The sequence below is a fragment of the Papaver somniferum genome, chromosome 5 (assembly GCF_003573695.1).
Source record: "Papaver somniferum cultivar HN1 chromosome 5, ASM357369v1, whole genome shotgun sequence".
Classification (NCBI taxonomy): Eukaryota; Viridiplantae; Streptophyta; class Magnoliopsida; order Ranunculales; family Papaveraceae; genus Papaver; species Papaver somniferum.
This window is the reverse complement of record NC_039362.1, coordinates 24,791,622-24,863,710: the sequence shown is the minus strand read 5'-3', so window position 1 is coordinate 24,863,710 and position 72,089 is coordinate 24,791,622. Positions and strand designations below refer to the sequence as shown.

General features: G+C 37.1%; 3 protein-coding genes across 4 annotated transcripts; 2 read left to right on the top strand and 1 right to left on the bottom strand.

Annotated features, from left to right (window-relative positions):
• Positions 1 to 9,928: 9,928 nt before the first annotated feature.
• LOC113278870 lies at positions 9,929 to 10,873 on the top strand. The gene has a single exon (XM_026527602.1). It carries the CDS (start codon positions 9,929 to 9,931, stop codon positions 10,871 to 10,873), a length of 945 nt encoding a protein of 314 aa, XP_026383387.1.
• Positions 10,874 to 59,327: 48,454 nt separating this feature from the next.
• LOC113281192 lies at positions 59,328 to 64,383 on the top strand. Of its 2 annotated transcripts, none has more exons than XM_026529861.1 (12): positions 59,328 to 60,732; positions 60,833 to 60,967; positions 61,066 to 61,210; positions 61,383 to 61,679; positions 61,827 to 62,088; positions 62,244 to 62,410; positions 62,566 to 62,676; positions 62,856 to 62,907; positions 62,998 to 63,107; positions 63,215 to 63,343; positions 63,448 to 63,513; positions 63,607 to 64,383. In XM_026529861.1, the coding sequence occupies exons 1-12, from the start codon at positions 59,666 to 59,668 to the stop codon at positions 64,138 to 64,140; spliced, it is 3,075 nt and encodes a 1,024-aa protein (XP_026385646.1). In that variant the 5' UTR covers positions 59,328 to 59,665; the 3' UTR covers positions 64,141 to 64,383. The 2 variants fall into 2 exon arrangements, with proteins under 2 accessions (XP_026385646.1, XP_026385645.1); XM_026529860.1 differs by having other exon boundaries at positions 63,448 to 63,537.
• A 5,258-nt stretch (positions 64,384 to 69,641) lies between these two features.
• Positions 69,642 to 70,315, bottom strand: LOC113278869. The gene is made up of 2 exons (XM_026527601.1): positions 70,240 to 70,315; positions 69,642 to 70,000 (listed from the first exon to the last, which is right to left on the bottom strand). The coding sequence occupies exons 1-2, from the start codon at positions 70,313 to 70,315 to the stop codon at positions 69,642 to 69,644; spliced, it is 435 nt and encodes a 144-aa protein (XP_026383386.1).
• Between the last annotated feature and the right edge of the window lie 1,774 nt (positions 70,316 to 72,089).

Sequence of the window (72,089 nt, the reverse complement as noted above, 5' to 3'; positions counted from 1 at the left end):
AACTTCGGATTAAGGAATAAGACTTATGCACATATGTGTTACCACACAATTCTTATATCCATCATTGGTTATATAGATCTAAACTCTCATTCCAATCATTGATACATTCTCAGAGGACGTTATTCAGTTGTTATACACAAACCTTTCTCGTCAGAGCAATTTCCAAAGTAATTGAAACTTTTCATGACTTTCGTCACTAGGTAAAGATAAACTTGATCAAAGCGAAACGCTTTACCAACACACGATTTCGAGAAAAAGATAAGTAGTGAATACTCAGCTCGAAATGTCAAATGTGTATGATCCAGTCTATATAGCATACGACTTTTATCTCATAAGAAGTAGGAGATAGAATAGATAGACTTTTGAGTGATATATAAGTTCAAGTATCCACATACCTTTCCGTTGATGAAGTTCCACGTTCCTTGTGTAGATCTTCGTCGTTGTATTATGAATCGCCATGAAGTCCTTGAGCTCAACTACACTTTTATATCCCAATCCGATACTTAGCTATAATAAATTAGAAATCAAGACTTATAGTTTTGATCACTAATATTGAAAAACATGCTTGATATAGCAACGCATGCGAGGTTGACTGAGCTATTCTCTAACATCAACACTTCTATACAGAATCGAAATGATTGGACGGCTCCTAGACATATTGCATGTTAGTATAGAGTGTTAACATCTTCAGGGTGCCACATTGTGTCCTGACTATGTATAATGCATATATATAGAATCTTAATGATTGGAAGTCTCCTAGGCATATTATTGCTTCAAACACAGACTTATGAGTACTTAACGTGTTTGTATGCTCTGATACCAATTGAAAACGGGGGGGGGGGGGGGGGGTCTAACAACCACACCGAATATTTCATTCGACAATCTGTATGGACTAAACTCCAATATAGTTCTGAGAGCACCAACTTAAAGGTGAGACTCAATCAATAAATATATTAAAGAGCTTTATCTCTTTCTCAATACAATCAGCAAATCGAACATATAGAACTCCGTCAGCCTGATTGATGTGAGAATAACTTCGACGGCACCAAAGACCAATTCCCAAGTGTCAATTAAGTTCCATCCAACAAACAAGGTCGTATTTGTCAACTATGATTGAACTACGCATAACCTGTGATATTTATATTACATAAACAAATATAATGCGGAAAAGAAATAACACAATCACCAGTACTTTTGTTAATGAGGAAACCGCAAATGCATAAAAACCCCGGGACCTAGTCCAGATTTGAACACCATACTGTATTAAGCCGTTACAGACTCTAGCCTACTACAAGTTAACTTCGGACTGGGATGTAATTGAGCCTTAACCAAGTCTCACATCGATTAAGGTACAGTCGCGTTCCTTACGCCTCTTGAATCCCAGAAGGACTCTGCGCACATGATTCCCTTTGATCTTGCCTTAACCTTTTCTTTTGTATTGTGGCCTCTTCAGGAATGTTGCGACAATATGACAGGCCTAAATATTCTTGCGAAAATAAATCCCCATGACATTGCCGTCTTGCGACGAAATCTCAGGACGTCTTCGCACTTTCATGTGAAAACCTATTGATCTCGTCTTATCTTTTTTTTTTTTTGTATTATTGCCTCTTCAGGATTGTTGCACAAATATGACAATCCTTAATACCCTTTCGAATAAAAAGCCTCATGACATTTGCGTCTTAAGACACTTATCAACTCCCTAATGGAGGGTGTCGCCCTTATCTCCCCCTAGGTGCCCCTTCAAGGAGCCGTACTTCTACCATACAAGGTTAGCTCCTCCCATCCAGTCTTAACAACAACCAGTTGTTTTCGCAGCCTCTTATCCCTTTTACCATAGGGCTTATGGTTACGAGACTGCACCCTAAGTGGGGTTTTCTTCAGGCCGAGTGCAGTATAAGCCAAGACTTGTAAAGAATGGAAAAGTACGCTTCAAACGTCCCTGGCACTCTTGACTCAACCGTGTACCTCGGCGCCTTGATCAGATCTGAACTCCTTGGAAGAGTCCTTATTACCTTAGTCGCCCAACCTAAGTCATATGCTTAAGCTGAGAATCCAAGGTGCCTCTTCCGGATGGGCTTTATTGACCCCAAATCTCCATGACTCAGGTTCCGGTGGCGGTGTAGCCTTTCCCTGAGCCATGCAATAGGTACCCCCTTATATGACGTACTTTAGGTCTTACATTTGCCTCTTGCGAAATTGTATTCGCGAACTAGGGTGTATGCCATAAAGGTTCTCCTCTTTCTCTTTTGTCATTTTTCTCTGATTATCTTCTGTAAAATTCATTATCTCTGAGAGAGTCTCGTATATTATCATATTGTATTTGCATTTCGCAATCTCAATTTTGTCACTCAATAAAATGTATTCTTGAGAATTTTACCTATTGCGAGAGTGTCGCAACAACTTAATCATTCATACATTTCTTGTTTTTATTACCTTTTCCATCCTCTGCTTCTTTATTATTTTCTACTACTGCTTCCTTGGTAGTAGTATGTTCATCATTTTTATTCTGAGCTAGCATTAGTTTCGCAACATCTCTTCTTCTTTTCTTTCGATTGCATTCACCATCAACCTCTCACTTATCTGTGTATCTTTGATTTTGTGTCGCCAGTTTTCCTTCTTGTTTGCTCTTCCTTCGCAAGATTCTATCTCAGTTTCGTAACACCTCTTTCCTTCAACCCAATCTCCCTTTATGATTCCTACACCACTGGGGTGAGGGAATTTGATGCACTGGTGGAAAGTTGAAGCTACACCTAGAATCCCATGTAGCCAAGGTCGACCAATTAACGCATTATAGGGTGATTCTACATCAACGACACAGAATAAGATTTCGAAAGATATTCCCTTCAATGGAATTCGCATAGTAACCTCCCCTTTAGGCTTGTTAGCAGTACCATTAAAACCATATATCTTATAAGTTGATGGTATAAGATCATCATCTCTTCCTCCCATAGTTTTATAAGTATGATAAAATAAGATGTTCACAGAGCTTCCAGTATCGATTAGAATTCTATTAATTGCCCATGAATCTTCAGCTTCATCATCCTCATCTTCTTTCGGTTTTGGATTAATTTCTAATTTTACTACCAATGGATTATCATGCACCTATTCACCTTCGGGAATCTCTTCTGCGGTAAAAGAAATAATCTGTTTCTGCCATTCCTCTAGTGGCGAGATTTTCGCAATATTCATAATTTTTCTTCCATCGTTATCTCTTGCGAACACTCTATTCAAAACATTGTCATGAAAATCTTCGATTGTCTTATATGAATGTACGATAGAGTGACAGAATAGATTCTTTGCTTTTGCACCAACTTCTATGAAGAATGTTTCCTTCTTTTTCATCGTGTTTACCTTGTGATGCTCTGGTGGTGGTGGCAATGGTTGAGATTGTGGGTGCCCTACCAAAAAGTGGTTTAGTTTTCCTTGATCTATCATTCTCAAAATAATGCTTTTTACATTTCTGCAATCATTTGTTGTATGTCCATGAAAATGATGATAAGAACAAAACTCATGGCTTCTGTGGTTTGGAGGTGGTTCTGTTCCCATGTTCCATGGTGTTGGTATATTCTCCATCAAAATTATAGCTTTTCCCATATTTTCTACACACTTGCATTTAGAGGTGGCATCTTGATTTCTTCCCATACTACCTTGTGACCTCCTTGTCCTCTATTATAGTTTTGTCTTTGACCTCCATAAGTTTCTTGTGGTTTATCGAGTCTTTGAATCTTGTTATTTCCACCCTGATTGTAGAAATGTCTTTCTCTTTCATACTCCTCTTAATCTCGGCTTCCCATAGCCACCAATTTCTGTTGATTGTTACCCGTCACCTTGTGAAGCATTCGCTACTGTGTTTATTAGTTTAGGTAATAAGCTTGCATTCGCTGTTTGTGAGCTGGTGTTCGCGACTGGATATGATTCCATTTCATTTTGCCTTTCCTCTAGAGCAATGTATTCTTCTTGAAGTTCTCGCAATTCCGTCATTGTGATCGTATTCTTGACTCTGAAAATTTGGACATACAATAGGTTTGTTGCAAACATAACATTGATAAATGATAATATAAGATATCTCTCATCTACACGGCCAGCCATTTCGCTACACATAGTTCTCCATCTTTTAGTCAGGTACTTCAAACTTTCGCCAATCCTATGTTTTAATCCAAACACATCTTCTATACCAGGTCGCGAAGAATTATTACTTATATATGCCCCTAGGAATGTAGTCTGCAAATGATTGAAAGATGCTATTGTATTCTTTGGTAGACCTTCGAACCATTTTAACGCCTCTCCTGCTAAGATGGATGTGAAATATTTGCACAATACGGCATCATGATTTTCCCATTGCAACATGCACCTCACATAGGCTTTAATGTGTTGAATTGCACAAGTTGTTCCATCAAAAATGCTGGTTAATGCGTGCAAATTACATTTCGGTGGTATTCCTCCTAATTGTACTTCCCTTGTAAATGGAGTTTTCGCAGCTTCTTCTATAGCTTCATCCAATTGTCTTCTGCCTACTTCTCCTCTATTATTTAGCATTCCTCTCATTTCTTCTAACTCTTTCAAGATTTGTTTATTTACACCTGAATTTTGATCCATTGATCTTTTTAATCTCGCCTCTCTTCTTTTGCGTTCATGTCTTTCTTCTCTCGCTAAATTTTGCATTTCTTCTTCATTATCCTCATCTCGTCTTCTTCTGCGAGTTTCTTCTTCATCTCTATCTTGAATTCGCAAATGATTATGTCTTTCATTTTCCCCTTCATGATTTTGTTCATTTCTTATTAATTTCATTCCCTGCCTTTCATCCATCCTCTTTATTCTATCGTACTCTTCATTAATATTACCGTTATTCCGGTTTTGTGTACGCCTTCTTTCTCGATTGTCGTGATTGTTCTGGCGAATTGTCTCCTGAAGCTCTTGTTCTTCCATTTCCGCTCTCAATCTTTCACGTTCGCAGATTAAACGTACTTGTTCAGCAGAATGTCTTTCAATTTCGTCTTCAATCGTCTGTTGATTTCTTTGAGTTTCTCTTTCATGTAAAATTCTTCTTCCTTCCTCTCGATTTCCTTCGCCATCTTGGTCATTTCTTCCCTGATGTTGTCCGTTCTCTTGACTTCTACCATTTTTTCCATCATCAAAAGTTTCATTTTGTGGAACGTAACGATCATCAGCTTTTTCTCTATTTTCGCGATATTCTTCATTAGGATTTGATATTTCTTCTTGAATATTGTTTCCAGCATTGATTGTGGGTGAGTTTCTCCTCATTTCTCTTCTAGTCGATCTTGAATATGATTTTGTAATACTTCTCGATCTTCTATTCTATAGTCTTATATTTCCATCCTCAATTCATGATTTTGCATTGTTAGATTCGCACGTTCTTCTGCCTCAGCTCTTCTTTCTTCATGTATTCTTCGTCTCAACGTTTCTAACACTCCAATTTCCTCATCTCCATGAATTATTCCTTCATCTGCTTCTTGATTTCTCTCTACCTGTCTATGGTTTCTGTTTTGTTGCTCTTCTTCTACCTCTTCTGTCGAATTTGATTGCCAAGTGTGTATACTCACCCTGTCATAATCTGTATTCCTCCCTTGTACTAATGTTTGTTGAATTGGTGGTTGAATTTGATTTTCTCTATTACTTCTCATTCTAGTAGATTCTCCCATTTCACTTCTTTCTCTCCCATCAATTCTATTACTTCTTCTAACAGTAGTCGGTTGTTCGGATGTATTTCTTCTTCTAACCATTTCTTCAATGTTAACAATATTGCAAGAAATTATGTAAAATTCTTAATCAATCACTCTAAATCTTCACAAATCTCAATATTAATCTTCATTTTTTTCTAGAATAATCTTCAATACCTCCCTGTTTCTAGCGCCATTATGTAATTGCAGGAAATCCTACACTACACCCCTCATATGATTTCATTAACATTCAACTCATTTTAGATCAACAATCTTAATTTTATTGATCAATCTTTGAATATTCTTACAAGAAAAGATAAATGAATCAAGAATGACCTCTGCTCTAGACTTTCTCTCTCTTATATACTTGTTTCTTACTCAAAAAAGATCTCTCTTTCTCTTCTCAGTTGAACGACTATTTATAGGGAAATACATAGTGGATGACAGCTAATCTGCCCTTTATTTTCGGATATGGCTTGCGACATTCTCGCAACCTTACAAATGTTAATCTCGCAAATTCTCTAATTCTCTAATTCTCACAGGATCATCACATCTTTCTCATGATTCTAGCTGACGTCATTTATTATATCATTTCTGAAATTGTTCTGCGACGATGTTGTGTTGTGTTGTTGTTAATTTCGCTGAGGCATTATTGCTGTGAGATTCTGATCCTACAGAATTTTCATTGAGAAGGAATAATAAAATAATGGGACGTGAGGTGTGGGACTGGCCGCGGCCAAGACATGGCCGGCTGGTGCTCGGTCCCGCGACCTTTCCCTAATTTTATTAGTTTTAATAAAATCATGTGGTTTAGATAAAAATACATGAAATGAGGTAATTTTCATGATTTTAGGGAAAATACATAAAATCAAGGAATTTTCACAATTTGAGAAGGAATAATAAAATAATGGGACGTGAGGTGTGGGACCGGCCACGACCAAGACATGGCCGGATGGTGCTCGGTCCCGCGACACCTTTCCCTAATTTTATTATTTTTGATAAAATCATATGATTTAGATAATTTCTTTGAAATAAAGGAAATTTGCTCGAACAAGAGGATTTTCATGAGATCGTGAAGATATTAAAAATATGGTAAAATATAAATTGGGCGCGGGACTAGTCACGGCATGACTGGCCGGCTGGTGAGCCTAGTCCCCTGGCGCTTTTGCTTAATATTTTATTATTATTATTTTCCCTTCCTATTTTGCATAGGTTCCTCGTTCGTTTGTATTTTTGAAATGCTCGTTCGTGCATTCAAAATGTTGGTCTATGTATTATCTTCTAATTACACTTGCACCATTTTTGTCAGGGCTTATTCGATGCTTAGATGCCTGTTTCGTTGAATATTTATTACTAACCTATGGAATTCTGCTGGGAAGAACCACAGATTGAAGTAATGAAATATAACGAGGAATCGTAGAATATTGCTGGATATTCAGGCGATTAATTGACGACTCGTAGAATATTGCCGGATATTCAGACGATTTAAGATAATTAATTGCCGGCTCTATACTAGAAGGGCTTCCTGTTTAGGAGCATTAATTATCTGAGGGTTGAGCAATATAAACTTGCTGGAGTGTCATATTCCTCTTGCATAGTCGGGGAAAACTTGGTTACATCCCGAAGACGTTGTGGCTCTATACTAGCAGACATGCTGTCTAGGAGCCGCCCAGTCTTTCGATTCTATACAGTATGAGATGTGTCGTGGCCTCAGCTGAGAGACTACACATCTACATCTTCTCTGAGAGACTTTCTCCATCATAGGTGGTATGAGCTTTCATGTATAGAGACATGAGTCTCGATACTCATCTGATTGCCGGATCTGGAGTAATTACTGAAATTGCTCATTATTCATGACATGTGTCGTGGCCTCAACTGAGAGACTACACATCTACATGTACTCTGAGAGACAGCCTTCTCAGTCAGAGATTTTATGGCATGAGCTTTCATGCTTTGATGAGAGACATGAGCCTCAATACTCATCCGGTTGCCGAATCTGGAGTATAGTTTTACAATTCTACCCTTTGTCGAAAATCCACCATCTACAAACGTGAAATAATAACAATCATCCTTTCACCCCGTGGACGTAGGTAATCATGTCGACCCACGTATATCTTTGTGTTCATGTTTGAGTATGCATATTTACTTAGTGTAGTTTGATTTCCACACCATCGAATGTAGTTTGTGATTTTATGCAACTACATTCTGGCGCCGACTAAGGGGAACGTTTAAGTTCTCCGGATACCTTGGCCGCATACACCGACAAAGATAATCAAAAAGCTCCTGAAAACACCTTGTGTGTGGTAGTTGATGCTATGAGATAAACTATGTCCGGTGAAACACCTTTCTTCGTCATTTGTTTCTCGAGTTTTGTCAAAATAGTTAGATTTCCGTCGGTAGAGTCGTGCGATAAAGAAAAGTTTTCAGTTATGTCGGGTATGAGCAGTCGAGTTGGCAGGAAATTCTTTAAGAGCTCCCAAATGACGCCATTAGCGTTTGGTTGAGACCATGGAAAGATTCTGTTAACAGTTCGACTAGCCGCACTTTGAAGCGAGTAGAGTTGGGTTGTTTAAGTGTTGTTTTCGTCTCCAATATTTATTTTCATGACGAAAGCCTAACAGAGAGAAAACTTCTAAAAACTCCCAAGTAACATCCTTGATGTTTGGTTGAAGTCACTTGAAGTTTCGTGTTGAAAATTTAAGTATCGTAAATTTCAAAAAGTAGTTAATAAGCTTTCTATATCGAGGTCACTTGGAAACCCGTTCAACAGATCGACACCGAACCATGGAGTCAGATCCGAGAACATGGAACAAAGTAGTTCGACGGCGAGATCAATAGCTGCCGGAGGAAAACCCAAGGAGTTCAGGGAAGTCATCCCTGAGTAATTCCAAGGAAATTAATAAATTTTTGTCTAAAATTAATTTTCAATACGGATCTGAATCTTTTACTTGAAAAGTACTAGGAGTTAATGATTTGGAACATAGGGAATGTAGGAAAAATAGTAGTTAATGCAAAGCCGGGTACTGAGAGCGACGTCGTGTAGTAGTGAAAGCGACGTAGCATGGCATATGGCTAAAAGAGTATTTAGAGTCAAAATAGGACAAGGTGGTGAAGTCAGCCTGGTAAAGTAGAGGGAATCGTACTTGTGAAGTCGGGTTTGGGTGTCAGGCCGATTTCATTTAAATCTGTATGTATTAGAGAAACTTTCAAAAAGCGGGTCAAAGTAAGGTATTATTTGTCTTTGCTGACGTAGGTAGGGACGACCCTCGGTCTCACGGTACGCCAGACCCGATGGCCAGCACGTCAGGGACATGAATGACTCTAAGGAACCGCATAGTTACCAGCAGCAGCATGCAATGAGGAGTAACGGGACCAAGACAAGGAAATGGCCGACAACCACCACCCGAGGAATCCAGAGCGGCTGCAAGAGGTATGTCGACTGTGGACGAGGAAGTAGACCTGGGACGAGATGATGATACCTTGCCCTTGGAGCAGATCATCATGACTCAGAGGAGGGACGATCAAATAGACGGGCTTACTGCGTCAGACATAGAAGACGATAAGGAAGAATTAATTGCGCATGCCCAGAGGCGAAGAGTAAGGCGAAAAACTGAATATCAGGAGGCCCTCGGGCGAGAGAAGGATCGACTTAGACAAGTACAACTGGGAAGAGAGGCGGCTATTGAAGTTGGTCCCCGAGCATCGGCTCAGATACCCCCCGTACTACCACCTCCACCACCATTGGCGACAACACCACCCCCTGCTCGTTTAAATCACCCGAACGGCCACTCTAGCCATGAGAGCACGGATCCAACGCTACTTGCAATTCTCGAGAGTCAACGGAGACAAGAGGCGGCCTTAAGGGAACTACAGCAGAGGAACCCCTGGCGCTAGAGTTCGAGAACTATCAGCTGCGGAATCTAAGATCAAGGTCAAGAGGAACCTCTAGCCGAGGAACATCGAGTAACCAAGGCCGATCAGGACGACTACCACCAGTAGCAGGACCGAGAAACCCTGGCCGATCAGGGCAGCCTCCGATACCACCTACCCGAGGGTACGGTCCACCCGAGGACTCATCAACAGAAGAAGATAGGCCCGAGAAAAATGAGAGGTCTGACAGTGCAACAGAGGCCAAGCTCAGAGAGTTAGAAGAAAAGATCAAGAAACTATCAGGAAGTGGCGAGGAGGACAAGTTAGACGAAGTCATAAGTGAGGTCGAGAAGACCCCCTTCTACCAAGAGCTTGAGCAAATGGCTTTCCCACCGAAGTGCGCACTCCCTGCATTTCTGTCTAGATTCGATGGAACGGGGAATGCAGTCGAGCACGTAAAGATGTATACTATGTCGCTGATCCAGTGGAAGAACAATGATGTAATAATTTGTAAATTCTTCCCGGCGAGCCTAGAAGGCGAGGCGAGAAACTGGTTCTACACACTTCCACCAGGGACAATCAATAACTATGAGGTTCTAATTGAAACCTTCCTCGAAACTTACATGCATAACAACAAACCTCGGCCTAGAGTCAATAGATTATTCACCCTGGCGCGAAGGTTCAGGGAACCACTCGGAGCTTTGACTGATCGGTGGAGAAAACTGTGTACAAAGATCGGGAAAGTACCAGTCGATCAACAGATCTTTAGATTTGAAAATACGTTAGGGAAGTCGGACCCCATCTGGATAGCTATGTTCACTGAAAAACCGCAAACATTGAAAGAAATGCGGAAAATGCAAGAGCACTACATCGCACTGGAAGAAATTCAAAAGGATTCGAGGGACAGGGGAGTGCAAGAGGCCAGTGCAGCAACCAAGGAAAGCACAGGCAATGTCCCCAGACGGCTCGAGAAGAGACCAGAGCTACCATCACGGGAAAAGGGGAAGAAAGAGTGGGTGGCGAAAGTAAAGAAGCCGAGGCACGAGACAAGAGCCTACACCCCCTTGAACGCCCCATTAGAAGAAATCTTCAAAGAGGTAGAGAAAAGAAACGACATCATATACCCGGCATCAAGAGGAGTGCAGTTTGAAGAAACCAAGGATCACCCTGAATATTGTCACTACCACCAGTACCAAGGTCACTCCACTAATAACTGTCGAGAGGTGAAAGACATCATGCAACATCTCATCCGAGATGGATACCTGGGGCGGTTTGTCCGACAAATGCCACAGCCGACTACCGCGCCCGATGCACCTATCCACTAGGTCCGAATTGACATATCAGCTCAGTTTGTGAACACCATCTCGCACTAGGCCGCTCAGGAATATAACCTGAGCCCATGGATCACCTCTAGAATCCACAAGAGGGACCATAATAGTAAAGAAATCTTCAGCGTAGCCAAGACTTTACCGATGGTACCTTGGATGATGCAACCTATCTCTTTCTCGGCCAAGGATGTCCCGATGAACGGTCAAGCCCATAACGACCCATTGGTCATCACCCTGTTGATCGAGGAGTGGGGCGTGAGAAGGATACTGGTAGATAGTGGGAGTTCAGTCGAAGTGCTTTTCTACGAGACATTCAAAAGGATGGAACTATCGGATGACATTCTCGTCCCCTCAACATATTAGATTTACGACTTTAATGGGACCGTGACTATCCCAAAGGGCGAGGTAACTATGAGAGTCTCGGACGGAGGCGGTTATCTGGATACTCTAACTACATTCTGTGTAGTCGATGTCGCCTCACCCTATGAAGCTATCATCGGGAGACCTTGGATCGCCGGAATAAAAGGGGTGGCATCGGCTTATCATCAAATACTGAGATTTCCAACGTATAAAGGAATAGCAGAAGTCGTGGGCGATTCACAGGCGTCCAGGCAATGCATGCAAGTCGACATCCAAATAAATGAGGAACGACGGGCAAGACAGCGGAGGGAGAAGAACAAGGCCAAAGAAGCTAAGGCGACAGAAGAATTGGAAAAGGTTATCTCCCAAGCGGTTATGGCATACGAAGCAAAAGAAAAAGAGCCCTTGTAGCAATTACATGAAATGGCTCCGTTAAAGGAACCAAATCCGAACTTCTCGGACGTAGAACCCACCCGAGAAATCAATTTGGGAACGATAGAAGAGCCGAAGATAGTAAGGATCGGGTCGTTATTATCAGAAGAACAGATAAATCAACTCACATTGGTCCTATAGAAGAACATGGATGTTTTCGCATGGAACATGTGCGATATGGAAGGCATAGACCCAAAAGTATGCTTCCATCATTTGAAGATCGATCCGAGTTTCAAATCTATCCGACAAAAGATGAGGCGAATCGCACCAGAGTTACAGACGACAGTTGAAGCGGAATTAAAGAAACTTCAGGAATCGGGGATAATCCGAAAGTCTCAGTACCCGCAGTGGTTATCTAATATGGTCGTAGTACCGAAGAAAAAGGGAGGAGTCAGAATCTGCATTGATTTCAGCGACTTAAACAAATCTTATCTGAAGGACAGCTTTCCTCTCCCAAGCATCGATCAACTAGTGGAGTCGATAATAGGGTATGAAGCGATAACATTGATGGATGGATACTCGTGGTATAACCAGATCCCATTGGCCCCAGAGGATCAAGAACATACTTCTTTCTTCACACCTAGGGGCTTGTACTGTTACACCAAGATGTCGTTCGGGCTAAAAAACGCGGGCGCCCCATACCAGAGGTTGGTAGGGGATATGTTCGAAGACAAGATCCACAACACCATCGAAGTTTATGTCGACATGTTGGTGAAAAGTCGCTTAGCCAAAAACCACATCAGGGACCTTGAGGAGATCTTCCGGACGATGAGGGAGTTCAAGATGAAGGTTAACCCGGCCAAGTGTGATTTTTGAGTCACCTCGGGAAAATTCCTGGGGTATATCATCACGCCCAAATGGATAGAAGCGGATCCTGACAAGGTCAGGGAAATCCTCGAAATGTCGTCACCAACAACAGTGAAAGACGTGCAGAAACTAAGCGGAAACATAGCGGCACTGGGGGGATTTATATCGCGATCATCCGACAGGTGTAAAAATTTCTTCAGCACTATTAAAAGGGGATAAAAATTTACATGGACGGACGAGTGCAAGGAGGCCTTTCAGAATATCAAGATACATCTTGCAAGTCTCCTAGTGCTACCAGAGCCATCAGAGATCCTTACCCTGTATCTCGGGGAGACTTCGTACGCTATCAGCGCAGTCTTAGTTAAGAATGAAGGAAATGAGGAAAAACCCGTTTACTTCATCAGCAAAACATTGAGCCCGGCCGAGAGAAATTACACAAGGATGAAACAAATGATTCTGGCGTTAGCATTTGCTACTCTGAAACTGAGAACGTATTTTCAAGCCCATCGGATCCACGTGCTCACAAAGTCGCCCATTGAAGTGGTGCTGGACAATGCAGGCCGATCCGAAAGAATTTCTAAGTGGGGGGCACAAATTAAACAGTTTAACGTTTTCTACGAAATGAGAACAGCAGTGAAAGCACAAGTGGTGGCGGACTTCCTGGCGGATTTCCCATTAGTGAAGAGGATGAGGTCGAGGATATACCTGGAATGGAAGAAGATCGGGAAGATCCGTCCGATCTACTTGAAGCCAGCAGTTCGACACGCTGGGAAGTATTCGTCGATGGAGCGTCAAACAAAGATGGATCAGGCCTGGGGTTAGTCTTCACCACGCCGAAGGGGTTGAAGATAGTCCACTCATTTAGACTGGAATTCAAAGCAACGAACAATGTTACCGAGTACGAAGCAACGATACATGCTCTAAGGATAATCGTCGAAATGGGGATACAAGATGTAAGACTGACTAGCGACTCGCAGCTTGTGATCCGACAAATTACAGGAAAATATGCTATCCATGACCCGATTTTTCAAAAGTACTGGGAGCTCGCCCAGTTCTACATCGACCAGATCCCCAACATTAAATTTCGTCACATATGTAGGAAAGACAATCGACACTCTGACGCCCTGTCATATATCGCGTCCCATCTATCGGACCCGAGTGTGGAAGGTATTCATGTTATGAGACTCTTTACACCCTCAATACCAGAAACGCCATAAGTACACGTTGGCGTGGCTGTCAACACGTACGATAGGTATCGCGAAGGAGATTGGAGGAAGCCGATCCACCTATACTTGGAGACAGGCGAGCTACCCAGGGGATGGCCAAAGATCAACAAAATTAAGAGTAAATCGGCCGCCTATGAATTAAGAGATGGAATTATGTACAGAAAATCTTACTTGGGACCACTTCTAAGATGCTTGAGCAAGGAGGAATGCCAAACAATGTTGAATGAGCTACATTGTCGCGCAGCTGGTAACCATAGCTTGGGCCGAAGTCTGTCGGCTAGGGCAAAAACAATGGGATATTTCTGACCATATATGAATGATGACGCAAAGAAAATGGCACAAGCTTGCGAGGAGTGCCAGCGGTTTGGTAAGAAAATACATGCGCCGTCAGTAACCCCCAACTCAGTAGTAAGCCCATGTCCTTTCGCTAAATGGGGGATCGATATCGTAGGACCACTGCATGTAGGATCGGGGAAGAGGAAATATCTAATTGTGGCAACGGACTACTTCAATAAATGGATAGAGGCGGCACCTTTGAAACACATCCGCGACAAAGATGTCTCCAGGTTCATTTGGGAGCACATCATATGTCGTTTCGGAGTACCACCAGCCATCGTCTCGGACAATGGAAAGCAACTTCAAGGAGAGAACATCGACTTGCTATTTAACACCTACAACATCCGGAAAAGCAAGGCCACCCCCATATATCCTCAGAGCAATGGGGAAGCCGAGATCACAAACAAAACCATCGCCGATAATATGAAGAAGAAGTTGGATGGGGAATATGGTGAATGATGCGAAGAGCTTTATAACGTCTTATGGTCCTATAGAACTACTCGGAGGGAGGCAACTTGGCTATCACCTTTCATGCTCACTTATGAAACCGAAGCGATACTACCAACCGAGGCGATGATATCCACCACGAGAACCGAAGCATGGAGGCGAAACATCTCGGCCGATCTTATTTTGGCCAAACTCGACGATTTGGAGGAAACAAGATAGATGGCGCTGCAAAAAATGGAAAACTACCAAAGGAGGTTACAGCGGGAATACAATCAACGAGTTCGCGCAAGAGAATTTCAACCTGGGAAATTAGTGTTGAAGTACCTAGCCGATTGGGGCGCAATAAAAAAGGCGGTAAATTGGCGGCGAAATGGGGAGGACCATACACGAATGTGTCTAAGGAGAGCGAAGGCGCTTATCGATTGTTAAAACCTGATGGAACTCCCGAGTCAAAACCGTGGAAAGCACAATTTCTGAAGCTTTACCACCCGTGAAGGGGGTGCGGGAAAAACAGGTAACAAAACTTGTTCTTTATTTCTTTAAAACCACGAGGGGTAGGAAATATGACATGAGCGACTAATGGTCATTCGTACTCGGGGCAATGGCAGTGAGCAAGTGTCGAGGTGACTTACACTCGAATGGTCATTCGTACTTAGGGCAATGGCAGTGAGCAAGTGCCGAGGTGACTTACACTCGAATGGTCATTCGTACTCGGGGTAATGGCAGTGTGCAAGTGCCGACGTGACTTACATACGACTGGCTATTCGATACTCGGGGCAGTGGTAGTGTACAAGTGCCGAGGTATCCTAAGGGTTCTGGTGGTTGGAAGCCAGATACCAAAGGTTGTTAAGATGCGATTTCTTCTCATCCAGGTAACCTACTTACAATTGAAAGGTTACCCCCATCGCAAGTGGCTGTGACCACTTTCCCGAGATGGTTGGTCGATAACCACTTGGGACCATCGGTCCTAGCAACTAGGATGACCAATACCCTTCCACTGAATCTAAAAGATAGTGATGAGATACCTCGACCAGGACATGGCATCGGGCCCGATGACCCTCCTTGTCGGGCGTGTTCGACAGAAAAGGTTTTGAATACTAACATATGTAATGTGAAACGCAGGTATGGAACACGAAACGGAAAGACAAGGATAACAAAGTCACACAATGCTAACTTAATTACAAGAGAACCCATAATTAATATAATTGGAATACACAACCAAACTAATCACAAAAGTAATCAATTTAATTGTCATTTATTTTGCTCGACATAAGAAAACTTACGGAGCAATAACTAAGTAACCAAACAAGATGATTAATTTAGTTCAATATGCTCGACATAACATATCTCACGGAACACCAACTAAGCTAATAAATCAACTTGGATGTATAGTGCTCAACATAAGATACATTACGGAGCCTCACGGTAATACATAAAAATCTGGATCAGGGATGATCAATACTGCGGAATACACAAGGATTCATTCTATCTTCAATCACTATTTGCATAACAACAATTAATAGACATAATCCTTGAAAACAAAATATTTTAACCTATCTTCCATCAAAGATTGACAATATAGGCTTAACTTTTGTATTTCTCAAAAGTCCATTCATTCTTTTACCAGTACGTGAATACCAAACACGAACGACTTTACTTTTGACAAAGTATGGGACACACATAGTTCACGGACGTAAACACCAATAACCCATAACAAATTGCAATATATCAAATCATAAAGATTAATACTGCAAAAACATCATCCTCCAAATATTTTTAGAATTTAATACCAATAAACCTAAAAAAAATAATAAGAAGATGAAAAATAATAGATATGTGTAGTCACAAGCATTGCTATTCCAAGCACTAGTTATTCTTCCAACTAAGCCAAAAAAGAAGACATACTAGGCAACAATGTTTTTGATAAATTCCTTATCATTCCCGAACTCCTTGTCGTCAACAGCCATTGGAAGATAAGGTTCGTGGAGGAAGGAGTCAATACCAACAAATCGTCTTGGCTGATGATGTCGAACCAGGGCCTTCTGAATTTCCAAAGATCTTAAAACGCAAGCCTTTATTTCACGAATCTCCGTTCTTACTTCCTTCAACTCATCAAGAACATCGGGAAACTTCTGAGAGTTAGAAGGGACGGCCCTTGGCTTTCTTGTATTCCTCCTCTTTTTTTTCAAGGAAGGAGTTACTGGAGATTTCTTTTTTCCTTGATTGATGGCTTAACAATCATATTGACATCTTTTCCATCCAAAGACATGATGCTTAGAGAACAGTTATAAACAACTGGTTTTTGTGAGTGGAATTCATAATCTCATCAAGCAGTCTTAAGATATAAAGGATATCAGAGAGGAAAAAGGAATGTAGGGTTCGCAACCTTTAAACAGGTTCGTGGACGCCAAATTCTAAACTCTATAAAGAGTAGAATTGTTGATAATAACCCTTTACTTTATTTTATAGACAGGAAAAACAAACCTAAGAAAAAAAGTTTTTCCTAAAGCCTGAGCGGTACACAATCTTATCTCTTTTGATCAGGCACATGAGACAAGATTTACCAAACAACACAATTAATTTTTGTTGTGATGAACAACAATTTGTCCACCATTTTCCTCTTGAGAGGAATCCTTTGACTTCTGTCTAACAAAGCGATTTGACTATACCTTCTTCTCTAATGGTATTATGTTGTCTTTGGAAACCAACTTCTTAGACGAAGATAAAATCCTATATACCTCAGCAGTCTTCTTAGCAAGTTTAAGTTTCATTTCCAATCGATTTGCTCTTCATTGAAGTTTGTTGGCGTGCCTCACTTGATGTTTGTACTTGTAGCATCTTGATAGTTCATGACCCTTCTGAGAACAAAACGAGCACGTCAAACTTGGATAGTATTCAGGCATCTGTGGTGTGAAAGCATCCAGACACATAGTAGATCCTGAAACATTACAAACAGAGTTTCCAAAGGATGAGTCAATTGATTCTTCCAGCTTGATTGGATTCTCTTCTTCACCGAAACCATCAAGGTTGATATATGTATTGCTACAATTATCAAAATCAATGTTTCTACATAGAAGACCAACACTTGAATTCCAATCTTCATCATAATCATAGATCTCATACATTTCATCAAGTTTTCCAGCAAGACCTTTGTTCCCAGTGTATTTTCTACGATTTGGGCACTCGTTTGCAAAATGACCAAAACATTTACACTTAAAGCACTGTGGCATATCCTCGCCATCAGCCTCGTCAGCATCCCTGTTTTTAGGAGAGACGCGATTGTGAGGTTTATCTGATGACCTGGGTTTGTCTCTTGAAAACCGTTTACTTCTCTTCAATAGAAGATCCCTAAAATGTCTTGCGATCAAGGAGACTGATTTGTCAAGATATTCATCCCAAAAATCACCCTAAGACTGATCATTCTCAGAGACATATACACTTTTAATTTTATCAAGTAACTTAGTGTTCTTTTGTGCTTTAAAGGCAACATCCTTACCGATTTTGGATGTATGCTCATGATCAAAGATCTTTAGCTTTCCAACCAATGTATTTATGGAAATATTATCAAGGTTATTTCCCTCAACGATGGCATGCTTCTTAGACTCGTATCTAGATGGCAGCGATCTGAGAATTTTCATCACAATGTCCTTTTCAGGAATAGTCTTACCCAATGCAAAAGATGCATTAATAATTTCAGACACTCTGTGATTAAACTCATCAAATGTATCTTCATCTGCCATACGAAGGTTCTCCCAATCGGAATTAAGGTTTTGAAGCCTAGATTCCTTTTCACTGGAGTTACTTTCAAATACGGTTTCTAAGATATCCCAAGCATATTTAGACCTAGTGCAATTTGAAACATGGTGCTGAAGATTTGGGGTAATGGCATGTATGATGGCATTCAAACCGTCGGAATTTTGCTTTGCAGCAAGTATCTCGGCAGGATTATATTCACCAATATTCTTGGGAACGTTTACATCTCCAACTGCCACAACGGGATCATCATAGCCATTAACAACATATACCCATGATTGAAAATCACGCGCTTGAAGAAAAGCTCGCATATAATTTTCCACCATAAATAATTAGAGCCATCGAAGACTGATGGTACGTTAATAGAGATAACACCTCTGTCCATAGAGTCAGATCGCTACAAACACAGACTTGTAAGGTCTTGAACGTGTTTTCCTGCTCTGATACCAATTGAAAAAGCGGGGGTCTAACAACACCACCCAATATTTTTCTTAGCAATATGGATGGACAAAATCAAATATACTTTTAAGAGAATCAACAAGACTCAATCAATTAAAAGTATATCAACGAGTTTATATCTCTCTGTTGATTTGATATACTCAAGCAGGAACTGCGAGTTCTAATCAAATACAAGGAATAACTTGGATGGTACCAAAGACCAATATTCAAGGATCAATCAATGACAATCAACAACCAAAGGTTGGATTACTATAATTGATGATATAACGCACAACCTGTATTATTTCAATTATAAAGATAAAACAATATAATGCGGAAATTGAAATAACACAGACACCAGAAATTTTGTTAACGAGGAAACCGCAAATGCAGAAAAACCCCGGGACCTAGTCCATATTGAACACACACTGTATTAAGCCACTACAGACACTAGCCTACTCCAAGCTAACTTCGTACTGGACTTTAGTTGAACCCCAATCAGTCTCCCACTGATCCACAGTTGTACTCTCTACGACTCTGATCCCAGCAGGATACTGCGCACTTGATTCCCTTAGCTGATCTCACCCACAAATAAGAGTTTCTACGACCCAAAATTGCAGGCTTTGACAATAAAAAAATCTGTCTCACACAGACAAGTCTATCAAAGGATCAATCTGTCTCCCACAGATAAACCCTAAAAGGTTTTGTTCCGTATTTTGATAATAATCAAGGTGAACATGAACCAATCTATAATCCGGTCTTATATTCCTGAAGAACGTCCTAGAGTTATCAATCACCTCACAACAATCTTAATCATATGGTAGCGAAGCAAGATGCTGCAGAATCACAAACAATGAGACGAAGATGTTTGTGATTACTTTTTATATCTTTCCTATCGGAGATATCAATCTCAAGCCAATCAATCTGATTGTACTCGTACGATAGAAGATGCAGGATCAGATCACACAACTACGATAAAAGTAGTATCGGTCTGGCTTCACAATCCCAATAAAGTCTTTAAGTCGTTAACCCGGTTTTAGAAGAAGAAAACCAAAGGTTAAAGGAGAAACAACTCTAGCACGCAAACTAGTATCAGACGTAAGGTGTGGGGATTAGTTTTTCACAATACTAGACGTCTCCTTTATATAGTCTTTCAAATCAGGGTTTGCCATAAATTTTAGCTTAGTAACAAAGCATTCAATATTCACCGTTAGATGAAAACCTGATTTAGATTCAAGCTAATATTTCTCAACCGTTAGATCGAAAACTTAGCTTGTTACACACACTTGACAATGCACGCTTCTAGGTTTGTTAACCGTACCAAAACGTATGCATTTGTTGGTTCAACAATAGTTAACCAAAAGGTTAGTCATATGAGCATTTCATATCAACCATGTTCTTCTTCACCATAACTAGTTCAAATGACTTAAAATGAACTAGTTAGAGAGTTGTTCAATTGCAAGGAAATCTTATGTACTACACAAGACACAATTGAAGCAAAGATGATTTGATTCACTTGAATCGGTTCATGAAATTTTATAGCCATGGTTTGCAAACTGCATTCCTTAGTCTTTTTAAGTTTAAGTTCAGAAATCATCTTCAGATATATAACCTTCTCAAATTCGCAGACTAGGCTCGCGGACTTAAGTTACCGAGTCCAGCAGAAATTCTCGGGTATGAGAACTTCGCCGGTTCGTGGACTGAGTTCGCGGACTTAGCTTCACGCAAGTAGTTTGTCAAATCCAGCATAAATTCTCGGGTTTGAGAACTTCGGCAATTCGCGAACTGAGTTCGCGGACTTGGATCACGCCATTCTTCCTGTTCTCTTGATCAACAAAGTTCGCAAACTTTGGTTCAAGGAATACGACTTATACATAAATGTGTTTCCACAACAATGCTTATGTCCACCATTGGTTATGTAATCTAAACTCTCATTTCAATTCTTAGAGGACGTTATATAGTTGTTACACCATTTCTCGTCAAAGAAATTTTCAAGATGATTGAAACATATCATGACTTTTGTCACATGGTAAAGATAAACTTGATCGAAGCGAAAAGCTTACCAACACATATTTCGAGATATAGATCGGCAGGGTATACTCGGCTCGAAATACCAAATGTGTATAATCCAAGTCTATATATATATAGCATACGACTTCTTGTCTCAAAGAGTAGGAGATAGAGTAGATAGACTTTTGAGTGATAGATAAGTTCAAGTCTTCACATACCTTTTTGTCGAGAAGTTCCACCGGTTCCTTGAGTAGTTCTTCTACTTGTATGATGAATCGCCACGAAGTCCTTGAGCTCAACTACACTTTTTATCCTAGTCCGAGACTTAGCTATAATAGACTGGAAATCAAGACTTATAGTTTTGATCACTAACATTGACAAACATGCTTGAGTAGTTTTGCAAATGCATATTGACAAAACAACAATCAACAAAAATAAAATCTTCTTCGTCTTCAAATCTTCTTTAATCTTCAATTAAACCTGCACAACACCACTTGAATCTCTTGTGATCAATCATGCACAGAACGGAGTCTGTTAATAATGGATTATCACAAGATGTCTAGAGTTGTTACCAAACATATTTATTGTTCCTTTATTGTTTGGAATACGATCCAAAGGAATTGTTCCAGTGCGTGCACTTATTGAATGTTGGAAGCGCATGGATACTGAAAAACTAAGTGAACTAGGTTTAGTTGCTTGGTCTCAACTATACGAAGTTGGTTTATATTTTGTATAACGGCTTAATTCTAAGAGTATTTAATTACGGACTTGGTCCCTCGATTGTTAACAAAATCTTGTTGTGTCATTTACTTTTATTTTCCACAATTATAATTGTTGTTATTATAATTTAAAGTAAATTACACAAACGTTAACTCCGTATTACTTGATAGTGATCCTATAGAGTTTGGTTAAGTCCGAACCAATTATCAAGTAATCACACTTTAATTGTTGTATTGTCTCGATCTCGTATACATAGACGATCACACAAAGGAAAATAATTGGGCATTAAATTATAAGAGTAAAACATATATTCAAAATAGAAATGTTGACACTGTGAAATTTTCATATTAACCAAACCATATTTCCGATACACCTATTCAAATCCTAAGTTTATAGCCGAAATCAGAAAAAATAAAATAATTGGTTAACATTGGGGATAAGTCCTGCTATAGACCCCCAAGTAAGGGATCCGATCATGCAATAGATCCTTAGGTAAAGGATCAGTTTTGCTATACTGTGACCGGTCCTAGTATAGATCCTTGTTTAATAGATAGGTCCTAGAATAGATCTTTGATTTCTTTCAACTACGGAAAAAGTTTCGCAAGTCTTCTTTTTTAAACTCATGCACTTAACCATAGTTCTCTAGGTATGCAATCAACCCAAATTTAAATACACTAACTAGTAACAAATTAAAAATAGTGTTATTTCGCATTTATAAAGTTTAAAAGATAAACGTTATACTTCGTAATCGCATATACCAAAGTTGTATAAAACAACTAGTATATACTTCTTTAACACTTTGATCGTAATGCAATGATCAAGTATCCAATACTAATGATATATAACATCGTATGTTATTTTTAAATATAAACGAATTGAAATAAACGAAGATAGATATGGAAACAAGTCAATCATGTATTGCTAACCTCGAACAAAAGGATGATGTATACGTTGATATGGATACATCTTCAAGTTCTTCAGAGTAATACGAGTCCGTATCAGCATTTATAATGTTCCTAGTTTATCCTAACGAAGTTGACTCTAGTAATCTAATCAAGGAACTTCGAGTTTTGGAGCTAAAATATGACAACTAAATTTGACATACCAATTCTTGGTGGGTTCACCTGAGCAATTCTCTAAACATCTCTTACCACCACACCTGCTTTGGCAATACCATGATTTACTCTAGCATCTCCGTCAAAACAAGCAATTGTCCCATATTCAATGGTTGCCACACACATTTAACAGGTTCCCAATGCTTCACTCTTCGATGAACTACTCTGGAATGGACAATAAATTTCACCTCTTTAGCTAAATTATGCACATCTCCTTTTAGTCAACTTGAATACTCATGAATCAAATGAAATACCCTCATCTTTAAAAATTGCAAGTTATATATCTTCTTCCCATACACTATTTTATTCATAGTAAGCCACAATTCAGAGATCACAAGAATGTCCAACAACCATAAGTCCTTTAGCATACATATTTTACATGTTGTTGATGTATAAGAAGTGATCAGATTGATATGGGGTTACAAGCCAAAAATATTACATAATCGGCTCCAAGCTTTTGTTGCAAATCGACAGTGCCATAAAATATGATCCATCGACTCTTCCTCCCCATTGCACATAAAATACTTGTTTGGGATTGGTATTTTAAACCTAATCTTTACCTTGTCAAGAGTTGCATATGATACCCTTTACAAATTTAAAATATTGGGAAGTTAGAGAGGGGTGAATTGGACGTCTCCAAAGTAATTTTACTTCGTGAAAAGTTGCATACCTTTTATTGATCGTAACACGAGTAGAACAAACAGAAAACTTACCTGGTCAGGTATCCATACCCTTTTATCATCCCCACCCATAGGTCTAAGTAAGTTATCACCACTCTCGCATTAATTAAAATGTACCTGTAATGGTCGTACGTAACCCGTTCATTATTCACAATTAATCGATAATTGTTTCAGTGAACTCATCTCGAGCAACCCCTGGTAGTTATAAAGGATGTCCTATGCCTGTGTCTCTATACCAATATCAAAGAAAAGAAACGTGTCTCGACCATCACAAATAAACACTTTAGTATTATTATCAACATTTAAACATATATTCATCAATTTTTATAATAAAATGATTAGAAGTGAATCAATATAAATCAATGACAGTACTTCAAGGTGAATGTGGCCAAAACCCTTACGGAATAATTAAAACACCTAAGCCCGGTTCTCAGAAATTTACAGAAATATAAAGAGGTATAACATTGATACAGAAATAATAATTATGACACATGCTCTTTGTGAAAACTCAATGATACCAATAAAAGAACTCATTGTACCTCTCCTCTAGTAATTATGACAATGCAACTGCGACAACTAATGAACTTCTTTTATTGGTAACTCCATTCATATTGACATTGATGTGATCAGTTGGAGGAGAGATACATTTTTTACCATATAAAACATTAACTAAGAAACAAAAGATTCAAAATAGTTATAAATTTCTTCCAGCTCCAGTAGCGATGATAAACTACTGAACCCAAATATAGAGATTAAGAAACCTGTGAAGGTCGAAAAATAATTTTTGAACCCAAATATAGAGACTAAGTTGAACCATTAAGCTACTAATTCCAAAAAACTCAATAACCCAAGAGTGGTTTAATAGATAGACAGACCAACAAGGAATCCAAATGATCCAAATATGAGTTTTATTGAAAATAATACTCCCTGCGTCCCACTATTAGATGACCTAGTTGAAGTTTGCACAATTTTTAAGGCAAGGAATGAAATGAGTGTTTTTAAGTATTTTTTACAACTATACCCTTGTGGATAATAACTTTTAAAATTTAAAAATCATTTATCTCTCAAACTATATCATAGATTTTCGTAAACTTTGTATTGTTGAAAATCATTTTAAAACACCTACGCAACGAATATAAATATCAAATTATACATATTTCTTGTGATAACGATAATCAATCAAAAGGACAATTTTAGAAATATCCTCTTGTTTAATGAGATAGGTCAACTAATGGTGGGACAAAATGCTAAACCAAACAGGTCATCTAATGGTGGGACGGAGGGAGTATAAATATTTGTTGGGCATTTTTTCAAACAAATGAAGTTCAAAATAAAGCAAACACCAAACATCCATCAAGAAAAAGAAAAATTAGATAGGCTGAATATACGAGGGTACCCAAATACACCACAATCTTTTATTTTGATCACAACCTATACAAGACTCACTGTGTATAAACCTCTTGGAGATACAATCACTCAAGGAATATTTCAACACAGTGTCCACTTGATATATGGTTAGTCCGAACTGGCCTAACTCGTGAATTAAATATCAAAGGCAAGTGGAGAAAACCAATACACTTTGTGTGATTGTCTATGAATATGGAACCGAGACAATACTGTTAGAGCATTGCTCGGTCAAACTCGCATGCGTTGCTATCTCAAGCATGTTTGTCAATATTAGTGATCAAAACTATATGTCTTGATTTCTAGTTTACTTATGACTAAGTCTCGGTCTAGGATAGTCAAGTGTAGTTGAAGCTCTAGACTCCATGGTGATCATCTTACGAAGACGAAGAACTACTCGAGGATCCGGTGGAACTTCATCCGTCTAAAAGGTATGCGGAGACTTGAACTTATCTATCACTCAAAATTTTATTCTATCTCCTACTCTTGAGACAAAGTCGTTTAAGTATGATAGTTTTCATACATACACATTTGCTATTTCGAGCCGAGTTTAATCGCCTATCTTTTTCTTGAAATATGTGTTGGTAAGCTTTCGCTTTAACCATTTTCATATTTACCCGTGACGAAAGTCATGTTGACGTTTCAATCTTGAAAATAGCTTTGATGACGATAGTCGTGAATAACGATTGTTATAAGATTATAGAAGAATGTTTCAATGATTGAAATGTAGAGTTGAGATTACCATCTATGGATATAAGCATATATAGTGTGTTCGCACATTAGTGTATAAATCCATGTACCGGAAGCAAAGTGCGTGCATATGTGTGCATGCGGTATTGGTGAAGGAGACGGGTTGAGTACGCGTACCCGTACGCGAACCCACAGAAGTTTTCAAACCGAAAATTTCTGCTGGAGTTTGTAAGTTTGCAAACTAGTAAACCAATCACCTTAGTTACGCATGCCCGTACCCACGGAAGTTTTCGAACCAAAAATTTCTTCTAAGTTTGTAAACTCAAATCCGGTAGCTAAGGTACGCATACCCGTACTCGTACTCAAGCTGGTGATATCTCAAATCGATAGTTCATGTACTTAAAACAATAAATTATAAGGAATGCAATCTTTACAAACTGTGGCTATATTTTTCATGAATTGATTCAAGTGGATCAAACCGATTTTGTTTCAATTGTGTCTATGAATAAATACCTAAGCAATTGAACAACTCTTCAACTAGTTCTTATGAATCATTTGAACTAGTTATGAGAAAGATGAATGCGGTTTATATGAAAGTGCTCATATGGCTAACCATTGGTTAACTATTTGTGAACCAACTAAGTGTGCACGTTTAGGTACGGTTGCTCAAACCTAAATGAATGCATTTCATTTGTATGTGTGACAAGATAAGTTTCGATCTAACGGTTGAAAGATATTAGCTTGGTTGAATTAGGTTTTTCATCTAACGGTGAATATTGTATGCTTTGTTACCAAGGTAACTTAGATTGCAAACCCTGATTTGAAAACTATATAAAGGAGACATCTAGCATCTGGAAAAACTAATCCCCACACCTCATGTGTGATACTAGTTGGTTTGGTAGAGTCGATTCTCCTTTAACCTTAGGTTTCTTCTCGAGACCCTGTAGGTTAACGACTGAAACACTTCATTGGGATTGTGAAGCCAGAAGAAACTGATTTTCTTGTAGTTGAGCAATTTGATGTTGCCATTTTCTATCGTACGAGTTCAATTGAATAATTGGCTTGAGATTATATCTTCGATAGGGAAAGATAAAAATAAATCAAAAACATCTTCGTCTCATCGTTTGTGATTCCACAATATCTAGTTTCGCTACCATACGATTTAGATTATTGTGTGGTGATTGATAATACTAGGCTGTTCTTCGGGAATATAAGACTGGTTTATCAATTAGTTCCTGTTCACCTTGATTTATCAAAAGACGGAACAAAAACTCTTGGGTGTTTATGTGGGAGACATATTTATTCAATTCTATAGACTTTTCTGTGTGAGACATATTTGTCTATCAAGTATTCGACTTTGGGTCGTAGCAACTCTTAGTTGTGGGTGAGATCAGCTAAGGGAATCAAGTGCGTAGTATCCTGCTAGGATCAGAGACGTAAGGAGCGCAACTGTACCTTGAATCAGTGTGAGATTGATTAGGGTTCAACTACAGTCCAGACCGAAGTTAGTTTGTAGTAGGATAGTGTATGTAGCGGCTTAATACAGTGTGGTGTTCAATATGGACTATGTCCCGGGGTTTTTCTGCATTTGCGGTTTCCTCGTTAACAAAATTTCTAGTGTTTGTGTTATTTCTATTCCGCATTATATTTTGTTATATAATTTAAATATCACAGGTTGTGCATTGTATCGATCAATCATGAAATCCAACCTTTGGTTGTTGATTGGAAATTGATTGATCCTTGGATATTGGTCTTTGGTACCATCCAAGTTTATATCTCTTGTATTTAATCAAGACTTGTAGATTTGATTGAGTAAGAATTAAATCAAGAGATAGAGATATAAAACTCTTTGATATACTTTTCTATTGATTGAGTCTAACTGTCTAGTTGATTGTCATAAAAAAGTATATTGGAGTTTGTCCATACAGATTGTTAATCGAAATATTCGGTGACATTGTTAGACCCCCGCTTTTTCAATTGGTATCAGAGTATGCAAACACGTTCAAGACCTCAAAAGTCTGTGTTTGTAGCGATCTGACTTTATGGACAGAGGTGCTATCTCTATTAACATACCACCAGTATTCAATGGTTCAGACTACCCATGGTGGAAAGTTGCTATGTGTGCTTTTCTTCAAGCTCGTGATTTTCAAACATGGGTACGCATTATTAATGGCTATGATCCTCTGGTTAATACAGAAGGAGATGTATCTGTACCTAAGGATGTTGATAGATATAGTCCAGAAGAAATTCTTGCTGCAAAGAAAAATTCTGACGGCTTGAATGCTATAAGACATGCCATTACCCCATATCTTCAGCATTTTATGTCTACATGCACTAAGTCTAAAGATGCTCGAGATATCTCAGAAACTATATTTGAAGATAATAGATACGTTTCTAAGAAGCACACCATCGATGGAGGAAATAACCTCAACACTCTCTCCAAAAATACTCTTTTTGAAAAGGTAAAAATTCTTGATCAAAGTTCTGTTCAAACATCTGCGTTCAATGCTGTGTCCGACACAAGTGAAGCCTCTAACTGGTCTCGAGCTATTGAATGTTGTTCAAATAATGATTGGTTTGATAAACCATTGATAACAGAAAAGATCAAAGAATCTGTAAAAAGAAGCATTAGATGTGATAAACGTCTTTTGTCAGCATTTGTCGTTGATGATTCTGTGGAAGAAAAATCTTTATTAAGCGTCAACCGTTTAAATACGTCTGATGGATGTAATGAACCCTCAGCTCTCACGGCATAAACATCCACATACTCAAGTCCTGATTCAGAATTTGAGTCCGACACAGAGTTTTCCGAATTCTTGAATAGAGAGGTTCTTCAAGAAAATCTTTAATTAAAAGCTTCATTGAAGAAACCAGAATCATTAATCCAGGTGAAAACTCTTGAGAAAGATTATCTCAATAATAAACTCACCAGAACCATTACTCTAAAGTAAAAATAGATTAACACTCTTAAGGATGATCTACAAAGATTATTCGAAAGTTCTGACAAAATTTCAGCAATGATATTTGGTCAGAAGTCCTTTGGTAACTCAAATGGTTTAGGATTTAAAGGCAAATCTGCAGGCATTGTCAACCCCATGTGTCTATTGATCATAGGAAAATAAAGGTTAACAGTTGTGATAAACAGAAGGCAGTTCAACAAGATAAAGGATTCATGATTTGTTCGTTTTGTGAAAGTTTTAAGAGGAACAACAAAAGAATTGCCAAACTGCAAAATAACATGTAGAAGATGAATCTGGATAATCAACATGGTGCCACCAGATTCAGAAGAGGTAGGAATTATGTTTATGCAACAAACCTTGGTAAATCACTATGTGATAAATAAGGGGAGTGTTTGGCTCACAACGTCCCTGTCTATACCAGAGACGTTCGCATCCTCATCTTTAACTTGAGAAAATAGGGTTTTGCGTCTTTGTGGCTCAAGTATTGTGTTTATTTTTGTTAGCAAATTTTTCTCCTAACAATATAGATAATGGATCTTTAAACTACATAAGCCCGTTCTTCTAGGGTTTAGACGTTCATAAGTCTATTTATAAAATCGTTTTTAGACTTCCTCCTTCTCTAAAAAGATACAGTTTCATGGCTCCTGTAACTAGAGGCACCACAAGCAGGGATGCAGTCGAAGCAGCTAACGTGTATCTATGTAAAGGAATTTCATCCTCAAAGGTGAAGAAAGTGAAGGCTACAAATAATGCAGAAGGTTCTTCCTCTAATTGGTTCGTGTCTTTTTATCAGCTTGATGATAACTTCAGGGGATTGGTGAAAGAATTTATCAGCAAAAGAAACGATTTAAAATCTCAAATTTTTTCGTCTTTAGAAGGGTTAATTCACTATGAACGAATGTTGTCTCTAACAACGAACACCGTGCGTGAACTAAAAAGAGAGCTTAATGAGTTGACAGGTATTTCTAAAGATTTGGAGGAATTGAACGATCCCATAATCAATGGGTTTTTCAAATAATGAGAATGAATTATCAATAAAGGCCTTGAGAAAGCTCTATGATGACTAGTATATCTTCTTATGAGAATTTTATTCTTGTTTTGTTTAGAAGAATAACTAGATTTTGGAATAACCATTATTGTGAGTACACATAGCTATGTCCAATGTTTTCATCTTCGTGTTTTTAGGTTTATTTGTTTAAATTCTAAAAAATTATTTTGGAAGATGATGATTGCAATATTAATCATTATGGTTTTATATGTTGCAATATGTTACGGGATATGTGTGTTTGCGTCCGTGAACTATTATTGTCCCATACGATGTCAAAAGTTATCTCGTTTATATGTCGATATGCATGTATTGATAAAAGAATGAATGAACTTTTGACAAACAAAAGTCAAGCCTATTATGTCAATTCTTTGATAGAAGATAGGTTAAAATCTTTTGTTTACAGGGATTATGTCTATTGTATGTCGTCATGCAAATAGTGATGGAAAATAGAATGAATCCTTGTATATTCCGCAGTATTGATCTTCCCTGATCCATATTTTATATTGTGTGTCTCCATAAGTCTTCTTGTGTGAGCATTTCCAACTAAACTAATCATAGATTCGCTTGTGATTATTTTAGTTGTTTATTCCGATTAGATTAATCATGGGTTCTCTTGTGGTTAATTTGATTGAGAATGTTTGGATAACAAAATCATTTTTTGGTTTTTGGTGTCCAAAGAAATCCTTCTTTTCTTGTAAAAGTAAGGTCGCTCTTGTTGTTCTTTCGGGAATGACATCAAATGGGGGAGAGTTCTTTTGAACTTGCGCTTAATTTCCATATCTTTGTGGGAGTGCGGTTGTGGAATATTTGAGGAGTTATCTTGTATCTTTATAAACTCCGTGATGAAGGCATTTAGTTTCGGCTTTATGATTGCATCAAAACCAAGTTGATATGTACTTTTCTTTGGTCTTAAAGTGTCTCCATGAGAATTTCATTAGGATCCCGTTTTCGTACCTTTGCCAATTTTATTGACAAATAGGGGGAGAATTAATATGTAGTTCACACTACAAATACATATGGTTTACGTGTTTTACGGATCATTATGTAAGGGGGAGTGGTTTTCGTGTTGATACGAAGTATTGACTAAGGGGGGGTGATACATATCACCATAGTATTATTCTCGAAGTTGTGATATGAGAACTTTAATGTTGTGTAATAATACTATGACATTCTATAACAATGATCGAGAGCATTTGTTTTCTCATTGTTATGGATACGGAACTTCAACAACGATGATGCTAAACTTACAACCTTTGGAATCATTGGAGTACTTGGAAGTGACGAAGATTTCGAGTAATGTTGAAGCACCAAGGAGATCAAGCATGTGGACGAGAATCTACAAAGTTTTTATCTATTTTGTAATCCATATGTATTGATAGTTTTGCCACTAAAATTGACAAAGGGGGAGATTGTTAGAGCATTGCTCGGTCGAACTCGCATGCGTTGCTATCTCAAGCATGTTTGTCAATATTAGTGATCAAAACTATATGTCTTGATTTCTAGTTTACTTATGACTAAGTCTCGGTCTAGGATAGTCAAGTGTAGTTGAAGCTCTAGACTCCATTTCGATCATCTTACGAAGACGAAGAACTACTCGAGGATCCGGTGGAACTTCATCCGACTAAAAGGTATGTGGAGACTTGAACTTATCTATCACTCAAAAGTTTATTCTATCTCCTACTCTTGAGACAAAGTCGTTTAAGTATGATAGTTTTCATACATACACATTTGCTATTTCGAGCCGAGTTTACTCACCTATCTTTTTCTTGAAATATGCGTTGGTAAGCTTTCGCTTTAACCATTTTCATATTTACCAGTGACGAAAGTCATGATGATGTTTCAATCTTGAAAATAGCTTTGATGACGGTAGTCGTGAATAACGATTGTTATAACATTATAGAAGAATGTTTCAATGATTGAAATGTAGAGTTGAGATTACCATCTATGGATATAAGAATATATAGTGTGTTCGCACATTAGTGTATAAATCCATGTACCGGAAGCAAAGTGCGTACATATGTGTGCATGCGGTATTGGTGAAGGAGACGGGTTGAGTACCCGTACCCATACGCGAACCCTCGAAAGTTTTCGAACCGAAAATTTCTGCTGAATTTGTAAACTCAAATCCGGTAGCTAAGGTACGCATACCTGTACTCGTACTCAAGTTGGTGATATCTCAAATCGGTAGTTCATGAATTTAAAACAATAAATTATAAGGAATGCAATCTTTGCAAACTGCGGCTATATTGTTCATGAATTGATTCAAGTGGATCAAACCGATTTTGTTTCAATTGTGTCTATGAATAAATACCTAAGCAATTGAACAACTCTTCAACTAGTTCTTATGAATCATTTGAACTAGTTATGAGAAAGATGAATACGGTTAATATGAAAGTGCTCATATGGCTAACCATTGGTTAACTATATGTGAACCAACTAAGTGTGCACGTTTAGGTACGGTTGCTCAAACCTAAATGGATGCATTTCATTTGTATGGGTGACAAGATAAGTTTCGATCTAACGGTTGAAAGATATTAGCTTGGTTGAATCAGGTTTTTCATCTAACAGTGAATATTGTATGCTTTGTTACCAAGGTAACTTAGATTGCAAACCCTAATTTGAAAACTATATAAAGGAGACATCTAGCATCTGGAAAAACTAATCCCCACACCTCATGTGTGATACTAGTTGGTTTGGTAGAGTCGATTCTCCTTTAACCTTAGGTTTCTTCTCGAGACCCTGTAGGTTAACGACTGAAAGACTTCATTGGGATTGTGAAGCCAGACGAAACTTAAAAGCGGGGGTCTAACAACCACACCCAATATTTCGTTTGGCAATCTGAATAGACAAACTCTAATATTCTTTCAAGAGAATCAACTAGACAGTTAGACTAAATCTATAAAAAGTATATCAAAGAGTTTTATATCTCTATCTCTTCATTCAATCCGCAATCAGAAAATAGGGATTTGCGAGCCCGATTGAATATAAGAGGATTAACTTGAACGATACCAAAGACCAATGTTCAAGTGTCAATAAATTCACTCAACAACCCTAAGGCCGGATACAAGAACTGATTGATCTTAATGTACAACCTGTGATATTTCTATTATATAAATAAAATATAATGCGGAAAAGAAATAACACAGACACCAAAATTTTGTTAACGAGGAAACCTCAAATGCAGAAAAACCCCAGGACCTAGTACAGAATAAACACACACTGATTATAAGCTGTTACACCAATTTCCTACTACCTATTCGGACTAGATGTAATACCTTCTTCAGCACTTGTATAACTCCTAGCATAATACCGATTCTCTTTAGAAATTCTTCACACAAATCTTCTAGCAGAACCCGAGGCTCTCTTTAGAAGATACCACAACACGGTTGATACGATTCGATATTTTGTTTGCACAAAACACCGGTTTGATTTCCCTTTAGATATGAATCAAGGTTTTGGAAATCTTGTGTTTATTTTGATAAAAACAACTACTAGGTAAAAGTAATATCAAAACAAACTTGTAGATTAGGTATTATTATACTCTTCAAAAATAGGAAGAGAAACCTAATAACTCTACAACAAGAACAACTAGAATAAATTTAGAGATATCTTGTTTAAAACTTCTCAAGGATTTTACGAGATGCCTCAATAGAAGTTTTTATTTATAGCCTCCGATTTCTACTAACAAGTGTTGGTATCCGATCGAAAATTGAAATCTATCAAAACCTAGGGTTTATGATCAACAACTCTTGAATGGTTTTATATCAGAAGAGAAAACCTTAGAATAGACAAAAGGTGAAAAACCTAGATTACAAGTTGTATAATCAATCACGAAGATTTAATTTAACTTGGCTTTGTGATCCCCAATACAAAAACTTTATCTCACTCTTGTTCACGAAGAACAGAAGACATGGAAACAACCTGCAAAGCTTATGCCTATTTTCCAAAAGGGATGAAAAACGTGTAAACTCACGAACCCTTTATTTATAATGAACAATAGCTTGGAAGCTGAGCAAAGCTCTTTTCCTTTTTCAAGACTCTCCTAAATATGGGAGTCTTTCCTAAGTTACAAATATTATGTATAAATAATTAATTAAATAATATTTATTTATGTGAATAAATCACATTTTAACTTAGGCAGGAATTAAAAGTTATCACAAACAATTTAATATGGTAATCCAATATGTCTGGATTAATAGACATCTTGCTTAGACAAGGAAACATCACCAACTTGACCGAAAATAGCTTTTATTCACGTAATTGGGCCCAAATCCGTGTACTGTTACAAACAGTCCATGGATTGTTTCCTACTAACGAACTGTAACAATTACAACAACACTTATAATTGTTACTTCAATAAGTCACTCATAACTTCATCGTTATAACTCGGAATTGAGTGATTCTTGGCTCGTTGGATTCGTAAGCTCATTCACTATAACATGAGATTCTTTATAAGAATAAAGGTTATTGTTTCTAAGGTCATGAATCAAATAACCTCAAGTATATATACATAAATGTACATTTACCGTTATTGGAATTATTCCATAGAGTGAGCATTTATCTTGATAGATTAGAAAGGTATAATTGAACAAGAATCCAAATGAAATCAATCACATACCTTTGTTGATGAAGTACTTCTTGATGTCTTCTTGTAGTCTTCAATCTTCAACCTTCATCCTTTAAGGATAGCTTCGATTCAACTTCTTAGACCTAATCTAGGCCGAAACTATCTTTAGTATGCTAAATCAAGAATGAATTTTGGAAACTAAAATTGATAACTAACTTGACATACCAACGCTAGTGGGTTCAACCGAGCAGTGCTCTAACAATCTCCCCCTTTGTCAATTTTAGTGACAAAACCATTTTACATATGGCTTGTACTTGTTAAAAGCAAAATCGAGAAGCTTGATTTCCTTGGTTCTTCAACTCTTCATGTGTTCATCCTGTACTTGTTGAAGATCCATCATAGTATTATTGCACATCATCAAAGATTTATTGTATCACAACTTTGACAATAATACTACGGTGATATGTATCACTCCCCCTTAGTCAATACTCCATCTCAACATGAAACCCCCTCCCTTACATAATGATCCGTAAACCGTATGTATTTGTAGTGTGAACTACACATTAATTCTCCCCCTTTTTGTCAATACAAATTGGCAAAGGCACGAAGACTAGTGGTACCCTCATGAAATTTTCATGGAGACACTTCATGACCAAAAGAAATAAACATATAAACTTTGTTTAAACGATATCACAGAGTCGAAACTTAGTGACTTCATCAAGGAGTTTATTAAGTGAAAAAGCGGGGGTCTAACAACACCACCTAATATTTCGCTTAGCAATATGTATGGACTAACTCCGAAATACTTTGCTAGAGAATCAACTAGACAGTCAGACTCAATCTAGATTAAAGTATCTCAAGGAGTTAATATCTCTCACTTGTTTTGATTTACTCAAGCTAAAACAATAGCGAGTCTTTAATCAAACACAAGGAATAACTTGGATGGTACCAAAGACCAATATCCAAGTGTTAATCAATGAAATCAACAACAACAAGGTTGGATCTCTAATTGATTAAACTTTAACGCACAACCTGTATTATTTCAAATTATAAAGATAAACAATATAATGCGGAAATTGAAATAACACAGACACCAGAAATTTTGTTAACGAGGAAACCGCAAATGCAGAAAAAACCCGGGACCTAGTCCAGTTTGAATGCACACTGTATTAAGCCGCTACAGACACTAGACTACTACCAACTAACTTCGGAATGGACTATAGTTGAACCCCTACCAATCTCCCACTGATACAAGGTACAGTTGCACTCCCTACGCCTCTGATCCCAGCAGGATACTGCGCACTTGATTCCCTTAGATGATCTTACCCACAACTAAGAGTTACTACGACCCAAAATCGCAGGCTTTAACAATAAACAAATCTGTCTCACACAAAAAGTCTATCAAAGGATAAATCTGTCTCCCACAGATAAACCCTAGGTTTTGTTCCGTCTTATGATATGAAATCAAGGTGAACAAGAACCAATTGATAATCCGGTCTTATATTCCCGAAGAACAGCCTAGATTAATCAATCACCTCTCAACAATCCTTTCTGAATACACAAGCGGTTTGTCAAGGAATCACAAGCACTGAGACGAAGATGTTTGTGACTTTGTTATCTTGCCTATCGGAGAACTCTCACGATCTCAATCCAATCAAAGATTGTACTCGTACGATAGATGATGCAAGATCAGATCACACAACTATGATAAAAGTAGTATCGGTCTGGCTTCACAATCTCAATGAAGTCTTTAAGTCGTTAACCTGATTTTTGAAAAGAAAATCAAAGGTTAATGGAGATCGTCTCTAGCAAGAGAAGTAGTAGCACACGGATGTGTGGGGATTAGTTTTCCCAATGCTAGATGTCTCCTATATATATTCTTCAAATCAGGGTTTTTCCTTAGTTACAAAGCAACTCTTATTCACCGTTAGATGAAAACCTGATTTAGATTCAAGCTAATATTTCTCAACCGTTAGATCGAAAACTTAGCTTGTCACACACACTTGTGGTAAACGTTTAATGGGTTCGTGAAAACCATGCCCAAACGTGTACGTGTATGTTGGTTCATCATAGTAACCCAAAAGGTTAACCATATGAGCATTTCATATTAACCCTGTTCTTCTTCACCATAACTAGTTCAAATTGACTTCAAGATGAACTAGTTAGAGAGTTGTTCAATTGCAAGGAAATCTCATGTACTACACAAGACACAATTGAAACAAATATGATTCAATTCGATTGAATCGGCTCATGAGCATTATAGCCACGGTTTGCATAAAGCATTCCTTAGTAATTTAATGATTCATGTTCAGAGCACATCTTTAGATCATAACCACTTAAGCTCACAAGCAAGTTCGCGGACTTAAGTACAATCGGTTACGCTTTCCAAACTCAGCAGAAATTCCCAGAACGAGAACTTTCGCCAGTTCGCGGACTAAGCACACAAACGAGTTTTGGAAAATCCAGCAGAAATTCTCGGTCGAGAATTTCCGTCATTCTGCGGACAGGGTTTGCGGACTTGGCAAGCCAATTCCACAATCCTACCGATTTCTCTTGATCAACAAAGTTCGAAAACTTCGGCTCAAGGAAAACATGGTTATGTAATATAAACTCGCATTCCAACCATTGAAACGTTTTTAAAGGACGTTATATAGTTGTTACACTATTTCTCGTCAAAGCAATTTTCAAGGTGATTGAAACTTTTCATGACTTTCGTCACTAGGTGAAGATAAACCTGATCAAAGCGAAATGCTTTACCAATACACTATTTTGAGAAAAAGATAATCATTGAATACTAAGCTTGAAATGTCAAATGTGTATGATCCAGTCTATATAGCATACGACTTTTGTCTCATAAGAAGTAGGAGATAGAATAGATAGACTTTTGAGTGATAGATAAGTTCAAGTCTCCACATACCTTTTTGTTGATGAAGTTCCACGGTTTCTTGGTGTAGATCTTCGTCGTTGTATGATGAATCTCCATGAAGTCCTTGAGCTTACTACACTTTCGTATCATAGTCCGACACTTAGCTATAATAGGCTAGAAATCAAGACTCGTAGTTTTGATCACTAACATTGACAAACATGCTGGATATAGCAACGCATGCAAGGTTGACCGAGCTATGCTCTAACAATCTCCCCCTTTGTCAATTTTAGTGACAAAACTATTAATACATACGGAATACAAAAAAGATAAACTTTAGTGGCTCCCATTCCATAGTCTAATCTTCAACGTTCCTTGAAATCTTCGTCCTTCCAAGTACTCCAATGATCCCAAAGGTTGTAAGTTTAGCACCACCGTTGTTGAAGATCCGTAGCTATAACAATAAGAGAAATCGAGATTCTAGATCATCATTATACAATGACATAGTATTATTATGTAACATCAAAGTCCAATTGCATCAAAGTCAATACTCCATCTAGATCATGGAAACCACTCCCTCTTACACAATGATCCGAAAACCATATGTATTTGTAGTGTGAACTACATTATTTCTCCCCCTTTTTGTTAATAAAATTGGCAAAGGTAAAAGAACGGGATCATAATGAAATTTCCACAAGAGACATTTCATGGACTAAAATAAAAAATACATACCAACTTAATTTAGATGAAATCATAAAGCCGAAGCTAAATGCATTCATCAAGGAGTTTAAAGATACAAGATAACCCCTCTAAAATTCCACATCCGCACACCCCGCAAGATATTACCATAAGCACAAGTTCAAAAGAAATCTCCCCCATTAGATGTCATTCCCGAGAGAACAACAAGAGCGACCTTAATTTCGAAAGAAAAGAAGGATTTTTAATTGGACACCAAAAACCATAGGAATGATTTTCTATATCCAAAACTCAACCAAATTAATCACAAGTAAACCCATGATTAATTTAATTGGAATACACAACTAAATCAAACCACAAAAGTGATCAATTTAATTGAAAGTGCTCAACATAAGTAAACCTACGGAGCAATGACTAAGTTTGTAGTTGCAGGAAATCCTACACTACACCCCTCATATGATTTCATTATTAATCAACTCATTTTTAGGTTTACACTCTTAATTTTATTGATTAATCTTTGAATGTTCTTACAAGAAAAGATAAAGAAAACAAGAATGATCTCTGCTCTGAACTTTCTCTCTCCTATTTACTTGTTTCTTACTCAAAAAATATCTCTCCCCTTCTCTATAACTTGAACGACTATTTATAAGGAAATACATAGTGGATGACATCTAATCTGTCCTTTATTTTCGGGTATGGTTTGCGACATTCTCGCAACCTTACAAATGTTAATTTCGCAAACTCTCTAATTTTCGTAGGACTATCATATCTTTCTCGTGATCTTAGTTGACGTCATTTATTTTATCATTTCTGAATTTGTTCTGCGACGCTGTTGTGCCGTGTCATTGATAATTTCGCTGAAACATTGTCATTGCGAGATTCTGATCCTACATCTTGCCTCTTCTCATATCTTCTCTGCAAAGTAGAGAATGATGTGAGAAATGCCGCAACTGCTTATCTTTTCATATTCTGCATTTATCACACGTATTCTTTCTTCCATTTATTTCTCGACACGTCTTTCGTAACCTTTACTTTTTAACCCCTTATATCTTTCCGTATTAATCGTGTTTATCTTCTCGAGGAGGAATTCCCTCTATATATATTCCTTTTCACTCTCTTCTTCTTTATTTTTATCTTCTCTGCAACTTCATCGTTCTTCTGCAAATTCCATTATTGCAACTTTTCTTCTTTCTTCTTCAATCTTTTTATGTTCTTATTCATCTTCATACTATTTCTTCTACAAATCTTCATAGTTCATAACTTTCTTCGAAACAATCTCCCTGCTATTATCTTCCATGGATTCATCCAGGTTAGTTTTCTTTTTTCTTCTTTATGAGTTTTGCTGAAATTGATCTTCTTTATTACCTTATTTGATGTTGTTTATGTGATTCCCATACTCTTGTTGTTTCAGCAAAAGAGCTTCCAACACTAGATTTACAGTTTAGAACCCTAACATTCCCAAGTCGCAGCATAAGGTTGTTGCGCATAAAAGAAAGTCTGCGAATGAGAAGGTAGTAAGAAACACTATCCTTTATAATAACAATATTGTTGCCTCTGTTTCTTATCTGGATTGTAATTCGCAGGGTGATAAAGATGTTAATAAACCAGCCAAGAAATCTCGCCACCTTAAAACTGTTCCAACTTCTATTCCCTTCCATTTACTCATCTCTTTTAAATCTTCTGCGACATCTTCGCAAGATAAACCTTTATCTCCAATTCGCGAAAAAGATGCCTCAGACTTCATTTCTTCAGCTGACCTCCCAATGGTTGAAACTCCCCTTGTTGATCCTGCTGTGAATGAAACCTCTTCTCTTCCCATTGAGAATGTTTCTCAACCTTCCATCTCTACCAGTTCTTTACCTAAGTCTCTTCCTCTTTCGAAAGAAACCGTGAAAGGGATAGATATTGCCTTCAAAGTTTTATCTGAAGTTATGGATGATGTCAAGAATTCTTCTATTGATCCTATCAAGTCTAATGTTTGCGAAATTCTGAGCAAGCATTTGGGTTCTGACAGAGCTGCTTCGCAGACAGCTTTGGAAAAAGAATATAATGCTCTTCGTCTTGAAAATCAGAAGCTTCAGAATGTTTTACTGGATCGTGATAATCTTCGCAAGAAGAATGATGAATTGAGAGGTATAATTTTCTTATCTGTGTCTTTAATTTGCCTTCTTAATGGTTTTATCCTTCCCATATTTAATTATCCTTGAAATCCCTCTTTCGCATGTTAAGCTTTAAACCAGAAACGAATAATGGAGAGATATCAATTTGAATCTGCTGTTGAAGAAGCCCGTGTTGATAAAGAAATCTTGATGGATCAATATAACCAATTAGATAACCTCTATTCATATTCTCTTGATCATATAAATAATCTTACCAATGAAAATACCCAATTAATTCAAAGACAAGATTTATTAAGTAATGAAGTATCTCGTCTTTCTTATTCTTTAACTAAAGCTAATTTAGGGATGGAAACTTTATCAGATGAGAATAAAACCTTATCCCAAGAGAAGAGAACTTATTTAAACAAGATGGCGATATCTTCGCAACAACTTAGTATTCTTCAAAAAGTATGTGATGACCAAGAGCAATCTCTTCGCTCTTTGAGAAATGAACTTAAAGAAGTAACAGAGTCATCTATCGCTGAAAGAGATACACTCATTCAAGGTAGAATAGCTTTAAGTGTAAAGTCAGCTTAAAGAACAATATTCCAAATTAGAAGAATCTTATTCTTCTCTTGCGAAGAAAAATGCCTTTCTTATTTCTAAAGAGAAAAATCTTCAGTCTCGACTTAAAGGTTTAGTTGGAGATAAATTTGATGACGCAATGGACCGTTGGGAGAATAGTTGTTGTCCTTGATTCAACACCTTATTTCGCAAAGGAAGGTAGTCATAATAGTTTGACTGCCTTAATTATCTTTTCTTTGTCATATCTCTCTGAATTCTTATCTTAATAAATTTTGTATTCTATCTTTCGCAGAGTCTGAGAAGAATCTTCATTCTTCCATTTCTGTTTTGGAGGCTAAATATGCCAAAATTCGCAAAGAAAATGCATTGCTCGTCTCTACTCCTTACTGGTTCTCGCGACCGAGCAGAAAGAAGACTTGATTATCTTGCTTATTTTAAGGATATTCAAGATAGGAATCATCAGAGAGCACTTCTTCCCAAGTTCATCTCCGGGCTGAAGTCCTTGTAAATGACATTTTATTGTCCAACTCTCTTCCTCCTACATCAATTGATCCTTTAGAAGTAGATGATGATGAAGTTCCTCGTCCTGCTGATAGTGATTATGATTACGAAAGCGGTGCAGAGGATAATTTCTTAGAAGATGAAGAAGTTCCTTCTAAAGAAGCATCTGCTGGTGTTAATCAAATGAGAAAGAAATTTCTCCTGAAGAAGTAATTGCTGGCGATAATCAAGATGCTAGTCAAGGCGAAGATCAAAACCGAAATGAAGGAGAGGCTTGCGAGAATATTGGCGAAGAATTTCTGTTATCTCCTGCTACTGAAATTAATACTGAAGCTTGAGCTTCTTATCTAGCTTTGTCTTCTTGAACTGTCTTATTTTTATCACTTTTGCGAGTTACATTTTTCAACCAACTTTGGAGTCAACTTTTCCTTTTAATATTTTGTTGATGAGAAAGATAATGCTTCTTGTGTATTGATTCCCATACTTGCCTCTCATTATCTTTCTTGCAAAAATAATCTGTTACGAATACTTATAAATATTTTGTTTTATCATATGGTCTTATTTTGCCTTCCTAATTAAAGGTCTTATTATGCCACCTCTTGTCATTGCGACAAAATCGCAGGACGTCCTTGCACTTTCATGCAAAAACCCATTGATCTTGCCTTAACTTTTTCTTTTGTATTATGGCCTCTTCAGGAATGTTGCGACAATATGACAGGCCTAAATATTCTTGCGAAAATAAAGCCCATGACATTGCCGTCTTGCGACGAAATCGCAGGACGTCTTCGCACTTTCATGCGAAAACCCATTGATCTCGTCTTATCCTTTTCTTTTGTATTATTGCCTCTTCAGGATTGTTGCACAAATATGACAAGCCTTAATATCCTTGCGAATAAAAGCCTCATGACATTTGCGTCTTAACACTTATCAGCTCCCTAATGGAGGGTGCCGCCCTTATCTCCCCCTGGTTGCCCCTTCAAGGAGGCGTACTTCTACCATACAAGGTTAGCTCCTCCCATCCAGTCTTAACAACAACCAGTTGTTTTCGCAGCCTCTTATCCCTTTTACCTATAGGGCTTATGGTTACGAGACTGCACCCTAAGTGGGGTTTTCTTCAGGCCGAGTGCAGTATAAGCCAAGACTTGTCAAGAATGGCAAGGTACGCTTCAAACGTCCCTGGCACTCTTGACTCAACCGTGTACCTCGGCGCCTTGATCAGATCTGCACTCCTTGGGAGAGTCCTTATTACCTTAGTCGCCCAACCCAAGTCATATGCTTAAGCTGAGAATCCAAGGTGCCTCTCCCGGATGGGCTTTATTGACCCCAAATCTCCATGACTCAGGTTCCGGTGGCGGTGTAGCCTTTCCCTGAGCCATGCAACAGGTACCCCCTAATATGACGTACTTTAGGTCTTACATTTGCCTCTTGCGAAATTTTATTCGCGAACTAGGGTGTACGCCATAAAGGTTCGCCCCTTTCTTTTATGTCATTGTTCTGTGATTATCTCTGCGAAAATTTCGCACATCATGATCTTGTTTTGATATGAGTAATCTTGCAATTATTCTTTCAGAATCCATAACTTCTCAAAGCTTCTTACGGATAATATCTTTTTAAGTACAACCTGTTCCATGGTCTGTCTAATCTATGACCAACATCTCTTCCTTCTGGATCCATTAATCTATAAGCTCTGTTCCAACTATCTCCTTAATGATGTAAGGTCCATCCCATTTTTTCGCTAATTTTCCACCATTTTCTCGCTGATATATTGGTGTTTCTCGCAGAACTAAATCTCCTGGTTGAAATTCGCGTATTTTGACACGTTTATTATATTCTCTCTGGTAATCTTCGCTGATAATTCTCCATATGTTGTAAAGCTTTTTCTCTTCTTTCTTCTAATTCATCAAGTTTATTTAAAATCAAGCCCGCACTAAGATTTTTCTCCCAAGCTTCTCTTTTTGTTGTCGGAATAATAACTTCTGTTGGTAAAACCGCTTCAACTTCGTATGTTAAACAAAAAGGTGACATTCCAGTAGCTTCTCTTCTAGTTGTATTATAAGCTCATACTGCATTATGTACTTGTTCGCACCATGATCTGTGATGTCCTTCCAATTTCTTCTTTAATATATCTGCAATTGTTTTGTTTGTTGCTTCTACTTGCCTATTAGCTTGTGGATACAAAGGAGTAGATTTTCCACATTTTATATTGAATGCATTAAGTAGCATTTCTATATTCTGTCCTTCAAATTTTTTCCCATTATCAGATACCAACTGTGCAGGAATTCCGAATCTGCAAATGATATTTTTGAATATGAATGTAAAGATATCTTTGTCGCGAATATGCTGTACTGCCTTCATTTCTGTCCATTTCGTGAAATAATCTGTTGCGACTATTAAGTATTTTCTTTATTATATCCTGGTAAAAATGTCCCCACAATATCTAAGCCCCACTTTCCAAAAGGCCATACACTAGTTGAAGGTGACAATGGTGCTCCAGGTGCATGTATTTTCTTTCCATGCCGCTGGCAATCTTCGCAACGTCTTGATATTTTTTTTGCATCTTCATGCATATATGTCCAGTAATAACCTTGCATTTTTGCTCTATGTGCCAAAGATCTTCCTCCACTATGATTGCCAGCATCCCCACTATGTAACATTTTTAGCATCTTTTCTCCTTCTTCTCGTGTCAAACATCTGAGTGATGGTCCATTAAAGGATTTTCGGTATAGCAACCCATTTCTTAATTCATAATTCGTTGCACGGCTTTTTAACTTGTGTGTTTCCAATATATTTCTTGGTGTTTCTCCTTTCGCCAAATATGCATGAAGTTCCATTCTCCAGTCTGCGATATTGTTCATTTGTTCTTCTTCTTCATTGTTTATTATCATCACGTCCACGTCTTCTTCTTCTTTATTGATTGATGGTGACATAAGTGTTTGTATTTTTATGCATCTCGCAGTTGGATCTGTCATCATGCTTGAGATGAAAGAAAAAGCATCTGCGAGTCTGTTATCTTTTCTTGAAATGTGCCTCCATTTTATTTTTGGGATTTTCGCTGACAATTCTTCAACCAACTTCTTGTATATCTTCAAGGATGGTTCATTTGTAGTATACTCTCCCTTTATTTGGCAAATAACTAGCTGTGAATCACTAGTTATCCTGACATTTTCTAGTTTCATTTCTATTGCGAATTTTAAGGCATGTATCACAGCTTCATATTCTGTTTCATTATTAGTGGATGCAAATTCCAATCTGAATGAGATAGCCATTTTTATTCCTTCTGGCGAAATTAAAACAATTCCAACTCCATTTCCTTCTCCATTTGATGATCCATCTACCAATATCTCCCATCTATTTGGTTCTGTTAATAAATCTTTTGGATCTCCATGTTCTTCTTCTACATCCATCATTTCTTCTACTGCTTCATCTTCTTCTAAAGGAAATTCTGCCAAGAAATCTGCAACAACTTGTGATTTTGGTGAAGACAAAATTTCATATTTAATATCAAAGTGGCCTACTTGTGCATTCCATCTCTCCACTCTTCCTGATCTTTTAGAATTCTTCATCACTGATTCAATTGGTACTTTTGTTAATACCTTTATCTTGTGTGCTTGAAAGTATATGCGGAGCTTAAATGATGCATAAACTAATGCTAAGATTAACTTTTGAATCTTTGAGTAATTCTTCTCAGAAGTATTAAAAGTTTTGCTAATGTAATAAATGGGTTTCTCCACTCCTGCGTCTACTCGCAATAACACATCACTTAATGCATGCGACGTCGTCGCAAGATAGATCAATAGTTCTTCTCCTGATTCTGCTTTTTGTAAAATAGTTGTATTCATAAGATGTTCTTTGATTCCTTGAAAAGCTTTTTCACATTCATCAGTCCATTTAAATTTCGCACCTTTCTTGAGTATATCGAAAAAATATTTGCATTTGTCTGATGATAACGAAATGAATCTCCCCAGCGAAGCTAGAATCTCATTCAACTTCTGTACATCTTTTATTGTTGCTGGTGTTGGCATGTCACGAACTGCTTGTACTTTTTCTGGATCAACCTGTATTCCTTCTTTTGATACAATTTAGCCTAAAAATTTTCCCGATGCAACTCCAATAGTACACTTCTCAGGATTCAATTTAATGTTATACTGCCGAATTTGTTCAAAAATCTCCCTCGGGTCTTGTACATGGTCTTTAGCTTCTTTACTCTTTACTAACATGTCATCCACGTATACTTCTAATGTTTTGTGTATCCATTTTGCGAACACCTTCTCTACCATTTTTGGTATGTCGCTCCTGCGTTTCGCAAACCAAATGGCGTTTTCGTGTAACAATATAAACCTCTAGGGGCAAAGAAAGCGGTATGTTCTTGATCTTCTTCAGCGAGAGGGATTTGGTTATACCCTTTGTATCCATCTAAAGATGATACCCTATCATTTCCCGCTGCAGATTCCACCATTTGAGGAATATCTGGTAACAGAAAACTATCTTTGGGGCAAGCTTTGTTTAAATCAGTGAAATCTATGCAAATCCTTATTCCTTTGTTTTTCTTTGGGAGAATGACCATATTCGCTATCCATTCTGGGTATTTAGCTTCTCTTATGATTCCCGCCTCAAGCATTTTCTGTAATTCTTCTTCTATTTGAGAATGATAAGTTGTTGCAATTTTTCTTATTCTCTGTTTAAATGGTCTCACATTTTTGTTAATCTCCAACTTGTGGCATGCAATTGATGGATCTATTCCCGGTATCTCATCCATGTTTCCTGCGAAAACATCTTTATATTCTCGCAACAAGTTAACAGTTCTTTCTTCTTCTTCCATATCCATTTTGGTTCCAATTTTCAATATTAGAGGTTCTTCTATAGTCCCAACGTTTATTTCTTTTGTTGGTTCTGCGGCAGTGTAAGTGGGTTTAGGTTCTCCCATTGGTGTTGGTTCTTTTATTATTTTCATAGGTCCTTCTCATTCTTCCGAAATTTCGCTGGATATTCCTTTGCCTTCTTTTGCCCTTATCATATATACTCTAAATTCTTCTTCTTTCTTTGCCTCCTTTGCCAAATTTCTGCGAAACTGTTTCTTTTTTGCTTGTCCTTCATAATGCTTTACTTCAATCTGATGACATAATTTCGCATTGTCAACATCTCCTTTGATTTCACCTATTCTATTTGGTCTGGGGAATTTAATACATTGATGCATCGTTGATACCACAGCTTTTATCGCATGTTTCCGTGGTCTTCCTAATAACATATTATATGGCGATTCCATATCCACCACGCACAACGTTACATGTGTTTCGATTTCTCCAAGTGGAATTCGTACCACTATCTCTCCTTTAGGTTTTGTTATGGATTTTCCAAACCCGTGAACAAAATATATTGAACTGGAAATTTCTTCATCTTTAAATCCTATTCCCCGGAATGCGTGATAAAATATGATATCCATTGAACTTCTTGTATCGATTAAAGTTCTGTTCAATATCCATTCTCCTGTGGATTTTGTCGTTGTCTCCTTCTTTTTTCGCGTAATAGGCACTGTGACAACCAATGGAGATGTGTGGTTCAAATTTTCTTTTGGTATTTCTGCCGCCATGAATGTAATTTTTTGCTTTTCCCAATCTTTCAAGGGTGATGTCTTTTCTACCGTCATAACTTTCCTTCCTTCAAAATTTCGTTTATGTATTCTTCCTTTGATGTTTTCATGAAATTCATTAATCATCGTTTTTGTTATCATATTACACTCCAATATTTTGTCATCTTCATTAATTCTATTCATCTTTCTTCTAACTGATTCACTAATTTATTTAATCACTTTCTTGATTTGAATATTCTCAACAACAATCTTCAACTTTCGATCTACAGTCCCTGTTTCTAGCGCCATTATGTAGTTGCAGGAAATCCTACACTACACCCCTCATATGATTTCATTATTAATCAACTCATTTTTAGGTTTACAATCTTAATTTTATTGATTAATCTTTGAATGTTCTTACAAGAAAAGATAAAGAAAACAACAATGATCTCTGCTCTGAACTTTCTCTCTCCTATTTACTTGTTTCTTACTCAAAAAAGATCTTTCCCCTTCTCTATAACTTGAACGACTATTTTACATAGTGGATGACAGCTAATCTGTCCTTTATTTTCGTGTATGGTTTGTGACATTCTCGCAACCTTACAAATGTTAATTTCGCAAACTCTCTAATTTTCGCAGAACTATCATATCTTTCTCTTGATCTTAGTTGACGTCATTTATTTTATCATTTCTGAAATTGTTCTGCAACGCTGTTGTGCTGTGTCATTGATAATTTCGCTGAAACATTGTCATTGCGAGATTCTGATCCTACAAAGTTAATCATATGGAGGTGACTAACTTAACCATCCAAATACTCAACATAAGGAAAACCTTATGGAATATTTATGACTAAATTAACCAATAGAACATGATTAGTATAGCCGTTCATATACTCAAGACAAGAACTTGTAGAATATATGAAAACTCAACTAGATTAATTACAAGAGAACCTATAATTGATCTAATTGGAATACAAACAACCAAACTAATCACTGAAGTAATCAATCTAATTGTCATGGGATCAACATAAGAGAAGTTATGGAACCCCGACTAAGTTTATCATAAAACATGACCACCTTAGCCGTACATGTACTCAACATAAGAAGGAAAACTTATGGAGTACAAATTAAATAACCAAACTAGTTGATTAATTTAGTTCCTAATTATCAACATATAGCATCTTACGGAACAACCAACCAAGCCAATAAGAATTATAGACTTAGTCGTATCTTGCTCAACATAAGACACACAACGGAGCGTTCACGGTAATACATAACAAAATGGATCAATGAAGATCAATACCGTGGATAACATACAAGGATCTATTTTATTTTCCATCATTATATGCATAACAACATAATAGACTTTATCCTTGTCTTACAAAAGATTTCATCATATTTTCCATCAAATACATGACTGCATATGCATAACTTTTGTAATTGTCAAAAGTCAATTCTTCCTTTCATCAATACGAATATCAATTTGTGAACGACTTTACTTTTGACACAATATGGGACCTTCAAGTTCACGGACACAAACAATACATATCCCATAAACAATATTGCAACACTTCAAAATCCAAGAGATTAATACTGCAATAACCATCATCCTCCAAATATTTTTAGAATTTAAAACAAATAAACCTAAAAAAAATAACATAAGAAGATGAAAACATAATAGCTATGTGTAGTCACAATCATCGCTATTCAAGCCACTAGTTATTCTTTCAGCTAAACCAAAAAGAAGACATACTAGGCATAAAAAGGAACATGAATTACTCATCTTCCTATTCTTCCCCATCAGAGATATTCCAAGATGCTTGAATTGCATCCAAATCCTTCTTGAGTTCGGGAAACTTGGTTACAACCAAGGACAATTGTTCTTGAACACACCTTACTCTTGAATCGACCTTCCGTACACCTTCATGAATCTTTTGAAGCAAGCTTATTGTAGTAGGATCGCTGAAATCAAGAGAAGCAATTCTTTGTCGCTTGCAAGCATTTTCCCTTATACGCCTAAAGGTACATGGACGAACCAGTTTGGGGACCCAAGAGAGTTTCCAAGGGATTCACAACCACGATCTTGAAAAATACGACTAATCAGACAGGGGTATCCCAACATTTTGACAGGTGAGGTCATCGAGTTCATTTGAGAGATAATGAATCCACAAACATCGAGACTAGAAATACCTGAATTAAGGAAATAAACCAATTCTGCAAACTCATGACTCCACCAAGAATTTTCAATTGTGGAGGGACAAAGATCGGGAATACCAAGTTTTCCAAATGCCATTAAGGCAATACTAAGATCATTAGTGGGAAACTTTCCTTGACTCCAAACGAACTTCTTACCACAAATCCCAATTGAAATATCATCACATGAAGGACGTTCATCATCAGGTCTAGGAAGTTGAACATTCCCTAATGGAATATTAGTAATCCTTGAAATTAGGTCTCTATCAACAAAGAACCTTTTCTTACCAATCATGGACTTGAATTACAAATTATTGTAATCAACATCATGAATATTGGCATAGAAAATCCTTGTAAGAGAATCAAATCCTTGACCTAGACCATCAAAGATATTTCCAAGCTTGAATTTTGAAAAGCATGTTAAATCCTCTTCATGTCCACTAGAAAAATCAATCCTCTTTTCAAGAATAAAACCCTTATTGGAAATTTTATCAAACACTCTTTCACAAGCATCATTCACAAGCCTAATTCTAAGAGAGTTTTGATTATAAGAAGGATTCAAGCTAGAGGATTTTGTATTTTTGGAACTCCTTTTTGTAACCTTAGAATTCACCATAGTTCTACGAAATTGAGAGGATCAAGAGGATAATACTTACTTGGATAGAGAACTTCAAACACTCTCCCTCTTGATTTCTTCAAAGAATCTCTAATGGTGGAGAGCAACAAACCCTAGTTCACGTACGCGGACGGGAAACAAGGAAGAAGAGGGTTCGCGGACCACACATAAAAATATATATATTCCTCATTCATGGGCTTGGGTTGAACGAACGTGACCCAAAATACATAAGGGATTTTCTTAGCCCTTTTTCACATTAAGGTATGCAAACAAAAAGTGAAAGACAACAAAAGCAACATAAAGCAAAACAATACAACACAACCTAAACCATTTCTTTCCCCACTTCAAGATATATACAAATGGGGTAAATGCCATCATTGTTACCAAGAGGCATCATGCGCAGAGAAGTTCTCATGCGGCTTGTCTGGTTGATAAGTGTGAACAGTCCCTTTAGTATAATCAAAATAATGATGATAATCGGGACAACTGGAGCTTTCTATCCTTCCTTTGTTCGGGCTGGAAGAAGGATATTTTCGATTTCAGGGTTGTACAGTATTAACAGACTTAACAAAACCAACACCCCTTCCGGAATGATTGTTAGACTTAAAAGAATTAAGTTTTTCTAAGAACTTAAAAACGCCTTCGAACGCTTTAAACAGATCTTTATCAACCGATCCATCACGATAGTATTCCTCATAGAGATCAAGGGTTAATCTAGAGAGGTTCCATATCCTTGAGCATATTGAGCGTTTTCCCTTCTTTTTATTTCTTCCTTTAGATTGCTTCTTGACATCTAAATATTCCTTTTTAGATGAAGAGAGATTACTATGAGAAACATGAGGTTTTAACCATAATAATCTTTGAACAATCCTTAAGGAATTATGGCGTGCGTTACAGATGCCAGGAGAAATTTTTCCAAAGAAATTTCCCATAGGACAATTTAACAGGAACGATCAAACACAAACTTATTAGGTTTACAGTGTTTGCCTGCTCTGATACCAATTGAAAAATCGGGGGTCTAACAACACCACCCAATATTTCTCTTAGCAATCTGTATGGACTAACTCCAAAATACTTTGCTAGAGAATCAACTAGACAGTCAGACTCAATCTAGATTAAAGTATCTCAAGGAGTTAATATCTCTCACTTTTTTTGATTTACTCAAGTTAAAACAATAGCGAGTCTTTAATCAAACACAAGGAATAACTTGGATGGTACCAAAGACCAATATCCAAGTGTTAATCAATGAAATTAACAACAACAAGGTTGGATCTCTAATTGATTAAACTTTAATGCACAACGTGAATGATTTCAAATTATAAAGATAAACAATATAATGCGGAAATTGAAATAACACAGTCACCAGAAATTTTGTTAACGAGAAAACCGCAAATGCAGAAAACCCCGGGATCTAGTCCAGTTTGAATGCACACTGTATTAAGCCGCTATATATACTAGCATACTGCCAACTAACTTCGGACTGGACTATAGTTTAACCCCTACCAATCTCCCACTGATACAAGGTACAGTTGCACTCCCTACGCCTCTGATCCCAGCAGGATACTGCGCACTTGATTCCCTTAGCTGATATTACCCACAACTAAGAGTTGCTACAACCCAAAATCGCAGGTTTTAACAATAAACAAATCTGTCTCACATAGAAAATTCTATCAAAGGATAAATTTGTCTCCCACAGATAAACCCTAGGTTTTGTTCCGTCTTATAATATGAAATCAAGGTGAACAGGAACCAATTGATAATCCGGTCTTATATTCCCGAAGAACAGCCTAGATTAATCAATCACCTCTCAACAATCCTTCCTGAATACACAGGCGGTTTGTCAAGGAATCACAAACAGTGAGACGAAGATGTTTGTGACTTATTTATCTTGCCTATCGGAGAACTCTCACGATCTCAAGCCAATCAAAGATTGTACTCGTACGATAGAAGATGCAAGATCAGATCACACAACTACGATAAAAGTAGTATCAGTCTGGCTTCACAATCCAAATGAATTCTTTAAGTCGTTAACCTGATTTTAGAGAAGAAAATCAAAGGTTAATGGAGATCGAATCTAGCAAGAGAACTAGTAGCACACAGAAGTGTGGGGATTAGTTTTCCCAATGCTAGATGTCTCCTATATATAATCTTCAAATCAGGGTTTTGCCTTAGTTACAAAGCAATCCTTATTCACCGTTAGATGAAAACCTGATTTAGATTCAAGCTAATATTTCTCAACCGTTAGATTAAAAACTTAGCTTGCCACACACACTTGTTGCAAACGTTTACTGGGTTCGTGAAAACCATGCCCAAACGTGTACGTGTATGTTGGTTCATCATAGTAACCCAAAAGGTTAACCATATGAGCATTTCATATTAACCCTGTTCTTCTTCACCATAACTAGTTCAAATTGACTTCAAGATGAACTAGTTAGAGAGTTGTTCAATTGCAAGGAAATCTCATGTACTACACAAGACACAATTGAAACAAAGATGATTCGATTCGATTGAATCGGCTCATGAACATTATAGCCACGGTTTGCATAAAGCATTCCTTAGTAATTTAATGATTCATGTCAGAGCACATCTTTAGATCATAACCACTTAAGCTCACAAACAAGTTTGCGGACGAAAGTACAATCGGTTGAGTTTTCCAAACTCAGCAGAAATTCCCGGAACGAGAACTTCCGCCATTTCGCGGACTAAGCACACAAACGAGTTTTGGAAAATCCAGCAGAAATTATCGGTCGAGAACTTCCGTCAGTTCACGGACTGGGTCTGCGGACTGGGTTCGCGGACTTGGCAATCCAATTCCACAATCCTACCGATTTCTCTTGATCAACAAAGTTCGAAAACTTCGGTTCAAGGAAAACATGGTTATGTAATCTAAACTCACATTCCAACCATTGAAACATTCTTAGAGGACGTTATACAGTTGTTACACTATTTCTCGTCAAAGCAATTTTCAAGGTGATTGAAACTTTTCATGATTTTCGTCACTAGGTGAAGATAAACCTGATCAAAGCGAAATGCTTTACCAACACACTATTTCGAAAAAAAGATAAGCATTGAATACTCAGCTCGAAATGTCAAATGTGTATGATCCAGTCTATATAGCATACGACTTTTGTCTCATAAGAAGTAAGAGATAGAATATATAGACTTTTGAGTGATAGATAAGTTCAAGCCTCCACATACCTTTTTGTTGATGAAGTTCCACAGTTACTTGGTGTAGATCTTCGTCGTTGTATGATAAATCTCCATGAAGTCCTTGAGCTTACTACACTTTCCTATCCTAGTCCGAGACTTAGCTATAATAGGCTAGAAATCAAGACTCATAGTTTTGATCACTAACATTGACAAACATGCTTGATATAGCATAGCATGCGAGGCTGACCGAGCTATGCTCTAACATTAAGATATAAGTTAACTCCTACATGTTCCAAACCCGCTTCTCTCTACAAAGATATGACAATTAAGCACAAGTTCATTTAAGAATACTCTCCCTTATTAGATGTCATTCCCGAAAGAACAACAAGAGTGACCTTACTCCAGAGATAAGGGTTTATATATTGGATTTTAGAAAACCCACAAGGAGATACGAACTAAGAAATAATCATTGAAAGTCTCTCATGGGATCAAGTTACTGAACAATAAAACTATCTCATGGTAATAATACACAACATGTAATCAAGAAGATCAAATATACAAACTTGTATAAACAAGAATTGATATGCTTAGAAAGAAGAATAATCTTTTCCATAAGGATTTACACCAAGAATGGTTACCATAAGAGTATGAAAAAGATTCTTTGACAATAAAAACCAACATCCATGGCTTTGATAATTGCTTCTAACCTGTTATATTTAAGAATTCCAATCACAAATCAAGTTAGGTAAATAAGACTCATACACGTGGTATCTAACCATATTCATCTTAACCATAACTAGTTCAAATGACTCAAATGAACTAGTTAGAGAGTTGTTCAATTGCAAGGAAATCTTATGTAACTACACAAGACACAATTGAAGCAAAGACGATTTGATTCACTTGAATTGGTTCATGAACTTATAGCCACGGTTTGCAAAATGCATTCCTTAGTTTATATAAGTATAAGTTCACAAACAATCGTCTTTAGATATAACCTAACTCAAGTTCGCAGACTAGGTTCGCGGACTTAAGTTACCGGGCAGAGTTTACAAACTCCAGCAGAAATTCTCGGGTATGAGAACTTCGCCGGTTCGCGGACTGGGTTCGCGGGCTGAGTTCGCGGACTTAGCTTCACGCAAGTAGTTTGTCAACTGCAGCAGAAATTCTCGGGTTTGAGAACTTCGATAGTTCGCGGACTTGGCTCACGCCATTCTTCCGGTTCTCTTGATCAACAAAGTTCGCAAACTTTGGTTCAAGAAATAAGACTTATACATAAATGTGTTTCCACAACAATGCTTATGTCCACCATTAGTTATGTAATCTAAACTCTCATTTTAATCATTGAAACATTCTAAGAGGATGTTATATCGTTATTACACCATTTCTCGTCAAAGCAATTTTCAAAGTGATTGAAACATATCATGACTTTCTTCACTAGGTAAAGATAAACTTGGTTGAAGCAAAAAGCTTACCAACACATATTTTGAGAAATATGTAAGCGAGTCAGACTCAACTCGAAACAATAAATTGTTCCACATATCCAGAAATTACCCAACACAATATATGCGACCCAATTCTTTTGCAACGCTCACCGCATTTAATAGGGCATCATGGTGAGGATGCACTTCCAACACAATTAGGTTGTGTTGAGGTGAACAAAATCTTGCTCACCACAGGTATTTAAAACAAGATCAAACATGGAATCTAGGAATTTAACAACTTCCTTGAAATTTTCAATAACTGTTCCATACCTTTTTAAGATGTTATCCCTTGTCGAACTCTTGTCTGGGAGATCCTTCGTAATAGTACTCGTTGCTTTATTGGTCTTCTTTGGTACCCATTTCTGAGCAACTTTTGGAGCAACGTATTTCTTTTTCTCCCAATATAATTATGGAACTTCTTGGGGGGGATATTAAAAAAACTGATATTATGAGACTCAGTTTTTTTCCAGTTTGGAACATCAGATCTTGTCGTCTTAACAGAATAAGATCTGGTTTTATCTCGTTTAAGAAATATGCAATTCCTTTGCAAGTGACCTGGTTTTCCACAATAAAAACAATGTTTAGTAGAATGGAAAAAGTTACGTTTAGTGTTACCTGAATGTTTATGTGCTTGCTTTGGAACTTGACAGGGTTTCCTCTTTTCGTTATCAGCAGTTGATAGAGATACTTTACTTTTGTCAACCGTGGAAGGTTTTGGTTGAGAAGAAACTTTAGCTTTGACAAATTTTACCTCTTTGCAAATACTATGAGCGTTTATTCCTTCATAGCCCAATCCTCGTGTATCACGATGAATTCTACATGCTCCCAATATCGAGGTTAATTTATATGAGCTGCTATTTCTAGACAAACTCTCTTTTAAGCTCGAGTTTTCTTCTTCCAAACTTTTGACATTCTCAAGTGCAATAACTAGATCATTCTTGGATGATTCACATGCACTGAACTTTGAGATCTTCTCGTTCTGAATCAAATAACAAGTTCATCTCAATGTTCTCCAAGTTATCTAGCTTTGCTTGAAGAATAATTTCCCGATCACGACCTTCGGCAATTTCTTCCTTAAGATTTCGTATTTCGTTAAGATAATCTCTTGCACCACTAGAATCAAGTTGGTCTTGCAAGTCTTTGTTTCGACTACGAAGTCTGTCATATTTAACTTTCTCACTGAAAATGGTGTTTTCAACTTCCGTGAGTTTTTTATGACTTTCTTTAAGAAGGTTATTAGCAACTGGATCCACATGGAACACTTCGTCAGAATCAGAATCAGTATCCGCAAGAATTTTTCCAGAAGCTAATGCAACCTCGCCAACTAACTCTTGGGGATTATAAAATTCAGGTCCATCATCAAGAGTAGGCAAATCTGCTGCATATGCCGATTTTCTACGGCTCCAGCTAGGACATACTGAAGACAAGTGCCCGAAACCACGACAGTTATAGCATTGTACACCATCCTTAGGAGATGTTACACTTTTAGAGAAACTCTTTTTCGTCTCTCAAGAATTTTCTAAATTGTCGTGAAGTAACATCCTTAGTATCTGGCGAACCAGAACTATCCTTAGAGGATTCAGAATTGTTTGCAGCTTTAAGAGAAATCACCTCTTTTCTTGCGTGTTCATTATCAAAGATCTTTAACTTCCCAGCAAGAGTATTTCTGGAGAGTGTAGAAAGATCATTTCCTTCTTCAATGGCATGTTTCTTAGACTCGTATCTTGATGGTAGAGACTTGAGAATTTTGCACACAATATCTTTCTCCGGAATAGTTCTTCCTAACGCAAATGAGGAGTTAACTATTTGAGAAAGTCTTTGGTTAAACTCATAAATGGTTTCATCATCAGACATGCGAAGGTTTTCCCAGTCAGAAGCTATATTTTGAAGCCTTGCTTCTTTCTATGCGGCATTCCCTTCTAATAAAGTTTCTAAGATATCCCAAGCATCTTTAGACTTATTACACGTAGTGACGTGGTGCTGAAGATCTGGGGTAATGGCGTGGATGATCGCATTTAATCCTTCAGAATTTTGCTTTGCAATAAGAATCTCAAGATCATTATAATCACCAATATTCTTTTCAATAGTTACACCGTCTACTATAACTGATGGAGGATCATAGCCATTAACAATGCGAACCCATGATTGAAAATCTCGCGCTTGAATGAAAGAACGCATTGCAATTTTCCACCATAAATAGTTCGTGCCATCGAAGACTGGCGGTACGTTTATAGAGATAGCACATCTGTCCATAGAATCAGATTGCTACAAACACAGACTTATGAGGTCTTACCGTGTTTGCCTGCTCTGATACCAATTGAAAAAGTGGGGGTCTAACAACCACACCCAATATTTCGTTCGACAATCTGAATAGACAAACTCCAATATTCTTTCAAGAGAATCAACTAGACAGTTAGACTCAATCTATAAAAAGTATATCAAAGAATTTTATACCTCTATCTCTTGATTCAATCCGGAATCAGCAAATAGGGATTTGCGAGCCCGATTGAATATAAGAGGATTAACTCGAACGGTACCAAAGACCAATGTTCAAGTGTCAATTAATTCACTCAACAACCCTAAGGCCAGATACAAGAACTGATTGATCTTAATGTACAACCTGTGATATTTCTATTATATAAATAAAATATAATGCGGAAAAGAAATAACACAGGCACTAGAATTTTGTTAACGAGGAAATCGCAAATGTAGAAAAACCCCGTGACCTAGTCCAGAATAAACACACACTGATTATAAGTTGTTGCACCAATTTCCTACTACCTATTCGGACTAGATGTAATACCTTATTCAGCACTTGTAGAACTCCTAGCATAATACCGATTCTCTTTAGAAATTCTTCACACAAATCTTATAGCAGAACCCGAGGCTCTCTTTAGAAGATACCACAACACGATTGATATGATTCGATATTTTGTTTGCACAAAATACCGGTTTGATTTCCCTTTAGATATGAATCAAGGTTTTGGAAATCTTGTGTTTATTTTGATAAAAACAATTACTAGGTAAAAGTAATATCAAAACAAACATGTAGATTAGGGATTATTATACTCTTCAAAAATAGGAAGAGAAACGTAATAACTCTACAACAATAACAACTAGAATAAATCTAGAGATATCTTGTTTAAAACTTCTCAAGGATTTTACGAGATGCCTCGATAGAAGTTTTTCTTTCTAGTCTTCGATTTCGACTAACAAGTGTTGGTATACGATCGCAAACTGAAATCTATCAAAACCTAGGGTTTATGATCAACAACTCTTGAATGGTTTTATATCAAAAGAGAAAACCTTAAAATAGACAAGAGGTGAAAAACCTAGATTACAAGTTTTATAATCAATCACGAAGATTTAATTCAACTTGGCTTTGTGATCCCCAATACAAAGACTTTATCTCACTCTTGTTCACGAAGAACAAAAGACATAGAAACAACCTGCACAACTTACGCCTATTTTCCAAAAGGGATGAATGTGTAAACTCACGAACCCTTTATCTATAGTGAACAATAGTTTGGAAGCTAAGCAAAGTTATTTTCCTTTTTCAAGACTCTCCTAAATATGTGAGTCTTTCCTAAGTTACAAATATTATGCATACATAATTAATTAAATAATTAATTAGCAGATATTTATTTATGTGAATAAATCACATTCTAACTTAAGCAGGTTTAAAAGTTATCACAAACACTTTAATATGGTAATCAAATATGTTTGGATTAATAGCCATCTTTCTTAGACAAGGAAACATCACCAACTTGACCAAAAATAGCTTTTATTCACGTAATTGGGCCCAAGTCCGTGTACTGTTACAAACAGTCCATGGATTGTTTCCTACTAACGAACTGTAACAATTACAACAACACTTATAATTGTTACTTCAATAAATTACTCATAACTTCATTGTTATAACTCGGAATTGAGTAATTCTTGTCTCGTTGGATTCGTAAGCTCATTCACTATAACATGAGATTCTTTATAATAATAAAGGTTATTGTCTCCAAGGTCATGAATCAAATAACCTCAAGTATGTATACATAAATGTACATTTACCGTCATTGGAATTGTTCCATAGAGTGAGCATTTATCTTGATAGATTAGAAAGGTAGAATTGAACAAGAATACGAATGAAATCAATCACATACCTTTGTTGATGAAGTACTTGTTGATGTCTTCTTGTAGTCTTCAATCTTCAACCTTCATCCTTTAAGGATAGCTTCGATTCAACTTCTTAGACCTAATCTAGTCCAAAACTATCTTTAGTATGCTAAATCAAGAATGCATTTTGGCAACTAAAATTGAAAACTAACTTGACATACCGACGCTAGTGGGTTACCGAGCAGTGCTCTAACAGAAATTACTTTTCTTGTAGTTGAGCGATCTGATCTTGTCATTTCTATCGTATGAGTTCAATTGAATAATTGGCTTGAGATTATATCTCCGATATGACAAGATAAAAATAAATCACAAACATCTTCGTCTCATCGTTTGTGATTCCACAATATCTGGTTTCGCTACCATACGATTTAGATTATTATGAGGTGATTGATAATACTAGGTTGTTCTTCTGGAATATAAAACCAGTTTATCAATTAGTTCATGTTCACCTTGATTTATCAAAAGACGGAACAAAAACTCTTGGATATTTCTGTGGGAGACAGATTTATTCAATTCTATAGACTTTTCTGTGTGAGACAGATTTGTCTATCAAGTTTTCGACTTTGGGTCGTAGCAACTCTTAGTTGTGGGTGAGATCAGTTAAGGGAATGAAGTGCGCAGTATTCTGCTGGGATCAGAGACGTATGGAGCGCAAATGTACCTTGAATCAGTGTGAGATTGATTGGGGTTCAACTACAGTCTAGACCGAAGTTAGTTTGTAGTAGGCTAGTGTCTGTAGCGGCTTAATAAAGTATGGTGTTCAATCTGGACTAGGTCCCGGGGTTTTTCTCCATTTGCGGTTTCCTCGTTAACAAAATTTCGGGTGTCTGTGTTATTTCTATTCCGCATTATATTTTGTTATATTATTGAAATATCACAGGTTGTACGTTGTATCGATCAATTGTGAAATCCAACCTTTGGTTGTTGATTGGAAATTGATTGATCATTGGATATTCGTCTTTGGTACCATCCAAGTTTATATCTCTTGTATTTAATCAAGACTTGCAGATTTGCTTGAGTAAGAATTAAATCAAGAGATAGAGATATAAAACTCTTTGATATACTTTTCTATTGATTGAGTCTAACTGTCTAGTTGAATGTCATAAAAGTATATTGGAGTTTGTCCATACAGATTGCAAATCGAAATATTGGGTGAGGTTTTTAGACCCTCGCTTTTTCAAATACAACAACAAAGTGATCACTTGATAAAATATACGGAAATAACCGAAACCAATGAGATCAATATCAAATGTCATATTAACGTACAAAGTGCAATTTACTTTAATTATAATAAAACAATTATAATGCGGAAACTAAAAGTAAATGGAACAGCAAGTGTCATGTTAACGTACAAAGTGCAATTTACTTTTGATAGAAGAAATGCAACATCAATAAAATAAAAAAGCATGGACAAAATATAATAGACAGAATGTCAAACAGACGTAAAAAGAGTAGCAAAGCCAGGACATGGAAGCTTTTGCTTTATCAAAAGGAGAAAAAAACCGGTGAAGGCTTGAAGCACTTGCTCAAAGTGAGGGCGCCTTCATCAATTCTTCTCTAATACACTTCTCCGGGCTTTCCCATAGAGTGAGTGTGCCTTCATCAATTCTTCTCTAGTACACTTCTCCGGCACTCAAATAAAAATTGAGAAGAAGTTCCGTTTGGAGGGAAAATGGAAGTAAACGCGGGAACAGTTTCATCAGAAACTCAAAGATTTTCAAATTCTTAATCAACAGGTCAGAATAAGAGGAGAGAAAGAGATTCCTTAATGGATTCCTATCTTCTCTCAAATCCTCTAAAACCCCCAATTTGATTATTTTATTTAATCTTTAATTTTTTTCAATTTTTTTGGATTGATTTATTTATTTATCTATTAGTTAATGGAATTAAGAAATTTGAGTAAGAAAAGGAGGAGAATCGAGTTAGATTCTTCAGGATTCGTAATCCTGAGAATTCAAAACCCTCCTTCTCCTCTGATTTTAGCCACCACCGCCTCTGATTCCATTATTCATTTGAAATCTGATTCACTTTACACAATTGGTCGTTGTAATCGTTACTGTGATTTTGTATATGAAGATTCTAGAATTAGCAATCGTCACTGTCAAATTCTCTTTGATAGTAATCAAAACAAGCTTTTTATCATAGACGGATTCGTTAACAACTGTTGTTCTTCGAGTGAAATTGGGGATTTTTTCCGGGTTCGGAAATGTAATAATAAAGAGGGTTTTGTTAGAGCTTCTACAAATGGGGTCTTTGTTAATGGTATTAGGGTTAAGAAAGGTGGTGTCTTTGATATTTTTGTTGGTGATAGTGTTTCATTTGTAAAAACTGGGTCAACGTTCGAACCGAGTTTCTGTATTTTAGTGGAAAAGATTGTTTGCAAAGAGGATGTTTTGTGTCGGAATCAGATTGGGTATGATGGTTGTAGTACTAGTAGTTGTAAGTGGTTACTGGAGGAGCGCCCAAAAACCATTGTTGGAGGTTTTGGGTTTGGAAGGAGGCGGAGAAATGAAGACTTGATTGACCGGGCAGTTTTTCTTTTGAATCAATGTAGAGAGACATTGCACAGTGTCGACCCAGTGGCGCACTTAAGGCGATGTTGTATGCTTTTGAGTAATGAGAGAGAAATGGCAAGGATGGAAAATGGACATCCCCATTATTCTGCAGTTGTTTTTGGCTTTCCCGATACGGATGTAGTTGGCAGTGGTTTAAGATGTGATTCTGACAAAGTTGTTTGTCGAGATAATGGTAGTGATTTGAATTTGAAGTCTGGTCTGAAGGCACTAGGTTCATCATCTGGTAAGAAGTTTTATCTAAACCGTATCAAGTATGTGGACCATGATGCTGTATCCAATCAGCATGAAGTAGTGTCTCTACCAGAGCTTCTTCATCCTGTTGCAAGCCTTTTGCGTGTATTTATTGCGACATTTACGAATGATGTTTTATGGTATGCAAAATTCTGCACTCCTTCATGCTATAGTAAATAGATATTAGTTAACATTTTTTTTTGTATGTTTTATATCTGAAGAGTGACGATATTGTGGCAGGTTTTTGTCATGTTGTGAAGTTCCCACTCATCTACCAATAACTATTGCATGTCATAACACAGAGAGGTGCTGGAGTTCAGACCTAGATAAAAGAACCTCAGCACCCTACCCGGAATATCCCAACTTAGTACTAGTGTAAGTGGTGATTGCTTGTTTATCTTGAAAGCAAATTGCATTAATTTTGTTACTGAAAGTTGCCGCTACCAACTAATGTATATCGTTTACGTTGATAGTTATCCTCAGTTTCCTGAAGTTATAGCTTTTGGAAAAGACCGCACAAAACAAGGTATTGCATGCCATCATCCAAAATTGCTGGTCTTGCAAAGGGAAGATAGCATACGCATTGTTGTTACTTCGGCAAATTTAGTCTCAAAGCAGGTAATTATTTTATTTTGGCTGTTTGTGTTTGTTTCTTGTTAATCTCTATAAAGAAAAACATGCTTGTGGAGCTTTTTCACCTTCCTGTATTGTTATTATTAAATTCTCACGGTTTTGAGTGCTAATTATTTCGTTAAACTGCATGCTCCTGGGCGTTTTGCTGGTTTGGCAGTGGAATGATGTGACAAATACTGTTTGGTGGCAAGACTTTCCTCGTAGAAGGGAGGCTGATTACTCATCTCTCTTTACACATTTTACTGATGGGGACAAAAGCTTCAAATCTGACTTTGCTGCTCAGCTAGCTGGGTTTGTAGCATCACTTCTCAGTGATGTACCTAGCCAGGCACAGTGGATTGCAGAGTTGACTAAATATGACTTTTCTGGGGCCGTTGGTCATCTGGTTGCTTCAGTTCCAGGAATGCATAAACACAAGAATCCGTATCCGTTGGAGCCTATGAACTTTCTGTCTGTAAGTTGATTTTCCAGCATAATGTTAGGTCAATGCTATGTTTGAAAACACTGCTTCATCATTATTTCCCTTCTCTTGAATATGCTTGTGACTGTATCATAAGCAGAAAATGATATTGCTTGCTTATGTTGTCAAATCCTGAATCAGGCCAAACATTGTTCATCACGGTCATTTGGCACGAAATTCCTTGGTTCTGTCGAAGCTTCTGTAGTTGGCCTAAAGTACCGTTTTCATACCAGTGCTGATTCAAATGGTGCACAGCTTAAAACATTGGCTGCTTTTCTTAGAAGGTGCCAGGAAAATGCATTTGGGATGTCAGAAGTTCTCTTAAGAAGAAACACTAATATACCTGCCGACTCAAATGCTGTTAGTGTTCTCATCTGCGACCTTGACGAAGCGTCCGAGGGAGGTATATTTTCCCAAACTTACCTATGTCTTCCTGTAGAACACTATTTATATATTGAACTATTTTTCAGGCAGTGAAAGAAACACCCCATTCTTGCATATCAAGTTCATTTGAGATTTTTCTGCTGGTAATTCTAGTGTAATATTCATATGGAACAGATTGCATTCAACTAGGCTTTTTGCCGAGAAATATAGCAAATTGGGTTGCTCCGCTGTGTGATTCTGGTCTTTTTAGTTTTACTGCGTGCATTTATCCAAAGGAAGCACTTGCAGCTGCTTTAGAAGGAAGCAACAGCAAAGTACAGTTGATACTTTACGTGGCACAGGCATGTCTTTCTTCCAGTACATGTGTTCGTTGAAGAAAAACCAGCCTCGTTTATATGGTCAATAAGAGCTAGTTTTCTATGTTCCATTCCTTCTCTTCTATTTATTCTGGTGCAACGAGTGATTTGTGAGTAACTTATGTCTTGATGAAATGTAGGGGCCTAAATTTCATGAAATATCAACTTTGATAAAACCAGTACATGTTGCTGCCATATGCTCTCTTCTTGCATCTGTGCAGAGGTGCTCGGGTATTTGGCGCTTAAGGGAGGTATTGCAACGGAGTTACCTAAATCTTAACTGTTTTATTTATTGATATTTTTCTTAATCATTTTTACATGCTGTATTCCAAGTTCTTTATGGTACACACACATCCTTGAATATAATTCTGTAGCTTCGAGCCTTTGATATCCTCTAATTTTTCCTTCGTGGCTGCTCTGCTTCTGTCAGGTTTTAGATCAATACAAATGGCCTGAACTACTTGAAACTGATTTTATATACGGTGAGTTTTTTTATCAATTTACGTACATGAAGAATTCCAGCATTTCTTTGATTATTCTCACTTGCATTTTGGTTTGGTTGTATAAAAAAGGTTCATCCTCCATTGGGACATCAATTGACCCGAAATTCCTAGCTGCTTTTGCGGGAGCAGCTGGAAAGAGATCACCCCAGTATGCTGATTCAGAAGAATCTGATCCAGAGGTAGCATGCTTTGTGCAGTAATTACAATTTAGTGCATTCATCCATGAGTTTGAAGTTTCCGACTTTTACTTGTTTATCCAGTATTGCTCATTAAATTCTCTTTGCAGTGGGGGGTCTGGAATGCGAATCAAGAGGCACAAAATCCATCTATGAGAATCCTATTCCCTACTATTCAACGAGTTAAGGATGCACCTTGTGGGATTTGGCCCTCTAGACGGCTTCTTTGCTTCTCAGAGGTATGAAATGGATGTCCTCCTTGTTGTTGACTGTTGCAGTATATATCTAGTTATGTTTGTCGTCCTCTTAAGAAATAGAAAGTTGATTATCTTTATATCAACAGAAAACATGGCAAAGGCTGAAAACTGTAGATATGTTGCGTGATTCCATTCCTCATCCGAAGTGCAGAGTAGGCTATCCCATGCATGTGAAGGTAATAATTGATTCCAATCATTTGTATATGTATAGTTAATGTGGTGACATATATTTGTTTGATAAGCAGGTGGCCAGAAGACGCTTCAGATCTAAGTCAGGTAAATCCTCATTTGGTTGGGTGTATTGTGGTTCGCATAACTTCAGCCCAGCAGCTTGGGGACGTCCAGTAGCTGCGCCATCTACAGAAAGAACAGATAAATCTACCGGAACCACCTCTAGTCAAAGCTCAAGACTACACATCTGTAATTACGAGCTTGGAATTATATTTGTTGTCCCCCCTTCTGATAAGAACTCCAAGTCTACCGGCTTGGACGACATTGTTTTGCCATTTGTTGTGCCTGCTCCAAAATATCGGCATTGTGACATACCAGCAACTGCAAAGGCTATGAGGGAGGCCTTGGCAGAACTTGGTGAGCTAGAGAAGAAAAATATTGAAAATCAAGCAGGGGAAGAAGTGGAAGAGACTATGACATTGATGGAAGACGAGGTACCAGAAGAAGAGGAAGTTGTTGAGATGACTAATTATGTTCCCGAAGAGAAGGACGAAGAAAAGGCTTACGCCGAAACCCTTTGGAGCCAAGTTGATTCATCTGAGAGTTGATACTAACTTTCACTTATCTGTAACTGTGGGTGATTTCATGTTGTACAGTGTGTTGTTGTTGTGTACCACTTACAGAAAAAAAAAAAAAGGGGGGGTGTTGATAGATCAACCCCATTCTGTAGGATTATTTCAGACTACTGTATACTAGCTAAAAGCCATTGTTGATAAAATCATTTTAAATGTAATCAGTTAAGAGTATTTGATTAGTACTCTAAGATTTAGGAACAAGTAATATGAAGTAATTGCCCGATGAGTCCAGTACTTCATAAGCGTAGAATATTCTCTAATTAAGATGACTTTTCACTACATTTAGTGCTATATATGAAGCAACTTACTTGAAAGTGTCTTGTAGCTTATGCCCCATTAAAAGCCCGACTATTTTACCATCAGAAAAGCTTTAAACATGCTCCTCGTCCCTGGAAAAAAAAAATAACACTTTTTAGGCTAAAATAAGATTTCAGATCGTAGTATCTCTTTTCCCATAACGGAAGTATTGTTTTTTTCTTTTTTGAAACTGGAAATTGTATTGAAATTTAAATAGCGGTTACATTGTGTGCATCCTTGTGCAATTGATCAATGATTTCAACCGGAGGAGCAATAATCCAAACACCACTAATACATTGAGTTTTAGCTAATTTTGAAAGAGAGTCTGCAACTTTATTTCTCTTTTAGCACATAGCAGCATTGCCAAAAAGAATGAGAACTTTACATGTTCTTTATATCTGAAATTAAATTATGTAATCTCTTGTCGACATTTATAGAAAATCCCAAGACAGCATCCAACACAAGCTTTGCATCGAGCTCAAAAATGACTTTTTCCAGATTTTTCTCCAATGCCCACTGCATTGCCTCCCATAAAGTTTTACTCTCAGCCAGTGGCGAATCCAGAACAAAAATTCAGCGGTGGCACAATTTCTTCTCCAAGATCAAAGAAACTACAAGTATAATTGGAAAAACCATAGTAATTCACAGTCATAATAGAGCCAATTTCATTGGTAAAACGACTCAGAATTAACTAATTCATGAAAAAAAAGGAATGAGTTGGAAGAAAAAATAAAACATCGAGTAACATAGGACTAAGAACCCTTAGTTGGAAGCTGATAGTCTGTAGATGTTCATATGAAGCATATATGTTGTTAAACTTATAAAGAAATCAATTGGTATTACGGTAAAATAGGGATTATACCTATAAATAATCCTTAGTTTTAGGGTAATTTTGTATTCATGGAATTGGATAATGGGAAAAAGGCTGCGAGTAATTTGACAAGTATCATCTTATACGGGTAATAAACTTAAATATCGTGGGGGCACAAAGTGCCAGTGACCCCACTGGCCCACTGTGAATTCGTCCTTGCTCTCAGCTTGTTCTGGACTTGTCGCCTTAGTTAAGTAGAAGCATTTTGATCCATGATGCGCACCTGCAAAATCACGACAAATTAGTCCAATTCCTCCAGTCTTATTAGTTGAACTAAAAGAACCATCAGAATTTATTTTAACGTAATTCATCAAATGTGGCTGCCAGTTAAGATTTATCATATTTTAAAGTAATTCATCAAAGGATCCCATCTTAATACCATAAACCATTATTTACCCAAAAATATTGGGAAACGCACTGCGATGTCCAGCATTTAAACTTTGTGCAAGTCGGTTTATTTAACTCTTTAACTAATTATTGATGTTAGTATATGTTCGCCAAGCGTGAAACCTGCATTCCATATTATCGCAGCACACCCGACAGGTTTTAGTTTGAACTCTATTATTAGGGGTGCACCCATTTGGGTTTTGGGGGATTCGGATTCCGGTATCCTAAAAGTGGCTAAGGGAAGACCTAATTAGTGCTAAAAGTCAGATTTACCCTTTAATTATTCTTATTACCTAAAATCAAAACTAATTCAAAACCCAAAAACCAAAATTAATCACTAACCTCTTTCTCTCTTCTTTTTTCAAAAACAAACAACAAAACAAAACCTATGATCAAATTTTTTGAATTTTTTAACATCGATCCTGAAAAATGTTTGTGAAGGTTGATTCTGAAGATGACAAGATTAATACGATTTTGGGTTGAATTCACCATTAACTGGTTATGATACTAATGTTTATAAAGGTGTTGAACCACAAATTGAAGATTCTGTGAGTGGATATGTCCAAATACCAGTAAATCCTCTAGAATGTTAAGAATCGAAAAAACCACCATTTATTTTACCTTTAGATTGGTTTAATATGTAAGAATGATGAATTTAGGGTTTAGGAAATCTGCTTTCGGGTGACTACGGATAGGAGTTCTTGTCGACCTAGCCATGAAAGGTTAGTTACGATTAGCACTCTAAGAACTCCCAGCCGTGAAGTCCCAACATGCTTGGGACTTTCCTAGACGTTAGTTGTTCTATATTAAAAAAATACACTTCTTAGGCTAAAATAAGATTTCATAGCGTAGTATCTCTTTTCCCATAACGGAAGTATTGTTTGTTTGGGTGGGTCCCACCTTAATATCATAAAGCATTATTTACCCAAAATATTGGGAAAAACAATGGGGATGTGTAGCATTTAAACTTTGTGCAAGTCGGTTTATTTAACTCTTTAACTAATTATTGATGTTAGTATTTGTTCGCCATGCGTGAAATCTGTATTCCTTATTATCGCGGCACACCCAACAGGTTTTAGTTTGATCTCTATTATTAAGGATGCACCCATTTGGGTTTTGAGGGCTTCATAGGATTCCAGTATCCTAAAAGTAGTTAGGGGAACACCTAATTAGTGTTAAAAGTTAGATTTACCCTTTAATTATTCTTATTACCTAAAATCAAAGCTAATTCAAAACCCAAAAACCAAAATTAGTCACTAACCTCTTTCTCTCTTCCTTTTCTTAAAAACAAACAACAAAACAAAACCTATGATCAATTTTTTTGAATCTTTTGACATTGATTCTGAAAAATGTTTGTGAAGGTTGATTCTGAAGATGACAAGTTTAGTATGATTTGGATTGAATCCACATTCAACTGGTTATGATACTAATGCTTATGACGGTGTTGAACCACAAATTGAAGATTCAATGAATGGATCTGTCCAAACACCAGTAAATCCTCTAGAATGTTAAGAATCGAAAAAAACACCATTTATTTTACCTTTACATTGGTTTAATATGTAAGAATGATGAATTTAGGGTTTAGGAAATCTGCTTTTAGGTTGACTACGGCTAGGAGTTCTTGTCGACCTAGCCATGAAAGGTTAGTTACGATTAGCACTCTAAGAACTCCCAGCCGTGAAGTCCCAACACGCTTGGGACTTTACTAGACGTTAGTTGTTATGTATTAAAAAGATACACTTTTTAGGCTAAAATAAGATTTCATATCGTAGTATCTCTTTTCCCATAACGGAAGTATTGTTTGTTTGGGTGGGTCGCACCTTAATGCCATAAACCATTATTTACCCAAAAATATTAGGAAAAGTACCGGGAACGTCTGGCATTTAAACTTCGTGCAAGTCGGTTTATTTAACTCTTTAACTAATTATTGATGTTAGTATTTGTTCTCCATGCGTGAAATCTGTATTCCATATTATCGCAGCACACTCAACAGGTTTTAGTTTGATCTCTATTATTAGGGGTGCACCCATTTGGGTTTTGGGGGCTTCATAGGATTCCAGTATCCTAAAAGTGGCTAGGGGAAGACCTAATTAGCAGTAAAAGTCATATTTACCCTTTAATTATTCTTATTACCTAAAATCAAAGCTAATTCAAAACCCAAATACCAAAATTAATCACCAACCTCTTGCTCTCTTCCTTTTCTTAAAAACAAACAACAAAACAAAACCCATGATCAAATTTTTTGAATTTTTTAACATCAATTCTGAAAAATGTTTATGAAGTTTGATTCTAAAGATAACAAGTACGATTTGGATTGAACCTACCATCAACTGGTTATGATACTAATGTTTATGAAGGTGCTGAACCACAAATTGAAGATTCGGTGAATGGATCTGTCCAAACACCAATAAATCCTCTAGAATGTTAAGAATCGAAAAAACCACCATTTATTTTACCTTTAGATTGATTTAATATGTAAGAATCATGAATTTAGGGTTTAGAAAATATGCTTTCGAGTTTATTACGGCTAGGAGTTCTTGTCGACCTAGCCATGAAAGGTTAGTTATGATTACTAGACGTAAAGTCCCAACACGCTTGGGTCATTACTAGACGTTAATTGTTATGTATTAAAAAGATACACTTTTTAGGCTAAAATAAGATTTCATATCATAGTATCTCTTTTCCCATAACGGAAGTATTGTTTGTTTGGGTGGGTCCCACCATAATACCATAAATCATTATTTACCAAAAATATTGGGAAAAGTACCGGTATGTCTAGCATTTAAACTTTGTGCAAGTCGGTTTATTTAACTCTTTAACTAATTATTGATGTTAGTATTTGTTCGCCATGCGTGAAATCTACATTCCATATTATCGCAGCACACCCAATAGGTTTTAGTTTGAACTCTATTATCAAGGGTGCTCCCATTTGGGTTTGGGTTTGGGGGGCTTCATAGGATTCCAGTATCCTAAAAGTGGTTAGGGAAGACCTAATTAGTGTTAAAAGTCAGATTTACCCTTTAATTATTTTTATTACCTAAAACCAAACTAATTCAAAACCCAAAAACCAAAATTAATCACGAACCTCTTTCGCTCTTCCTTTTCTTAAAAACAAACAACAAAACAAAACCTATGACCAAATTTTTTAACATCGACTCTGGAAAATGTTTGTGAAGGTTGATTCTGAAGATGACAAAATTAGTACGATTTGGAATGAATCCACCATCAACTAGTTATGATACTAATGTTTATGAAGGTGTTGAACCACAAATTGAAGATTCAATAAATGGATCTGTCCAAACACCTGTAAATCCTCTAGAATGTTAAGAATCGAAAAAACCACCATTTATTTTACCTTTAGATTGGTTTAATATGTAAAAATGATGAATTTAGGATTTAGAAAATCTGCTTTCGGGTTGACTATGTCTAGGAGTTCTTGTCGACCTATCCATGAAAGTTTAGTTATGATTAACACTCTAAGAACTCCCAGCCGTGAAGTCCGAACACGCTTGGGACTTTCCTAGACGTTAGTTGTTCTGTGTTTGCAGAAAACTAGAATTTTTTCTTATAATTCAACTAGGACTGCCTAACCGTAAACATAATGTCCAGTCGTGACACTAGTTTCCTAGCCGCATGATCTTTTGACGGTTAGGTCTTGCAATTTTTCTGTCGTGTACATTTTTGGTGGTTGGTTTGGAAAGCACCTTTTTTTAAACCAAGATCGCAAGGAGATTTTATTGAAAATGAAAGAAGAAAAAAAAAGAGGAGGGGACAAGGCTTGACCTCAAAGAGGGAAGGGAGAAACAAAAAAAAAAACAAAAAACGACATGCTACGTACTTATCTAAATCTGTATGAAGGAAGAAAAGATCTGTCACTTCCCATGACGGATCGAATAAACGAAGGTAGTTGATCCCACCATTAAGACCCTGAAGTTGCACCCCATTTAGCAAGTAAATCTGCTACCGAATTTCCTTCTCTATAAATATACGAGAATCTGAATTGAATTGAAGATAAGTGTCTTAAACAATTCTCCAAGTGAACTAAAAGCCTCAAAGGAATCAAAGAAGAGTTGGACAATACCATAATAACGTGCATAGAGTCGCACTCGAACCAGATTTTTCTCATTCCTTTCAGTTGCGCTATACGAAAGGCGTGAATTGCACCCCAGAACTCCGCCGAAGTTGAGTTATCAATACCTAAAGCTTGAGCAAGACTTCCCAAAACCAAAGCATTGTCGTTTCTAATCACCACTCCACGACCTACGGGACCAGGATTTCCTAATGAGCAACCATCACAGCCGTTAATGTTAATTAAGGTCGGGTTTTGTATTGTTTTCTAACCGTAACAATCTGAGTGAAAGTTCATTTTTTTTCTATTTTTATATAATTGTGACATTTTTAGGAACCGAGGGAAGGGAAAAGGCATACATACTTCATAGCATATAATTAAAAAAAAGATCATTACATTGCAAACATGAGTCTTAATAATAGTGGTCGAAATCAACATATATAAGTACTTTCTTCCAAGACACGATAGCAAGCATGAAGGTCAAACTTATCGCCACGGATATCCTCATAATCATCTTCGGCCATCTTATTAGTTAGTATTATTCAAAATAATTTTTGAAGGACGATCTATTGAGAAACTTACTCTTTGAGCATGTGACATATTGGGATTGTTTTCCTTTATGGCTTTCATTTTCTCTTTGAAGCTTCCGATTGTGGAAAAAGCTTCTTGAATCTTTTCTTAATGAGTTTCAATGATCTTCCATTATGATTTCCGTCTAACGCTACAAAAACAATAAGCACACGATTCCAAAAAGTATAAAAGTTTTCATCTTCATAATGCTTTGCTACCGTCATCCACGCTCTAACGATTGCAACATCCTCTTCGGTAATGTAGAAAGTAACCATGTTCTTCTTTTTTGTTGGAACAAATTATATGCAAAAGAAGAAAACTAAGAGTTTTTGTACAATTTCTTTGTTAGAGAAGGGTCCAACGGCTTTGATGAGAAATATAGGAGAATAAATTTGAAAGCTTAAAACTGTAATTTGGATGAGGGAGAAACGATAAAATGGTCTCCTTTTATAGAGTTCAATGACCTAACAGCTAATTTTTTGAAAAACTAGTTTTGAGTGCAACAACCTCATAAACGGCCGGATATCCAGCCGTTTGTGCTCTTCACGGCTGGGTTCACAAGCACAAAAGAGACACATGTGACTCTGGATGATGGTTCGTTCAGGAGTTCTTTCTAACCTAGTCGTGATCAAGCTTTACATCCAGGAGTTAGCCAACTGTAACTTAGGTTCGCTTCTTGGAAGGGTGACTTTTCCCGACAGTTCATATGCCTTGCGGCTGGGTCGACAAAATTTCCTATCCATAACTGCTAAGAAACCTACATTTTTTCCCGATTTTTAACGGGTTTGAATCAATTAAAATTGCTATTTGAGATTGATTACAAGGTTTTCCTGACTATTTTCAGAGTAGGTTTCATCATTTTCTTCAAAGGTTTTCAGAAAAGTCCATCAAAAATCCTCCTTTTACTTTTCTAAATCAAAAAACAAAAGAAAAAAAACTTTTGATTTTTCTAAAGGTTAATCATTTGATTAATCCTAATTCCTTTTACTAATTACAATTAAGTAGTTAACCATAATAATTAGCACAAATTCAATTGAGGGTATATTAAAGAAAATAATAGGATAAAGGGTTATCAGACGCATTTAATGTTTCATGATCCAGTACAGCTCCCAAAACCCAGTCGGGTGCATTCCCAATAATATGATTCTTTAGTTTAATTTGCAAATGCAATATGAAAAAACCAATTTAGTATTAAAGAAGGAAATTTGTATGCATCGTGACGTACGTGATTTGTTTACATTCTTGGAATGTCGTGAGCAACTTGATTTATCATATATACGGACATAAATCTCGTTTTGGAAGATGCATGATGATCAAATCTTTGGCATCTCATGCCCTGATAAGTGCGGATTTATGCCGTCACCGTTTCTTCTTGATTGGCCACTTAACTGCCCAATGCTGGCATATTCCATGCTCGTTGGCTAGTATAAATTTCAAATTTCTTTGGCCTATATATTCTGGTAAAATGTGATATAGCAATGACATCTTTAGCAATGTACGGCGGAAAACGCATATGTCAGCCTCCCATACAGATTCTATCCATATTTCCAACTTTATATTCTCTCCGTCCCAAATTAATTGGTTTTAAATTTCCCATAATAAATGAATTATCTCACTAATCAAGGATATTCTAAAATTATCTTTTTAATTGATTATTGTTACTATAAAAAATATGTATAATTTGATATCCATGTTTATATTCGTTACGTAGGTGTTTTAAAATGTTTT

Excerpts from the sequence above, each read along its gene's own strand:
- LOC113281192 (XM_026529860.1), top strand. The coding sequence starts at position 59,666 with ATGGAATTAAGAAATTTGAGTAAGAAAAGGAGGAGAATCGAGTTAGAT. Across the intron at positions 60,733-60,832 it reads TTTACGAATGATGTTTTATG|GTTTTTGTCATGTTGTGAAG; the intron begins GTATGCAAAATT and ends ATATTGTGGCAG. Across the intron at positions 62,089-62,243 it reads TGACGAAGCGTCCGAGGGAG|ATTGCATTCAACTAGGCTTT; the intron begins GTATATTTTCCC and ends CATATGGAACAG.
- LOC113278870 (XM_026527602.1), top strand. The coding sequence starts at position 9,929 with ATGGCTTTCCCACCGAAGTGCGCACTCCCTGCATTTCTGTCTAGATTC.
- LOC113278869 (XM_026527601.1), bottom strand. The coding sequence starts at position 70,315 with ATGGCCGAAGATGATTATGAGGATATCCGTGGCGATAAGTTTGACCTT. Across the intron at positions 70,001-70,239 it reads CTATCGTGTCTTGGAAGAAA|GAAATCCTGGTCCCGTAGGT; the intron begins GTACTTATATAT and ends GTTGCTCATTAG.